This window comes from Miscanthus floridulus, chromosome 3 (genome assembly GCF_019320115.1).
Source record: "Miscanthus floridulus cultivar M001 chromosome 3, ASM1932011v1, whole genome shotgun sequence".
NCBI lineage: Eukaryota > Viridiplantae > Streptophyta > Magnoliopsida > Poales > Poaceae > Miscanthus > Miscanthus floridulus.
This window is the reverse complement of record NC_089582.1, coordinates 141,891,201-141,963,289: the sequence shown is the minus strand read 5'-3', so window position 1 is coordinate 141,963,289 and position 72,089 is coordinate 141,891,201. Positions and strand designations below refer to the sequence as shown.

The following is a 72,089-nucleotide window of genomic DNA, read 5'->3' as shown; positions in this document are numbered from 1 at the left end:
AATTAAGCTCCACAATAGCAATATGAAGTCCAATTATAAGCTTGGAGAAGACCAATCATCAATAATGAAATCCATTCTTCACCCATATGATTTGAGAACCACTTATGATCAAGTGCACTTTCTTTTCGTGGTTGGCTTGCTTCTTCATTTCATCTTTGCTTACATGAGAGCATCAATGTGAGAATACCACTTAAAATATCATGACTAGCTCTCTCTGTTGGGTGTTGCTTGCTTTTCTTGATCAACCCTTATGATTGCTTCAACTAAGCATCTTAAATTTTTCTTGGATCACTACTTCCATATTAGCCTTCCAAGTACCATACTTGGTTTACCTACACATAGGCGGCAAGCCCCTACACTAGGGAGAAATGACCTCTCTCCAAGAATCATTCTTGACACTCACTTGAAATAACTTGATTGATTGATTCAAGTGATGGACTTAACTAGATAAATAACCTTGATTCCTTCTTTAAGTCCTTTTCTTTGTACTTGTTTAAGTCATTTTATTTATACCAAATGATTTTTAATAGTCACTAGAACTTAAACTTCATCTTGAGCTTAGTTTTGATCTTCAACTTGAGTACCAAATGTGTGCCAAGTGCACTCCATAATCAAATAGCCTTATACTTTTTGCTTATCATACTTCTAGATCAATCCAAAACCAAAGTTAGGTAAATTAAACACTTATAAACATGTTTCCAATTTGAGGACCTTTCAATCAAAGTGTCTCTTGATCAATCCAATAGATGCCACTTTTCTATAGATTCTATACTCTTCAAAGAAAAATCTATATCTCCCAATATACAGATCCAAACATCACGAAATTTGGTGGCGATGTGGTTCACTAAGTCATCTAGCGGCTATAAAAATTTGGGCTTCATTTGACTTCTAGATTGCTATTAGATTTCAATTCTTCCACAACTTGTACATGCTGAAAACTGCTGCACTATAGCTGACAAGATCTACTCCAAAACTGAAGCATTTCTTATCTAATTCTCATGAAATTTGTACAACATCTTATACTGTAAGTCTAGAGCATGGATACCAAATTTTAAGCCAATCCAAATAGATTTGATCACTCAAACTCAGACTTGATCTCAGCTAGCTAAGATTTTCAATTTAGGACAGATTTCCATCACTTGAGTTATACTTTATCAAATATGAATCAAACTTGAAACTAACTTGTTTGAATACTTTCACAAGACATATATCCATTCAATCCACTTACTAAAAGTTATCTCATGAATTTATCCAACATAAATCAATCCAAACTTGATTACTAAGCATATATCCATTCAAACATCTTATAACAAGCAACATTACATATTTATCCAATTTAATCAACTCATATGCACTCAAAGGAAATGATCAACAAGAGATATACCTTGGTTAGCTCATGATCATCCAATTAGCAAGCTTCAATTCACATGTTTGCAAGCCATCAAATAATCTAATAAATCATTCACAACTTGGACATGGCACTTGTATGTTGTAGCACATTTGGACTTCACTAATTCTTGGCTTGGCATTGGGATAGGATTGCATTAAGCTTCAATACTTGACTCAACATATGATGATCAATATGAATTACATTGAATCAAGCCTCCAATGCCATGGTATCTACACACATTCATCCACTTTTTGATGATACCCAAACAAGTTTGGGTCCTCTCAAGTTAGGTGCAATATACTTAGGCAAAGTCTTAGTATGGGTAGCGGGTTGTTTTGCAACTGCAACCAATGAGGTACCATTGACATCCTTCCTAAGCATAGAATCATTACCAATTGAAATGGGCTTAGGAGTATTACCTAAGGGACATGAATGAGCCATGTGTCCCCTTTTCTGGCATGAGTAGCACTTCCTCTTTGATTGAGCCTTCTCTTCATTGCTCATGTGGTGCTTTTCATTGCCTTGCCTCTCATGAGTTGCTTGAACATTCTTCTCAAGCTTGGTAGGACACTTCGAGGCAAAGTGTCCCATATCTTCACACTTGAAGCATTTGATGTGAGCATACGCCTTCTTCTCATTTTGAGTCTTGCTCATCATCTTTGCATCTTGATTTAGCATTGGATGCCTTGCTCTTCCACCCCTTTTTGTTTTCTTCATCATCATCAAGTCACCACCATCTTCATGGTTGATCTTGATATGAACTTGGGGCTTCTTCTTTTCATCTTGTGGCCTCATATTTAGCTTCTTGGTTGGGCAAGATTTGGCAAGGTGACCCATCTCATGGCATTTGAAGCACACGACAAGAGGTAGCTTCTTTACTTTCTTGCCCTTACTCTTGTTGAAGCCAATGCCACTCTTGTCACCATAGCTTCTTTTGTTGTTAAACACGTGCTCAAAGGTGACTTTAGATTTGTAGCACCTCTCTAACTTGTTGCTCAAATTCTTCACTTCATTTTTGAGCTCATTGTTCTCCTTCAAAAGGTTAGTCTCACAAGACATAGAAGTAGAACAAGCATCTATATGTGAAGAACATGACATAGCTAATAAATCATCACAAGAGGTGGATACATGCTTCTTCCCTACATCACAAGAGTTAGTCACATATTGTAATTGATCACTTGACTCATGTGATGAGCTCTCATTATTTTTAGTTTCTTTGAAAATGCTTTAATGAGAGAAACATGTTGTTCCAACAATTCTTCATGAGATGCATGTAGTGTCTCATGAGTCAATTTTAGTTCATCATATGAAGATTTAAGAACATCAAGTAAGTTCTTATGTTCTTCACATGAGTTCTTTAGAAATGAGTTTTTATTTTCCAATTTCATTGTTTTAGCTTTCTTATTTTCTAAAGACATGGTATGCTAGCATGTCTACTCACAAGCTTATCATAGAATCAACATGGTCAACCACATTAGCACTAGATACCTTGGTGTCACCTTATGACATGAAGCAATGTGGTGATGATGGAGAGCTTGTAATAGCATCACGATCATGGCTCGAGCATGAACCAACATCATCAAGATCACCGCCGAGCGTGCTTGAGGTAGAATCATCATGTGCATCACTTGTGGCATCATCATCAATCTTGTCAAGTGATCTTGTGGTAATATCATCATTGTCATCATCACTTGACCACGAGGTGGAGCAATCTTCCACAATCACCAAATTGTGGTCATGCTCGACACACTCATGTGCATCTTCCTTGGGCTCATCCTCCTTCTTGAACTTGCCATCATCCCATGTGGAGGATTCACCAAAGGTGTGCTTGATTGATTCCCACAACTCATGGGCAGTTTCTTTGTGGTTCACCTTATAAAACAACTCAAAGCTCAAAGCATCCATTAGAAATAAATAAGCATCGGAATCAAGTTCAAAGAGAACCTTTTGAGCTTTGGTTAGATTTTTATGGTCCAAGACATGGGTGAGACCACTTGTGACAACCCATCAAAACTTAGGTCCATTTGCACGAAAATAATCAAGCATATAGTGTTTCCACCATGCAAAGTGTGTACCATAAAAAATATGTGTGTCACACTCATCTATCCCACTAGATGCCATTCTCTCGGGTCAGTGAAGACCACAAATGAGAGACCTCGCTCTGATACCACGAATAAGGTCGAGATGGCGGAATAGAGGGGGGTGAATAGTCATTTCTAAAATTAAACGAGTCAGCTAATGTGGTAGAACCGCCTAATCTAATGCCTCCCAGGAGTACTTGTCTTCAATTAGACACTAAGTACCTAAGGGAGGACACCAAATTACGCAGTTCCATCGAGCACATCCCAGGGGAGAACCCAAAAATCCACATTTTCCCATCAGGATCACAAATGAGAGAATAAAGCTTACATCATTATTGCCATTTCTTACATCACTTTCTATGTAACATCAGAGTATAATATTTATTATTTATCAAAGTGGAATATGATCATGTTATCAGAGTTGTGAACAATTTAAATTAATAGCGAAATATAAACATGTTATCAGAATTACAACGAAAATAAATATCTATTCATGAAATGATGAAGCGGTAATATATAAACTATGACAACATATTATAAAACTTCCATTTATAAAAACATTTAGTGAGAGTTATAAATAAAGACTATGATCGTAGCGTAAAGGAATCCTCTCTGAGCCCACTAGGAGGAATCCACACATAAGGGTCAGCTCTAGCATTCACCTGTCACCTGCAATAGGGGGAAAATAAAACCCTGAGTACACAATTATACTCAACAAGACTTACTCGATAGGAGAAAAGAAAATACTCCAAGGATATGCAAGGCTATCTAGCTGGTGGGTTTATTGCATCAGTAGGAGTACTACTAAATGTGCGTCCTTATATTCAATTTTATTAGCAGTCATCATTAGTTCATTAACTAACCATTCTATGTAAGCACATGTGCTACTTTCAAGCAGATAGTAAGCAATTAGATTTCCTTTTACCATCTTTCATCTTCCAGTTCTTACTACGGTGCTAGAGTTTAGACAAGTCATACCAACATGGCGACAATTCGAGAATCAATGAGCCTAGCTGGGTACCCTAAAACACACGCTCCACTTGTACCCCGGGCATAAGCAGGACCAACCCCACTACCCTCCTATCACGGGGTCCAAGTCCCTGTCCAAACTAGGACTCTAAGCCTCCGCCCCTGAGTCCCGGACTCAGTGCGGTGCAAGGACCTCCACCAAAAAACCACCCTGACAATCGATCCAAAAAGAGACGGAACCCATGACAAGAGAGTAACAAGTCTTCCCTGCGCCCATACCCAAGTATGTGCTCGGGATAATAAATCTATGACTTGCCTAGCGTCCAATGCAATGGCCGGTCCTTAACCGACATAGACAGGGAAAACAGTGTAACCAAGCTATGTCCCATTGGCCGCAGGACACAACCTCTTACACCCACCAATACCCAAACCATATCACAGCCCGGTCTCCATTTTTCCTTTCCACCATTTTATATATTCCAAGTGATAATAATATAATAATATATCTCCTATCTCTCGTGAGTGATAGGCAATCACTCGACTTCTATCGAAGTCCTGTAGCATACCAATCTACACGATCCTGTCATACTAGTAAGACTCATAGGATAAAGATATATATATGCAAGTGGGTTTCATTCAACTCCATAAAACTTAATGCACAAATATAATTTAAAGTGCGGAAAAGTAGGGATTATGCATCGGGGCTTGCCTAGGTAAAATATAACCAAAAGTTAGTATCTGCATCTTTAGATCATCCACCATCAACTGAATAGAAAGCCCATTGCATCATCTCCTAGAGAGAATACCATTACACCATCTTTAGATTCCCAATCATCCTTTAATTGATCCGTTGATCCATCATCGTACCTATATGATATGCATTGATGCAAATGATGCAATAGATAATTAACAAGGCAACAACAACTCTTAAAATAGAGTACATACTATGAACTAACAAGCTAGATCTAATGGCTAACATACTAATCTACGCATCAACATCGTCAAGAAAGGTGTCATTTCCTAACAAGTGTTTTAGTTATACAATTTCAAGGTGTTTCTTTATTCCATTCTATCAATTTAATCCTTATTCAGAATAGGGCAGCATTATCTAACTAGCAAACTAATTATTCTAGAGCTATAAAAATTATAGTGAGGAGCTAATAATATTAGTAATTTACTGTAAAATTTTCAGAGTCAACACTATCACCGATTTATCATAGAAATTTCCTACAAGTTTATGTCTTATCAATATTAAGCATGTTAAAATAATTAGAGCAACCCAAAAACATACAGAACCAATGCGAACAAAATACCCTATAAGATATATCATGATTTTAGAAACTTAACAAAATTGGTTTGGCATTTTTGTGATTTTTCTATGCTTTATTTTCAATTTTTGAAGAACATTGAATTAACAAAACAAAAATCAACACCAAAAAGAAAAGGGCCTACGCGGCTTGACTCGGCCCGCAGACATGCTCGTGGCTTGCTGGCTAGGCGCAGCCCAGCGGCATGGTAAAGGGCGTGGCGGGTGCGGCCCAACGTGGGACGGGGCACGAGCGGGCTGCTGGCCAGGCGCGACCCAGCAACGCCGGCAACGGGTGTAGTGGCCCAAGCGATAGGCAGGCCGTAGCCCAGCAACTAGAAACAGTCGACCCACGTGTGGACGAGCCTAGGCGCGGTGGCAACTTGCATAAAGGCCCCCAAACTTTCCCTAAATCAACTAAGCCCCTATTTGTAAATCTACGAGTCTAGCATTTTTACAAAGTGAACATGGTAAAATGTTCTATTAGCGCTTGAGTTCACCATCTACCTTGAAACAGAGTAGTGCAGGGTAGAGGAACCGGCCGGTGGCCAAATCCGGCCATGAGGTCGTCGACGCTCGATGCGGGCAGAGCGTGCGCGGGGAGGCATCATGGTTGCGCTCGCCGGTGATGACCACCGAAGTGCAGGCTGTGGTGGGCGGCCATGGAGGTGGAGCAACGCTTGGGAGGGGAAAATGCCATGGAGCCGCAGGTCCAACGTGGGACCATGCGGGCTCACGCGCACACGAAGCTCCAGCGGCGGCGGCGCCGGTGGCCGAGCTTGAGCTCACGTAGGACCACGCTACGAGGCGCGATAGCGGAGATGAAGCGGCGTGGGGAGGTGCGCGGCCATGACTAGGCTTGCCTGGCCATGATGCGGAGCTTGACGGAGGTGTAGGCTCTGCGCGAGGTGGCTGTGAGCAGTGGAACAGCGACGGGGCGCTATGGCTTGGGCGCACTGAGGAGCAGCAGGTCCAGCATGAGGCCAGGGCACGCATGTGCTCGTGAGGGTGAAAGGGAAGGGGTGACTAGCGGATGATGCAGCATGGTGGCCTGGTGTAGGAGGAAAGCAGAGAGAGGGCGGGGAGGACGAGCAGGAGCTAGGGCTATGACTCCAGTGTGGGACCAAGAGAGCTTCGTGTGTGCTCACGAGGGGGAAGGGGGAGAGACGACGGGTGGGCGGCGGTGCTTCAGAGCTCAAGGAGAGCTCGACTGGAAGAGGGAAAAAAGGGGGATAGAGACACGCAGAGGCAGACATAGGCATTCATGGTGCAGTAGAGATGACGCGATGAAGCTGGCAGCGACCACGAACATGTGGCCCGGTTGGCGAATAGAAAAAGACTTGGCGTGATGCATTGATTCATAGCAGCGGGTCCGAGCAGGGTCATCGACATCGTCTAGCGATAGAGCAGGGTAGGGAGATGTCCCGTCCTTGCTGTGGCCGGGACACCGATGAACGATGATGAGCATGAAATTTAAAGCAACGCGAAAACTGCTAATGATCATGATTGAGGTTCAACAATTTCCAAGACCCTAGAGTTGATCTTATCAGCTATCTAATGGGGCAACCCACACAACAAAAGGACCGCCCGAGATGAAGATACATGTGTGCCAAAATGAGTTCGTCCTCAAAGTTCCGGTTCACGACAGAGTGTCGACACAAAGCTCGCAGCGCATTCTAATGAACTTAGGCAAATTTTTCCGAGCTCCACGTGACACTCAACATGACTATAACCTACACCCATCTCGAGTGCTCACCTTGGGACAACCAATAAGTACCAAAAACATGAATCTAGTGCCTAACAATTTTTGTTAGAATTTGAATGTCAAATCGGCATTGGCTACTATCATCGTTTCCGACTTAGAGAATAATAGATTGGCTAGAACTAACAACCTTTAGTGCTTTTGCCATAATTTTTAATATGCCTAAACCTAATTAATTCCAACTGCTACGCATTTCATACACTCATCCATACATCATACTGACTCGTAGAAACAAAACATCTATGAACTAATTAACCCGTTGTTCAATATAATTCGCCAAAACAACACTTTTAAACATAAGTTAAATTTTAACATCCGAGAAAATCGTTTCGGTAAATCCTCTTAGGTCTAAATCTTGGTGCTAAGCAAGATCATAACACCAGGGGTGTTACAGCTAACCGAGATAAATGCAGAATTAAAACTAATGGTCTAGCCAAGACTACACTCCTTTATCTATGTTCACATGCACTTTATAAAGATCCTAATTCGACAACAAAGGTGTCGGGCTAGCTAGAGCTCACCTAATCAATTCTAGAGCAAGGTCACACAAACCTATGCAACTAGTACTTCAAGCAATCAAGGGAGCTTCTACACAACTAGTGATGCAAAGTGCACAAAGCTCCTAAGCTCACTAGCAGTGCTCAATAATAAGGCTACACAAGCCAAATTAGAGAGCGCAAATTACTTAGCTACACAAACTAAGCAATGCGACTAACAAGGCTACTCAAGCTAAATTAGTTGCACAAGGGAGCTACTTCTATGCTATACAAGCAAGAAGGTAACTAGCAAGCTACACAAGCTAACTAATTACAAGAGTAACTACACAAGCAGAATGTATATGAAAGTGATTACAAGCTTGTGTAAAGGGATTTCAAACCAACGAGAAGACAAGGATGACACAATGATTTTATCCTGAGGTTCACGTGCTTGCCAACACGCTAATTCCTATTGTGTCAACCACTCACTTGGTAGTTTGACGGCTAATTGGCATCACCCACCAAGCCCGCACATCAAACACCGCAAGAACCTACCCCAAAAGTGAGGGTAGCTCAATGACACGCTCAACTAGAGTTGCTCTTCGTGATCCCCGTGGGGTAAGGACAATCTCCCTCACAAATCCTCCTCTAGAGCACCACACAATCTTCTCACGTGCTTCAATGGAGTCACAGAGTGAAAGGTCCTTGTTTGGTTTTGGTAATTGAGTGACAACTTAGGTGGACTAATTGTGTTTATGTGAGATACATAGATGATTAGTCCACAGGTACATGTGTGTGAGCAACATATGCCATGAAGGTAAAAATAGCTTGGAGATGTTGCAAAGCTCACATATGTGATGATGAAGGAGCTTAAATGCACATGAGACATGACATTGAGTCATGTGATCAAGGTGGAGAAGATCAAGACAAGACTTGGGTTGATGGACCGGTTGCAAGCGTGAAGGGCAAGTCGAAGGCTTTGGAGTGATGGACCGCGTGGCGGTGAAGCTTGAGCAAGACTTGGTGCCGATAGACGATGGCAATGGTGAAGAGCAAGTAAAGTCAAGATCGATGAACCAATATGATCATGTGATGATATGAAGTGGATCATATCATTGTTGATCGTGTTGGTGCATGTGTTGCATCGACATTGGAAGAGATGGAATGGAATGTGCAAGGCAAAGGTATAACCTAGGGCATTTCATTTCACCGGTCATAGGTGTGTAGAGAAGTTTATAACTGGGTTTAGGATAGATGGCCGTACTATCAAGAGGGGCAAACTTACAAGCTCAGCGGGATTCGACGCTTTCGGGAAAATGGAGTGCCTATTTTCTATTGCGTCGGATGCAAATTCTTGTGGTTAGCACATTAGAGCAAGGGTGAAGAAGTTAGAAGTGAAAACGAGTTGGTCGTGAAGACGCTGGCGTCGGTCAACTGATCGGACGCTGGGTCTGAAAGCACCAGACGCTGGCTGGCTACGTCCGGTCAGGCTGACGTACGGTGACGCAGTAGCTGGAGTGTGACCGGACGCATCCGGTCATGCTCGGGAGCTTACTGGAAATGACCGAACGTTGGGGGTTCAGCGTCCGGTCAGTTGAAAGCTGCCACGTCCGGTCAGGTCAAGTGACCGTTGGAACCGGGACACGTGGCCGTCTGTGGGCGACCGAACGCTGAGGTCCAGCGTCCGGTCAACACGACCGGAGCGTCCGGTTGGCCCGACCGTTGCCCAGTGAAGGGGTAACGGCTAGTTTAGCCCTTGGGGCTATAAATAGAAGTGGCCTTCAGCCATGGCTGGTGCTGAGCACCTCAAGGGACTTAATGTCCATGCTTGTGAGTGCTTGGGAGCCCTCCATCACACATATATTTGATAGTGATCATCCGATTGTGTGAGTGAGCGATTCTAGTGCGATTGCATCGTGAGGTTGCATCGAGTGGCACTAGGTGATCGAGTTGCAAGCCGGTGGTGCTTGTTACTCTTGGAGGTTGCCACCTCCTAGACGGCTTGGTGGTGGTCTCCGTCGAAGCGCGCAAGAAGCTTGTGCGGCACTCTGGAGAAGTGCTTGTGAGGGGCATTGTGCTCGCCCCGCGGGAGCCGCGAAGAGCAACTCTAGTAAAGCGTGTCATTGAGCTACCCTCACTCAAGGGGTAGGTTCTTGCGGCGCCCGACGTGCGGGCTTAGCGGGTGATGCTAATTAGCCGCCGAACCACCAAATGAGCGGTCGACACAACAGGGACTAACGTGTTGGCAAACACGTGAACCTCGGGAGAAAAATCATCGTGTCAACCTTGTTCTTCCCGTTGGTTTGCATCCCCATTACACAAGCTTGCCATTACTTTTATACATATTAAGCTTGTGTAGTTGCTCTTGTAATTAGATAGCTTGTGTAGCTTGCTAATTACCTTCTTGCTTGTGTAGCATAGAAGTAGCTCCCTTGCGTGGCTAATTTGGTTTTAGTAACCTTATTAGTCACATTGCTTAGTTTGTGTAGCTAAGTATTTGCGCTCTCTAATTAGGCATTGGTTGCCTTGTTATTGAGCTTTGCTAGTAAGCTTAGTTAGCTTTGTGCTTTTGCTTACTAGCATGTGTAGGAGCTCCCTTGTTGCTTAAAGTACTAGTGGCATAGGTTTGTGTAACCTTGCTCCTAGAATTGTTTAGGAGAGCTCTAACTAGCCCGGCACCTTTGTTGCATAATTGTTATCTTTGCAAGGTGCTAGTGAACATATATAGTGGGGTATAGTCTTGGCTAGACCGATAGTTTTAATTCCGCATTTGTATCGGTTAACCAACGCGTTTAAGTTTTAGAAAAGACTATTCACCCCCCCTCTAGTCGCCATCTCGACCCTTCACAGAGCCACCAAGCCATATAGGAGGTGGCAACTTCCAGGAGTAACAAGCACCACCGGCTTGCAACATAATCACCTAGTGCCACTCAATGCAATCGCACTAGAATCGCACATTCACTTGATCGGATGATCACTATCAAGCACAAGTGAGTTAGAGGGCTCCCAAGCACTCCCCAAGCATGGACACTTAGTCCCAAGGGTGCTCCACCAGCTAAATGTTCGAGCTCCACCTCTATTTATAGCTCCTAAGACAAATAGAGCCGTTGAAGTAAAGCTGCACTTTCTACAAGGGCACCAAACACGACGGTGCCTCTCCCAACGGTCGAATTCCAATGGCTATTTCAACTAGCCGTTGCAGACCTGGCACCGGATAGGTAGGGGTGGTGCACCGCCTAGGGGTAGTGGTGCCCCCGACGGTGCTCCCGATGGTGCTCGTGCCTATTTTCCTCCCTCTCTGGATTAATAGGGCGGTGCACCGGACATAGGGTGGTGGTGGCCATGGCAGTGACCCCCTTAGCTCAACACCGAAAACACCAGCGTCGGGGAAAATACGACGGTGGCACCCGACAGCACCCGGCGGTGCATCGTCCATGCCATGGTGGTGTACACCATCACGTCCAGTGACCACCCTGACTCCAGCTACGTTCTACCAAGTCTAGGTGGGCACCGCCCTAGGGGTGGTGGTGCCATCGGACAAGGCATGGCAGTGCCAGCCCCTAACACGATGCTCTCGGACTTGGCCACCAGGCACCGCCACAAGGGTGGCGGTGCACCGGACAAGGGGTGGCGGTGCACCGGACAGGGGGTGGCGGTGCCCCCAGAGCACCACTCTGTGGGGGATATACCCCCGGGTACCACAAGATGGTACATAGGCCGCACCATCCGAGGTGACCCAGCCCATAAGATCGAGGCGTGCACAGCAAGATTACAAGTTGTACTAGATATTGTAATAGTACCAAATATGATACTTTACTTGTAGCCCTCCTCCTCCATACTATATAAGGAGAGGCAGGGGTCCCCCTCAGGAAGGACGATCCATTACAATCACCTCAATCAATATAGAATAATAAGACACATGACGTAGGTATTACGCCAACACGGTGGCCGAACCTGTATAAATCTTATGTCTTGTGCCTCTATAACCATCTGGTTCCTGATTACACGCACCGTCTACCGACAATCTACCATCATGGGCATACCCCTAGATGGACCGCCGACCATATTTCGTCGACACACTTAGAGCCCGGTTTTGCCTCCTTTTCTTCACCAACTTCTTCACCTTTGCAAATGTGCTAACACCACCAAGTGATCACCACCTTGTGCACGTGTGCTAGCTTTTTACAAACATTTTTCCAAATGATTAGCACTCAATTCACCACGCCACTCGATCCTAACACATATGCAAAGTTAGATCACTCAAGTGGCACTAGATGACCGATATGCAAACAAGTTTGCTCCTCTTAATAGTACGAATATCTATTTTAAACCCGATCATCAACTTCTCTACACGCCTATGACCGGTGAAATGAAATGCCCTAGGTTATACCTTTGCCTTGCGCATTCCATTCCATCTCCTCCAATATCGATGCAACACATGCACCAACATGATCAACAATGATATGATCCACTTCATATCATCACGTGATCGTATTGGTTCATCGATCTTGACTTCACTTGCTCTTCACCGTTGCTTCGGTCCATCGACGCCAAGTCATCACTCAACTTGCCATTCACACTTGCAACCGATCCATCGAGCCAAGTCATGTTTTGATCTTCTCCACCTTGATCACATGACTCAATGTCATGTCTCATGTGCAATGAGCTCCTTCATCATCATATGTGTGAGCTTTGCAACATCTCCAAGCCATTTCCACCTCCATGGCATATGTTGCTCATACACATATACCTGTGGACTAATCACCTGTGTATCTCACATAAATACAATTAGTCCACCTAGGTTGTCACTCAATTACCAAAACCAAACAAGGACATTTCAAGTGGCCAGGCCCTGCTCACGGCGCCCTCGCTCGCGATGAAGCACGACCAGCGGCCAACCCTGAGGCAGCGCCCATGCTTGCATGGGTGACTTGGGTGGCCGTGCTAGCCGTGCCACCAGGCTATGGCGCGGCCGAGGTGGATCCGGCGCTAGACCTCATTGGTGGCGGCGCCCTTCTCCATCGTTAGGGTTTGGTTGTCACTAGCGGCACCCTTCTCCATTGCGAGCGAGCGGCTGCGCTTCGACGCGAGCAGATAAAGGCAACAGGTAAGGTAAGGGCATTTTGGTCTGTTGCTCCAAATGGTTGTTTCATGGTGCAGGCACACGGACTGGATGGAAGGGCCAAGAAACTAAACAAAATTCGTTACGGCCAAATAGTCAAGTTTAAAAGAAAAAGGGTCAAGAAACTGAGCATAACTTTCTTTAGGACTAACGGCTAAGAAACTAATTTTCTCTTGGGTCTTTTGATTTGGAGGAATTGGAATCAACTTAATGGATTAGGCTATTTGACTTTGAATTTAAGATTCCACGACTTTTCAAAGTTCCTATATAAGTCCATCTCAATTTTCATAGGGTGAGCCATGTAATTTGATTCTAGAGATACCCGTGCTATGATTATACTCTTCAACTTATAGCATATTTTTTAACTCGCTTTTTTATAGTAGAAATGCAACATATAAACATCTCTCTTTGTATGGCTAACAATAATATATAAATATATTTCATATATAATCATATTAGCTTAATTAATATGTGTTTAAATTATAATTTATTAAAATGAATTCAATTATAAGGATCCAAACGGGCCTACAAGAGAATTAAGCCCAAATATCCTGTTTATCCGCTCGTAACCCGTCGTCTCTGTCAGAGCCCAGTGACAACAGGCTAGCACAGACACTGACGTGTGGACCCACACTAGACCACTTCGGCACTGGCAGATGCCTGACACCCTGGCCCTCCCCCGAACTCGACGTCTCTCTCCCTCTCATCTCCCTCTCTCACCTCTTGCTTTCTCGCTCTCGCCTCCGTGTCGCGTCGGCTCGGCTCGCTCTGACGTGAGATCGGGGAGGTGGTGACTCGGTGTGGTTGTGGCGTCGGCGGCGAGCCGCGGGGGCCTAGGGTTTCCTGTTTCGGATCCGCGCCCTGGCCCATGGGATCCGAAGGCTTCGCGGCCGCGGCGGCCACGTGCCCCTCCGCCGCCGAGGCCTTCCTCAAGTACTACGGTGAGCTCCCCGCCGTCGAATCCGCTTGCTCGCGAGTGTTCCGATCGATCCGTAGGTCTAGGGTTCTTACGGTAGCCGCTTGCGGGTTTGAGCGGATGCTTGCGGTTTTTAGGTGGCTTTAGTGGGTCACTTTTTTGGATTTTTGTCTTTTTCTTTCTTTCTTTTTGCGAATTATGATGAACTTTGTGGTTTCCAACTTGGGAATTCTGCTAAATGGGTGGGTTTGAGTACTGAAGAAGTGATCTTGAACGTTAATCGATGGTCAATTGTCCGACTTCTTGACGAAAACTGGGTCCTTTTCTTATCGGTTCTTGCTTTCTTGGGTGATGAAAAATTCAAAGAAGTGTTAGTTATAGCAAGGCAGATGCTAGCGAAACGACTCATGCAAACTGATATGCTGTTGTTTACAGAAATTCATACTTCGAGGCTGTACACTTGATAATTTTTTGTGCAATGCGATCATACCATCCTTCTTTGGCACCTATAGAGTAGTCAAAATTCTCAGGAACTAGAACCAAGCCTCGTGCATAGTACAAAAGTTTAATGCGCAGGAAACGATTCTCGTGTTCACATTGTTAGTTCAGATTGTGTTTATTGGGGCACTATATCGACCTATTGGTTCTTTTGGCCTTTGTTTTGCTAGGTATCGTATCAGGAGGTACAAGTGCGGAGACAAGACAAGGATTGGTTGAGCTTTCACTAGCTATAGATGGAATTGAAGGAATGAGGTTTGCATCTTTGAGAGTTCTTTTCATTATGATATATCCTGCACCGTGGTGAAACTTTATGACAAGATGCATGCTTTTCTACTTCTTGCTTGCATATGTAGAGTTGAAATATGAAACTTCGTCTGAGAATTAGAGAAATCTATTGACCCTTACTATTTTCTGTTTAGAATTTGGCCGAGGTGTAATCTGACTAAGATTTAAACGCGAATTGAACAATATGTGAATATAAATAGTTGTTGTACTTGTCTCTCTGTTGCTGTAAATATATAAATCTTTTGGAGCTGATTTTCCTGTGTTAATGTTACCAGCACATTGACATTTAACTGTTTTTACTTGGAAGTAAAAAAAATATCATGGTGGTTATTCAATGTTGCACAGGGACAGTCGTGTAAATATATTATGCGTTCAAGAGACTAAATGGAAGGGTCAGAAGGCGAAGGAGGTGGACAATACATGTTTCAAGCTTTGGTACACAGGGACAGTCGCGAATAGAAATAGAGTAGGAGTTTTGATTGATAAGAGCCTCAAGAATGGTGTGGTGGGAATGAGAAGGCAAGAAGATAGGATTATTTTAGTCAAGCTTGTCGTTGGTGATATGGTCTTGTACGTAATTAGTGCGTATGCCTCCCAAGTAGGCCTCGACGAGAGTGCTAAGAGACAGTTCTGGGAAGACTTAGATGGCCTGATTAGAGCTGTACCTAGTAGTGAGAAGCTTTTTATAGGAGGAGATCTTAATGGGCATGTAGGTACTACAAGTGCAGGTTTCGAGGCAGATCATGGAGGTGTTGGGTATGGTAGTAGGAATCAGGAGGGGGAGGAAGTTCTGGACTTCGCGGTAGCTTTTGACCTGATGATAGCCAATACTTTTTTTTAGAAAGAGAGAATCTCATCTAGTGACCTTCAGTAGCGGACAACACTCTAGCCAGATTGACTTTGTCCTCGCAAGAAGAAAGGACAAACGAGCATGCTTGGGTTGCAAGGTGATACTAGGGGAGTGTGTTGTTTCTCAACATAAGCTTTTGGTGGCAGACTTTTGTTTTCAGGTGCGTGCCCGTAGGGATAAACAAGCTAAGATTGAAAGAACAAAGTGGTGGAAACTGAAAGGGGAGACATCAGAGGTATTTAGGGAAAGGGTTATCAAAGAGGGCTCTTGGAAGAAAGAAGAGGACATAAACATGTGGGAGAAGATGGCAACCAACATTCGGAAGGTGGCCTCAGAGGTGTGTGGAGTAACCAAAGGAAGTGGAGGCGAGGCTAAAGATATTTGGTGGTGGAACGAGGAAGTCCAAAGAGCTATTAAGGAGAAGAAAGAATGCTATAGACGCTTGTACCATGACAGGAGTGTGGACAACATAGAGAAGTATAGGTGGCAAAGAAGACTGCAAAGCGAGCTGTAAGTGTGGCAAAGGGTAGAGCGTACGAGGATCTTTACCAACATTTGAGTACGAAGGAAGGAGAGAAGGACATTTATAGGTTGGCTAGGGTTCGTGAGAGAAAGACAAGGGACTTCAACTAAGTTAAGTGCATTAAGGATGAAAGGGAGTATCTCTTGGTGAAGGAGGATGAGATCCGATATCGATGGCAAGAGTATTTTGACAAATTGTTCAATGATGAGAATACGGACACAATCTTTTAGTTGGATGACTCTTTTGATGACACCAATAGGCGCTTTGCGCGGAGAATCCAAGAATCTGAGGTCAGAGAGGCGTTGAAAAGGATGAAAGGAGGTAAGACGATGGCACCGAATGGTATCCCAATCGAGGTGTGGAGATGTCTCGGGGACATAGCTATAGTATGGCTAACCAAGCTGTTCAACCATATTTTTCGATCGAACAAGATGCCTGACGAGTAGAGGAGAAGCATATTGGTACCAATCTACAAAAATAAAGGGGATATTCAAAGTTGTACTAATTACCGGGAAATTAAGTTGATGATCCATACTATGAAGCTATGGGAGAGAGTCATCGAGCATCGCTTGAGAGCAATAACACGGGTCTCTATGAACCAATTTGGTTTCATGCCCGGAAGGTCAACCATTGAAGCCATTTTCTTAATAAGACAAGTTATGGAGAGGTATAGGGAGAAGAAGAAGGACCTACACATGGTTTTTATTGTCTTGGAGAAGGCTTATGATAAAATACCAAGGAATGTTATATGGTGGCTTTGGACAAACATAAAGTCCCAACAAAGTACGTCGGGCTCATTAAGGACATGTACAACAATGTTGTGACTAGTGTTCGAACAAGTGATGGAGACACGGATGACTTCCCGATTAGGATAGGACTACATCAAGGGTCAGCTTTGAGCCCCTATCTGTTTGCCTTAGTGATAGATGAGGTCACAAGGGACACACAAGGGGACATCCCTTGGTGTATGCTTTTCGCGGACGATGTAGTGCTAGTTGATGAAAGCCGGGTAGGAGTGAATAAAAAACTGGAGTTATGGCGGGAGACTTTGGAGTCCAAAGGTTTTAGACTCAGTAGAACTAAAACTGAGTATATGAGATGTGACTTCGGCACTACTACTTGGGAGGAGGAGGATATTAGTTTGGAAGGTCAAGTAGTGCCTTTTTCATTGCAAACATCATGGCCTTTTTCATTGCTTGTCGCTCATATATCCTGACCAAGACACAAGCGCACATCCTTAATCAGCCCTGATCACATAAACCTTCATAACCTCCATATCATGTGAATGTATGCTTCTCTTTTTGTATCATGTCTGGTTCTGTTTTATTTTTCTCATCCTATGTTTTCCTTTCACATGATTAAACATCCTAATATTGATGCAGGGACATGATTTTTGCTGATATCCCAAAGCTCATTCCATTTATGGATTTGGTGAGTGATGCTTTCCAAGCTGTTTGAGATTTTTTTGTCGATCTTTACTACATTACGTTAATTGAGAGCCTTCTTCACTACCTTATGTTAATTGAGAGCCTTTTTTTTTAGGAGGATATGGGCCTATTCAGTTGCTTCTATGATTTTGTCTTCTTCATCTGTCGTGAAAAGGGGCAAAAGAGTATCAGTAAGATCCTCTATTCTCAATGATGTCTGGACGCTACTGGTATCCTAGTATATACTTCTTATACCAATAGAACAATAACTAGGAATTCCCCTTTTCATTTGTATAGCTATTCAGAGAGCTGTAGCAGCATGGAAGATTGTTCTGAACGGAAGGTTCCGTTTGCTTGATCGATGGTGTAACTTCGTTGAGGTATAGAAACTGCTCTGCTTGGCCATGATATGACATCTCCATAATTCAACTCCAATATGTGTTGTTCTGGTATTTGTTTTTTGTGATTGTTTATTAAAGTATTAGTAGTGCTCCATTCTTATCCAGTTACCCTAGAGAATAATAAAAGCAAGGTTGACATGGATATTCTATAGGTGTCATTCTACCGACATTTATTAAGACATGTTATATATATATGAAGACAAAGTTCAGCTAGGCGCTGGGCGGAATCTAGGCGCTGACCCTCAGCCTAGCGCCTAGGCGGGATTAATCGCGCCTAGGCGTTCCTAGGCGTTTTCCTAGGCGTTTTCCAATGCATACTTAAATTTATTAATACATACTTAAGTACTTAAAAGAAAAGAAAAAATAGAAGACCAATGGTCATGGAACAGGGAGAAAAGAGAAGAAAGGCCCATAAAAACGGCCCAACCCACCTTATCCACCGTTAAAAACGGCCCAGCGCACCTTCTCCACGCCTCCTCCCACACCGCCGCCGCCCGCGCCTGCGCCCGCCCGCGCGCCCGCCGCCCGCGCACGCGCCCGCCGCCGCCCGCCGCCGCTCGCAGCTCCTCCTCCCCCACCGACGACCTCCGCCAGGCGCTCCTCCACCACCACCGCCGCCCGCGCAAGCCCGCGCGAGCGCCCGCCGCCGCTCGCGGCTCCTCCTCCCCCACCGACGACCTCCGCCAGGCGCTCCTCCACCACCACCGCCGCCCGCGCAAGCCCGCGCGAGCGCCCGCCGCCGCTCGCAGCTCCTCCTCCCCCACCGACGACCTCCGCCAGGCGCTCCTCCACCACCACCGCCGCCGCCGCCGAGCCGCCGCTGCCTAGGGGTCCGCCTACCCCCATAGGCGAGGCGGACACCCTCCGACTAGAGCCTAGTCGCGCCTAGTCGCGCCTAGGCGAGCGCCTAGCGGAACTATGTATGAAGATAAGCACTTCACTCTAGTTGAATGGCTGGCTTATGCTGTAAATTATATGGTTTGATACACGATGACTATTGACTAAACAGAAATGTTAGAATATTGATGCACGTGGTAATTATTAGATGTTTGGTTTCCAGTTGTGCCATTCTCGCTAATACTTATCACTTATGTCCTTGTCAACCTAAATTTGTGTTGCAAGATGCATAGTTTAGTTAGCACTCTCGCATATTGCAGAATGCATAGTTGCTTTAGTTATCAATTGGCATCTTTTGCTGGGAAGAAATGTTGAAAACCTAAGGGTTGAAGTACTATAATACTGCTTTGCAACAGTTCAAACCTTTAGTCCTCAATAAACCATTAACATTCTTTTTTCTCGAATATTCCATTTTTTTCCTCTTCAGAAAGGGAAATTAGCTTCATAACTTACACCCCCTTTTCCTATGATGAACAGTCATAAATACACTTCACTGTTTTTTTCTTAGCTAAAAGCCTAAAACTATAATACTCTTTCTCAGAAGTACCAACGCCACAACATATCCGAGGATACTTGGCAGCAGCTGCTAGCTTTCAGCAGGTGTGTAAATGAAGATCTGGAAGGTTATGACCCACGAGGTACAAATTCTTTCTACATGACTACTTCGATTTTCAATTCTATATCTGCAGGCTGCAGCTGCCTTTATAGCGTAGCTCCATGATAATTAAGAAAATTTCTTAGTTCCTGTTCCCTGTGTCTTTTTTCAGGTGCTTGGCCTGTTCTGATTGATGATTTTGTGGAACAAATGCACAGGTTTGCTGCCACAACATGATTATATTCTCTTGCAGTTCAGTTTATATATGTTCTTCCTGTTGTCAAACATAAAGCATAATCATTAAATGGATAATGCAAGCATATAATGATTCTCATCAGTTTTCATTTTCTTTCCACTGATTGACTTTCTGCTGTCAATTTCATAGTCAGCAAATCCTTTTTTTAAATTAGTCATGAAACACAAATGAGACCTATTTTCTTTCACTACAATACCCCTTGGATTTCCCCTATTATAAATGAATAATCAAAATTTAAATTAGGGAGTGCGGAAAGGTCCGCATGTTGTCCAAGGCTAAGCTATTTTACTCATGGAAGATTTTGGGTAGATCTCAAGATCTATTTTACTCTTGTAACATTCTATTGTAGTATAGGCCTAGATGTGGTTTGCTTTGATAAATTACTACTAGTTTTTTGTAGAATTGTTTATTTTGCAAAGCTTTGTGTGATTGGTGCATATTACTGTCTATTCAAAACCATAGTGACAATCTATACCGGGTAGCAAGTTAAAAAAAGAAAACATTGCAGAAACCAGATTGGCTTTGTAGAAATCACAATAGGACGGGGCTCACAGAAGTTGCTGATCAGCGCTGATTCATCCATAACTGTTGCCTGTCAGTTCTTCTTTTGAATGTGTAATGGGAAGCATCTCGTGGGGGAAACCCTGGCTTTCGCAGAGAAAGAACGATTGGAATGTTTGTTTTATGCAATAGCTAATTAGCTATCGAAAAGACGACATGTTCAACAGATAAGTGTCGCGGAAATACGTATGTTGCGTTGGATTTGCGGTCATACAAGAAGGGATCGAGTTCGGAACGATGATATACGTGATAGATTAGGGGTAGCACCAATTGAAGAAAAGCTTGTCCAACATCGGTTGAGATGGTTTGGACATGTCCAACAGAGACCTCCAGAGGCACCGGTGCGTAGTGGAATTCTAAGCCAGGACAGTAACGTGACCAAAGTTAACTTGGGTAGAGGCAATAAAATGAGACTTGAAAGGATGGAATATACCCAAAGACTTAGCCTTAGATAGGAGTGCTTGGAAAACAGCTATTCACGTGCCTGAATCTTGATTGCTTTTGCTGGGTTTCAACTCTAGCCTACCCCAACTTGTTTGGGACTTAAAGGCTTTGTTGTTGTTGTTGTTGTTGAATAGCTAATTAGCTATACAGTTTTAGTGAATTTATTCTTCATAATAAGCTAAGTTAGTCTTCTTGTTGTCTCGGAGAGTAATGTTTCTTCCTAGTTGTATGCTGACTTATGTGTCTCTACTTGTAAAATGTAGAATTTATCACTCCACTGACTGCAGCAGTGCGATGGAATCACAGTGTAGCATTTCCAGAACATTTAAAGGTATTATTATTATTATTATTATTATTATTATTATTATTTATATATATTATCGAGCTTCACATTACACACTGTTCTGAATCTGGTGTTACAGGGCTGGATCCTCTACCTGGATCAAAGAGGAAATGTCCTCACTTCAAGTCCAATGAAGAGGATGTAGAACTTTCAGATAGTTTTACACGTTCTGTCCATCTTACACCAATAAAGCGACTCAAGGAAAGTCATGATGCGAGTTATGGAGTGGGGGAATCCCACAAAATTACCCATTTCTTCTCTAATAGTTCCTCAGATTACCACGAGGATATGCATTTACACAACTCAAGAGGTTGCCTTCAGAACCCCCCTTGTAATGTTGAGGATGCCCTGTCGAAAGGGTTTGAGGGTTGTATTTCGATGAAATGCCCCTTCTGATGTAACCAGGAATGAATAGGTTAGTCATTCTTGTGGCAGCCCAGAAACTATACATTCCCACTAGCTCCAAAATCATCTTGTGTGTATTTAGTCATTTTTTTGAGAGGTCATATATCCGTTTGTGCTGAATGATGATGATCTGTAACCCGCAACGGAGTATATGCAATTCACGTCTACTACCATTGAATGTATTTTTTAAATGTTTTTATAAGTGTCGGATGTTACTGTATTAGCATCAGACCTGTTTTTCGAGGCATCGAACTTGTGTTTGCTTGACAGCATATCCCTCCCACTCAATACCCGATAAAGGCACTTTCTGAAAATTGCCGTCACCACGTTCACATCCTTGTAACTTTGTGATGACAGAATTAAGTTACAAGATCTAAATCACTGCGAGCGTGCAGAATAATGCCATCTTTCTATGCATCTAAGATCTAAACCATTTGAAACGTTACGAGCGCATGCCCAGAAAATGATTATAAAGCAGCAATTCATACAGCTTTAACATGCTGTCATTGGCAGCAAGAACAAGTGCCAGTGAAGTTAAGCCCTAGTAACAGAAATGCTAATCCCTGAAAGTACATATATAAGTAGTAGCTTGTTGTCCCATGGAACACCAGGTTGTATGATGCACAGAGGAAGAGAAACACCGAAAATCCAATCTCAAGGAAATTGACTCTGCAAGAAAGAACAGCATCAGTAATGTATGACGTGTAGTGTCGGCCTGCCTGCTACCCTTAATAGTTTATACCAGAAAATCTTAGTTGCGAGTTTTCACCTGTCCCTTAGCCTTTTCCGGGTTTTCTGAAGCAAAGGAACGTCAGTGTCCTCGAGATCATTCCCCACCTTCTTTGTCACAATCCACTGGTTGAACCCTTCTAATTCCAGCAGTCCAGTCAGTGCAGCTCTCATGCGATGCAATGTCATCACACTCTCAAACAAAATCCAAAATGGCATTATGTGTAGATTTCTGCAAAGACAAGTTGAAGTTCATTAGCTTCAGTTCTGGTGAAAGGACAGATGAGCAATGTTGTTCTAGAACTCACAATCACAAAGAAACTTACTTTGGATGTCTTATAGCTGTGACTATGGTAAGCACCATGGGAATATAGGCAACACCCCACACTGGTAAGTAGAGCTCCGGGACTGTGACTGAGATGGGGATTATGACATTGAAGAGAATACAGGCAGCCGTCGGCGCTACAACTCTCCTCACAAAGAAGAAGCTATAGAGCATATAAAACTTCTTGACGAGTGATATATCCTAGTGGAACAACAAGTGGGGCTAATTTTCAGATTTTCCCCCCAAAAGACATGATTTGCCAGAATGGAACCTGGGCGGAGATATGCTCACCTTGGCAACCAAAACATCCTTTGCCATCTTACGGAATAAGTTTGCACCACCACTAGACCACCGGAATTGCTGCCGACAGTAGGCCTTGTAAGTGGACGGCAGTTCACTCTTGACCTGTGAATTGCATAGTCAAATGATCACATCAAATATATTTACTTTTGACAACACTGTTATATGTTAAGATCTACTCACTCTAACATCCCCAACATATACAAATTTCCAGCCCTTTAGGGTTGCTCGAACCGCCAAGTCCATGTCTTCAACTGTAGTTCGGTCCTTCCAACCTCCTGCGTCTCTTATGGCTACTGTACGCCACACTCCAGCAGTTCCTAGAATAGAAATGCCGTTAGGGAGATTGTATGGTTTTGAAATAGAAACTCGGGGGTTATTTACCCCTCTTTTCGGGAATTTGTACTCTTTAGAGGTTTAAAAAAGATGTGTACCATTAAAACTGAAGAAGGCAAAAGTTGCTGATCCTGCTTCTTGTTCAACTTTGAAGTGGTAGTCATAAAACATCTTCTGTACCCTTGTCAACAGGCTTGTGGTGTCATTCACTGCAAAATTCTGTCAATTAAGAATTGGACCGATCAGAGTGAATAAAATACTATATTGCTTGAGAAGTTTAGCATTTTTCATGTTATATTATATTTGAACAGTTTCTATGCCATCTTTCTGGCATCATCATGAACCATTGGAGAATATGGAAATGTATTTTAATGTCATCATTATGCAAGGAGATGTTTATTACAAGTTCCAAGTTCCTCGTGCTAGTCGCAAGGACTACTTGTGCATGTTAGAGTATATTAGTAGTTTAGGATATTGTAATCCTGTATTGCCATGTGTATCGAGGAGTCATCTTGCCCACCAAAGCCTTGTACTCTATTTATACCGCCCAAGGGCTCAATGTCATACAACCCACACATTATATGCAATACTTCACATGCAACAACAACCTTGCCCTTGGAGAGTCGACGAACGGAAATGGTGCTCAAGAGCTAACAGGAAATGGAGTACTTACCAAAGGACCACCGAGCTTGAACAAGTGCAACTTCCGGATTGTGCAGAAGGAATGGGACAGTTTGGAGCAGAAAATCTGGTTCAGGCTGGAAATCAGCATCAAATATGGCAATGTATTCACTTTGCCTTGCATAGTCACATTCCATTCCTTTCTTCAGAGCTCCTGCCTTGAATCCCTTGCGGCTGGTTCTTGTGGCATACTTAATATTGACACCTTTGTTCGCCCAGCGCTCACATTCAAGCTCCACCAAATTCTGCAGCAAGAAGTAATCCCAGTCATCATATATATTTTTTGTTAGACCCAATAATATTTTAAATTATCTAACCCACTACGATAATAAGATGGTTGAACTCTTGTGATGGCAGTTCAGATACTGAAATGGTAAGCAAGGTTTAGTAGTTCGCTATCTGAAGATAGGTTGGCAAGTAGCTGCTATGTCAACACAAATGGATAAATCTGATGGCAACAGGACTGTCTTCTATTTGCTTGGAAGGCCATCGGTGCTTCATCAAAGGTTCCTTGTGCAGCTGTGCTTGCCAACTACTACAGCTCCATCGCACTAACCAACCCATTCCCTAACACTATTCAATCAAACCAGATACATCAATCAATATTCATATTTACTACTGTCACCAGAGAGGAATGGCATGGACATCGTTTTCCTTTTTCATTATATAATTTACTGGCTCACATTTTTGTTTAAAACTTCACTTCCTGAAAATGGCGCTTCATGAAAAATTGCAAGAATTTAGATGAACACAAATCATAAATTTTGATTCCTTGTCGTGTAAACAGATTGGATTTTATAGGAACAGTGCTTGATATGCATGTATCTAGCAGGCATTCCAAATTATGAAGTGAAACTTTTTGAAAGGTGAGGAAGATCCATTCTAAAGAAGAATATGCCCACCAATCATTGAACCGTAGCCTCAGATCTATGGTTCTGAATAAACAAAGACAAGTGAACCGAAAGGCAGAGAGGGGGGCTCATGATGCTGTGAAATGTCAGGAGCCAATAGTTATTCTCATGTGGCTGTACCATAAGGCGTGTGCAGATCTCAGTACCTGAAGGTTCAAGGGCCAAACTCCCCATGGTGCTCCTGACAGACTTTAATGATACTGTTAGTCCAATACCCCACAGTGGTTGATATTGTTAGTTTTGGTATGGTTACTCAGTTCTAGTAACGCTATTTTCGCTGGAATATTATCTTTACATAAACAAAGCTGCAAGCACCTAATAGGCAACAGCAGCAAAACCCAGACAGCTGGGTCCAACCTGCAGTTGGCCATGTGAGTGTATGGTCCAGAAGACTATTAACCTTTGTCCTCATTCTCAGACTCGTTTCTTCCTTCGAGTTGTTTTCTTCTACACGTTCTGCATTTACCTCATCAAAATATTTGATCATTTATCCCTACTTGGATGATGACTTGTGATTGCGAAATATTTTATCAGGTGAGGCAACCATTTCAAGTTCCCTTTATGCCAAATACTGAAGTAGCTTTCATGTAACTAATCTCATAAAAGCAGGAGCATCTGTTATGCTAGCTACTCACTTCACAATGGAAACATTCTCTCTGCACCCACTCAACCGGCCCAAATGATTAGCATGCTCCTATGAGGCTATTGCAGTTAGTCTCGTGTGAAAACTTTATCATCCTGCTGGTATTGATTCCACAACAGGTCGAGTTTGAGCACTCGTCTGCTATAACAAACCAGTTTGATGTTTCACTTGTTCTGATACGATCTAACAGTACCAAAATTAATAGTTTGTCCACCAAACAAAGGGTTCTGTAGGAATAATGCCCAACCATGAAACAAGGAACTAGGAGAGACAGGTTACCTTGATAAAGGGATCAGTGGAATCGTCCAGCACTTGAACTATTATCCTGTCCTTTGGCCACTGCAGCTCACATGCTGCCGCTATCGACAGCTTGTACACCTAAGAGCCCATACCACACACGGAAAAACGCACCACATCAAAATAATATTTAATCTCACAAAGCAACAAGAGGAAGAACAATTCATCAAATAATCAGTGGATGAATAGTTAAAAATTTCGATACGAAATACGATTTTAGCATCTTTTTTGTGGTGGTCTGTTCTCACCTCCAGCTCATTGTACATGGGTATCTGGACCAGGACCATAGGGAAGTGGGCGCTTCCCTTCTCCTCGTCGGCGCCGTCGAGAGCCTTCCACTTGAACCTCCACTCAGGCCGCCACCCAATGGCCTTGACGCCGAGGCTGACGACGCTGTTGTACACGGCCTCCACCACCAGCATCACAGACATCACCATGCACGTCCACACCGCCACCTGCAGCACCGGCGCGATCACCCCGGCCCGCACCGCCACCCACGCCCCGTACACGTCCGCCGCCGCGGTGGACGTGCCGTCGAGGATGCCGATGAGCCAGGACACCGCCTCCTGGAAGTCGAGCGGCGCGCCCGCTGCGGAACGAAGCAGGACAAAACCAACGGGCGGCGGGCGCAGCCGCGCAGGGCATGTCAAATCACGTGAGCTGTAGCGCGGCCGTCCGAGCGAGAGGGGTGAGGGGAAGAGAAATAGAATGGGTGGGAGCAGCGAATGTGTGTACCGGTGAGCGGGCGGCTGAAGTCGACCGCGCCGACGGACACGGCGACCGCGACGGCGGCGGCGGCGGCGAGGACGAAGAGGAGGGCCCCGCCGATTTCCCCAGCCTCCATTGGGTGGTGACCGGTGGTCTGGTGGTTGCGGTCGCTGACGGAAGGGGAGGTGGGGCGGAGCCGCGGGGGAGCCGAGGACGACTGCGCGATGCGCTCGACGCCACTGGGGCTTTTCGTAAGTCTGACGCGGTGACGCCACTCTTGCGCTCCTTTTCTTTTGTTTAAGTTGTGTAACTTGTCCGTACGTTATTCCGGGATAATTAAACTTTGTACTAAAAAAAATATACCGATAGCACGATAAAACAATAATACTGTAAAATTAAATACAGACATTAAAGTGACATTTAATCCAAGAAGTAAAGTTCATAAAATTAACACAGTTACATAGAGCGTGGCGTCGCATGCTCACAAACTCTATTGTATAAACCTTTCCGTGATGCGGCTATGATAATGTTTTATATTGATAGGAAAAATCTCTGATATCTGTTTCTTTCGTGCGCTAATATATCCACGAACTCCATGTCATCCTATACACAGGTTCGAGTAAATATGTAAATATTAGTGCCTGTTATATGGGTAATACTACGTGTCTTGAAAAATCTCTCACAAAACCTTAAAACAAATTATGTTATACTCATCGTATAAATATATGTTGCTTTAGATCCATTTCACGCAAACATATACTGTAAAATAAGAAGTGAAAATTTATATAAAAAATAAAACAAAAAATCAAATTTATTAAGATTGATGTCTTATATATTGTATAACCAAAAGTAGTTTTTAGCGTGTTTAAATTTCACAGTACCATTAGCCCTGCTTTTGGGTGCGTTTGGTTGAGGAGCTATGACTTCTATAAAAACTACCGTCAGTCTCTTTCAGTTACGAGTGGACCCTAAACATACTGCCCCTCATCCACCTTGGACCTTCTCGTTGGACACCATATGATCAGCAGTTTCGACGCCTCTTTGGCCAGGTTGAATAGTTCACAGAGCCCAGACTGCATTGATGGTGACTCCCTTTCCTTCATCTTCAACTATAGATGGTATGCCGATAAAACACTAACAAAAACACATAGGTGATGTGCGAGACGTGTGGCACGTCCGTGGGCTGCCCAATCTCGATCCGCTCCTCGTCGATGTCCTCCTTCTCATGATCATCGTCATCAACACCCACGGCGCCGGTGCTGCACATCACCAGCGACTCCGCAGCACCCGATTCAATTTGTAAAAAATAAAACGAACAAGATAGAACCCACCTCATTTCCATCCAACCTCAAATGAAATGAGTTTATTTTCCTAGCCCATCCCATCTAGTAAACAATTAATTAACCTATATCTCGCATGCTAACTATCCTCTGTTTCACTGTCCCCACACATGAATCACATGTTGGCTTCCTTTTTTTCAGAGTGACATGCTGATCAAAGAATGGTTGAACAAAGTTCAGGGATTGAAGCACATGGTTCAACAACAAAATTACAGGATCAAAGTACATGATCTAGCAACAAAATTACAGGGATCAAAGCATATGATTTGCTAAAATAACTGATCAGGAAGGCGTGGCCATCTACTTGAGAAATGTACATGTAACCATGCCATACGCTTTAACCCAGATTGCAAACTGGAGCCAACGTTTTTATAAGTTTGATGCACACAAAGAAGGGCGATTACACATCATCAACGAAATCGCATCTGCATTTAATGGATCAAAAGGATTAGGATATAACAGAAGTTTTGGAAAGAAGACCTCAAACATATTGACAAGATCTACAAAGTATCACATAGGTTTAAACCTAAGCCTACTTTAACATGGTACAAAACAGGAATCTCTAATGGTACATATAAGGCTTGGAGAGAATCCATTGACTGTACATACAAATAATGAAATGCAAAGATCAATCTTATCAAGCATTTGTCTCCATGTCTGGTTGATGACATCCAAACAGACTAAACCAGACCTTGCATTCATCCAGAAGTGGTTAGAAGGTGGATCATTTTTCTTGAGCTAAAGTAGTGGAAGCTAAAGAACACGATGACCAAGAAAAAATATGAACTTTCTGAAAACTCTCACAACAGTCAATTACCATTATTCTTCTGTTGGCAAGAGTCATGGCATGAGATCTAAACTCTAATAAATCAATATAGATAGTTATGAAATAAATAAGCACACCTAATGAATTTAGAGGAACTTCACATCACTCAAGTAATTCTAAGATAAAGTTCAAGCTTCCTTGATGCTCTTATAATTTCCCATCAATTTCATCAAGTAGACATTCATACTTCTATCCAAATAATAAGCACATGATCTGTATGCCAAAAAAGTCATGTACTCCTACAAATAGCAATGAACTATCCAAAAAGCAATGCAAAATCACTTGCATATAAGTATGAATTACTAACCCTAATGCCACTGGTGCATGAGACTAACATTCTCGAAGTAGGATTGAATCAGTCTCTGACAGAATACTCCAAAATGCACTGTCTTTTTTTAACCTTTAAGCTATTGTACGACTCCTTCAAAATATAGCACTTGTCTGGCATGATCTGTGCAAGAAGCATCAGGATCATGTTGCGGGCCACCGGTGAGGTCCAATGGCAACTAACATCTTTGTCATCTTCTGGGAACAAGCTAATCTTGCACCTGCTACATCTTTGTCATCACTGAAGTTACTCCTACCTCACAACTATACTTCCATATATATATTTTGTTTATTTCGATATACAAATGGATTAGCAACAAATTCATCACACTTGCTAGCTAGATAGAAGAGGAACTATGGTCAAAACTATTACAAATTCATCCAGGAAAATCGATGCAACTATTTATGTTTTCATAGCAATTTTGGATCACAAATCCATGTGCTTGCTGAGGATTACAGATTAATTAATAATTAACTTCTATGAGGGGGGGATGAACTTTTGCATTTACCGGCAAGGCAAGCAATACGTCATTGATATCATAGATCTCTTGGGCCAGGCATGTGGTCTCAGATGTGACTTTCCGCTGGTGGCCTCATTATCACCACTGTTGCATCAGACTTTGACTTCCATTTATCAATCTATGCAATTCACAAAGCCACAGACATGAGAAACAAAAAAATTCGTACCTGACTTATCACAAATTTTTTATTCCACTAAAGGATTAATGGATGAAACCAAATATAATACAACCAATGTTTTTTAACATCTAAAACTCAACTAATATAATACAACCAAATATTTATAACATCTAAAACTCTTGTTGAGAAAATTGATCTATAGTTTTTTGACAGATTAAAAAGATATCAGCCACTAGGTACCCCTCTAGCCAACAGATTTTGTTGTCCCTTGGCACAACCAACTTCAAGTTTCATGTTGACCATCGAAACAATATTTCATTTTTACATAAATTCTGATGAAATAATAAATTAAAAGCACCAACTAAAAGTGACAATTTTACATGAGAAAATATACTTTAAAGATGATGAAATGAAAACCTGGAAACACCATTCCGCATTTCTAAAACCCACCTTGGTTGTGTCAGCAAGCAGAGAGCAGCAACAGCAGTGTGGCAGCAGGTAGAGAGCAGCAGCACCCTCGAGTCTCCTCCTGTTTCCATTTTTTATCATATCCATGCAACTGAAAATTATGGATAAAAAAATTTTATTTTTGAGATATAGCAACAACAAATATTTTTTATTCATGAGAACCACATAATTGTTTAGCTGATAAAACTCTTGAGGATTCAATCTGCCAACAATGGTACCATAAATGTGCATTACTGCCATGTCCACACATCAACGAAATAAATCACCACATATAAGCATTTCTTTTACAAAGCTATTTTTTTGCCCAACGAACCGTACTTCATATGTGGATCTTACCTATTGGAATGGAAAAGTAGCGCATATGGGCAGGATTACAAACCTTGGCAACCATGGTCTGCATCTCCCAGAGCGTAGTGGCAGATTCCTTAATCTCCTAGAGCCATTACTTCATTTTGTCGAACTCCTAGAGATGTGCACGAGAACAGATCAGCAATGATGCTAGGGTTTGGGCAATGAGGGAATGGCTGTGGGGGCTAGAAAAAACGGGTGTAGAGCAGGACCTTGCTGCTTCATCGCCGATGGCGTCCACGTCTACGTCCTCGCCATCGATTGGATCCCCATTGCTCCTCGTCCTCCATGGCCACGCCACCGTCGCGACCTCGCCGCGTCGTCCCCCACGGACGGAGATGCGGCCGGTGTTAGCACCGTGCGGCCAGTGGGGGCGGTCAAAGCGTGGCTGGGGCCATGGCAGGGCTGGCGGACGCAGGAGCCCGTGCGCACCCACGACAGCGGCCGGTAAGGCTGTGGGTGCCGGCGCCGATGGCGCATCGACGGTAGCTTTTTTTGCAAGAGAAGAAAATGGGGCGTGGGGATTGGGAATCAAACCCTGGCTGCCATGGGAGTTGACGTCCGTGGCTCACAGGGGCGGAGTCACGTTTGAAGCTTGGACGGAGTTGGGTTGAAGCCTGGAATTCCCCATGGCCACACGATGATGGTGAAGCCTTCTGAGATTAGATCTTGATCGTTGGTTTGTTGTATGAGGGTTTTTCTAGGTGTACAATCTGGTGTGGATGAAGGAACGTCATCTCTGTAGGGGGACAATTTTCTAGGTAGACTAAGCGTAATTTTGATTGGTTGCAAATATATATAGAGTAAACATAATATAGGTTTCGTCCTTAGAGAACGCATGTTTAATTTATAGGTTGAAAAATAATTAAGAACAGCACATGATCTGAAATGGCAGAAAAGTAACCGTACAAGATGTAAGATTCATACAGCCATTATCTATGTTTGATTTTTTTTTAAATACTATCAGGAATTGCGGGTTCCTCTTACGCCACAGATTATCTCAATAAATCTGCAGCTTATCTTTCATGTATAGTTGTTTGTTAGGTGAAGTGATCGGACAAAGAAAGTATGAGGGAAATAGATTAAAAGACCTACAGTTGTAGGATTGGGATTAAGAATTCTGCTAATCAGGTTTTTGGCTCCAGTTGAAAACCAAGAGGGGCAGCTAATCCGAGCTGCTGAAATCTGTGATTGCAAAGGGAGCGTTAAGAGATGATAAACAACCGCAAAATAATATTTATTTTCTCTCTAGGCTTCTGGAGAAATCATTTGAACTACTATGAATATAAAAAATGTCAGTGTTTGTAGCTATGGCAACAGTTGGCAATTAATAAAACAATGTTTCAGAGACATACAAGCTGAAAGTTGGTTGTAAATTTTAGAATCAGTACCATAAGCGCTCAATTGAAGGCACAATAAATAGAGAGTGAAGTAGTAACACTAGGTTTGTGGAGCAAGAGATTAAGAATGCTACGAACACTTCATGTTTTACTTTTCATAGTAAGGAAGCAAGCAGCAGCACATGACGTGTAATTTGTAACTCGTTTGAGCAAGCCAATTAACATATTGCAATTCCTTGTAAATGTGATTTCATGTAGAGCCTAATCTCTGGATCCATTAACACCTCAGCTATCATCCTACATCAGGCATCTCAATATCACAAATCAATGAAGCAAACACACAGTCAGTGCTAATTGGTACATGATTAGTATTTACTAACAGAAATTCAGTGTTGCCTATAACTTAGAATAGGGTCTAAATTGCAGATGCTCAGAATAGCATGCAATTAATGGATTTGGATAGTAACTCAGTGAAACTATTAGCCAAAATCATTGCAGGGAGAGAGAGAGAGGAAGAGACAGGCACCTAGGGTTTCATGGAGTATAGAAGAAGACACGGCGCCTGGCGAGACGATGCCGCATTAGGGGGAGCCGCGCTGGGGAGCACCGGTAGGGACCGCCCGATGGCGTCGTGCCGAGGGACCGCTGCCGTGGGGGCTCGTCGAGGCCGGGGATGGCGAACCGATGCACCGGCGCAGCACCCGAGGAGGGTCATCGTCGCCCCGCCCTTGCGGCGCGAGGAGGAAGGGGCGAGGAGGAGAATGAGGGTGGCCGCCGTGTCGTGCGCTCTCACCTGGGTTAGGATGCCTCCTCACTGGATCCACCGAGGGCGAGCACCTCCACCCTATCCGGTCTGCCTCGTCACCGGATCAGCCGAGGGCGACGGTCGATGGTTTGCTCACCGGCCGGGCTGCCTCATCTGGATCCATCCTCTGTGTGGGAGGAGAGGCGGTAGGGGGGACGACGTCTAGAACCATCGATGCCCTGGCTGACTGGGTCGCCAGGGGCTTGGTGAGGGAGGCTGCGGCGAGGCTACTGGGCGACGGCGACGGTAGACGAGCGAGGCCGGCGGGCGATCGCGGCGCGATGGGATCGCAGGGGCGCAATGGGATCGGTGGGGAGGAGATATCACGACAGTGATGCAGGGATGGGGATGGGGATGGGGAGCTCCAGCGGGTCGCACGCACGGTGGGTGGGGGCGGTGATTGCGGCGTTTTAGCGACTTGCGCGTGGACGGGAGGCAGGTATCGCAGGGGAGGCGAAGCGAAGATGACCCCAAAAAAAGTCGCACGAAAAAATAATCTTACTTTTGTTCTTTTTAGTTGTAGGAGATTTTGCATTTAATTATTAATTGGTAGCGTGTACGCGTGTTGAGATTAAGATCTAATCATTGTTTTGTATTGTAATAGCAACTTTCTTGATGGCTTCATTGTGTTTTAGCATAAGACACATCAAACAGATTTTAAGAGGGAGAGATTCGGTGTAATAGGATGGACAACAAGAATTATATGGGAAGAATATTTGGTTTATGAGAACAACATGAGTAGGAAGTGAGCTCTGCTCAACGGATTATGTGGGATATGTGATCATGCATCCATTTGCTTATGTTCCTGTTTAACTCAAATTTAGGTGTATGTTTTCCTTCTTAATTACTCCTATGTTGATCACATTTTCAGAGAAGGTACTGTCTTGAATTCGGATGTTACACGAGAACTTGGCGTTTGTAGTAGCTTATGAATTCCTATTGAAAAATAGATAAAAAAAAACTTATGTAAGAGTATCTCCAACAAATTACTTACCCCATCTCTAATAATACAAATAAAATGCAATATAAGGGATTATAGTTGCTCCAACAAATTATTCATCCTATCCACACAAAATCTATCTCCCTTTCCTTCAAATGTAGGAGATCCCTTTGTCTCCCCTATCTACTTTTAAAATATTGACAATTTGTTGGAGGAGAAGAAGAAAAAAATACACTAGTAATCATAAGAGATCATATATTTAAACTTTTATGACATGAGAAATAGATAATCTTACATGAGAAATAGATAATCTCGGAGATGCTTTAATCTTTTAGGATTATATATGGCATGTGCATTAAATGAAGGACATCCTATGGGTTATAGTTTAGATTATAATTGTGCTAGAATAAGGTCTTGACCTCTCGCTTTCTCCATCTGGTTGTGGTTGTGGAGACTAATGGGGTGTTTGGTTCACCTAGCACCTCCTAAATTTAGTAGTTTTTAATCTATTTTAGTAACTTTTTTGTCAAACATCTTTACTAAAAGAGACTAAACAACCTTTAGTCAGCTAGTTACCCAAACCTTACTAGCAGCTCCTAAAACCACGTCTGGACAGGGCTTGCCCTTCATCAATGTGCCATGTCCGAGCGCACCGATACCTCCTCACTCGCAGCTCACTCTCTCCCTCTCGCGCTCACTCTCCTCTGTTTTCCTTGCCTCCGCCACCACTTCGCTCCACGCCGTTGCCGCTCCTCCCAACCCCTCCATTGGCGTAGCAGCTCCTCGACTCACCACTTTCGCCATGGATGGCCACTGGTCCGAGTATCCGGACTATTACTCGCAGTCCTCTTATCCGGTGGATCTAAATGGCACCGGTCCGTCATCCCCCCCATCGCCGTCGACTTCGACGTCTTCTCCCAAGTGCCATCGTATGGTGCCGGCTCCTCTGCTCGACGCGGCATGGAGGGGCTGTATCTAAACACCGACGCCACTGACTTCCCCTACATGGGCTCTTACCAGGGGCTCCTCCAAGGTGACTTCGCTCCCGACGGTAGAGGGCTTCTGTTTACACCAAAATTCGGTAAGCTTATCTTGAAAAGGAAGAGATCGACCGATGATATCAAAAGCAAGAAAGTCTCCTAATTATGGGATATTTATGAGCTGGCCGTGAAGTATTATTTAATATATTTTGGAGATGCATGGTGTCCAGGAACTCCAGACGTGAAAAGCTAGAAGATTAAAGGAAAGAAAATATGCATGTTTAGCTATTTGCACGTACGGCCAATTGACATATTTGGCCAAATTTAATCCTATTCGGTTGATACATGGCCATATGCTGCTAGGGCTAGGATCCGTATGAGAAGGAAAAGGTAGATTATTTTATTATTCATACACGGAGTAATCAGGACCAGCCAGACTCCACATATATCATGTTACCTGCCTTGGCTGCTGATGGTGTACATACAAGAAGCCAAGTCGATGGACATGTTTGCTCCTCACGTGAAAGTATTGGAGAGCAGTACGTGCATGCACACAATATTAAAAAGGGCAAGTCTATGTGTTGGTTGATCGTGTACACGTGCACAAGAATAAAAAGGGAAGGAGCAACAAAAGGAATTCTTCATGCACAAGATCGTGAAAGGCTACGACATTAACAGCATTGGCCCGGGCATAATGGAGATAGGCTCTATATGAATGGAAACCGTGGAGTCCTAATTATGTAAAATTAGATCGTTTTCTTTTTGTCTAAGAATTGTCTAGTCGTGTATGGTTAGGACTTTGTGCCAGCCCAGGGTATAAATATAAACCCCCGTCCATTGTATCAGAACGAACAATCAATCCAAATACAAGTCAATTACTTTTTTTGGCTCCAGCCACCCCTTAGGAGTAGGAGTAGAGTAGATCTCGGCGAGTTCTTCAGCGAGTACGGCTGCATCGATCCGGTCGACCTCCACTGCTTGTCTATAAGTACCGTCATGGTTTATACCTCTGTTCGTATGGCTGCATCGATCTGGTCGACCCCCACTGCAGCTCTGGTATAAGCTAGTTATCGACTCTTGTTTAATTCAAGTATGGTCTGTGTGATTCTGCCTCACACCCCACTGCTTGAATTAGATCAAGGTCAAGTTATCGGCTCTACCTTAGAATGGCAGTCTTTGGTAGATTCATTAAGTTACCGATATTGCTTATTGCTTTCATTATTTATCTAATTACAACAATATCACTCTGCCCGATTGAGATTGATTTAGATCGGCCTTATATCTTATTTGACCCATCATTTGCTAACCTAAAACTGATCCAATCTACACCTTAAATGATGAGTTATGTCTTATCGGTTGTTTTACGTCAATCTTGATCGTGCATAATGTGCGGTTAAGGCATGTTGTGTCTTGAGTAGATCTATTGGCTAGAGAGAACCGTTCTACGGCCCGTTATCACGGCCTGTGTGATTCTGCCTCACCCCACTGTTAGCACCGTGGAGTGGGGATCGATATTTAGTAGATCTATTCCTGGTAAGGCATGACTTTAACTGTGTGTTATGCCTGAATCGACTGTTTTAGCCGATATCGAGCGCTTTCATGAACAATTCGCATCACGAGACCGTTGAAGTAAAGATAGGTTGAAAGATATGTTAGCCCCATGATCTTATTATTGTATTACAACCTGTATGATTCTACCTCATGCCCCACTGATATTAGTAATGAGTTAGGGTCGTCGAGTCTATTGTTATTTCTACGACCTGCATGATTCTGCCTCATGCCCCACTGGTCATGATGATAGATGAGATCTAACATGTTCATTAGATTTATCTTTATTAAATAGTTAAGTGGTGTTGAATTGTTTCTTTATATAAAAAAGGGTTCGATTAATTATAATTATTGGCTCAGCATAAACCAATCATTGTTGACATCTTATTGTCATTGATTAATATCTATTCAATTAATGATATTTATCCTGAATGATAACCGATTCTTCTTACATAATTCCATGAGCTCTAATTGATTTATTCTCATGAATATACTGGAATTGACTATTTAGTCGATCTCCTTTTATATCGGCTCTCATAGCCGCACATTCAGGACTGTCTGACAACACCGGCAAGTTTCGCCCTTAATTACTAATGAACTTTCTCTCCTTGTCAATTGTAGGGTCAAATTGACTGGCATGTCTCGGAAGGATCGTGCAGGATAGACCACCCCTGTGCTGAAGCTAGGCAGATCTACTCCATCGAGCGGACTCTTCTGGATTGCTGCGTTTGTCCTCGGCATGGGACAAAAATTATGTGTCGATAGCTTCTTCCTCTTCGCATTGGTGCCAGATCTGGTGCTAGAGGGTTCGTTCCTCCTTGGCCGACCACAGGAGCGACCGAATCTGGGAAACGCTTGGCTTCTGTGTGCTGCTGTGCGCTGCTCCAGGGTGGGAACCGACGATGGCCGTGCCCACTGGCCGGCAACTAGGATGCGTGGAACAGTTGCTTCGGTGTAACACCCTCGGTGTTACACTATACTATTTTTGCTAAAACACTGCATGAGCATCATACTTGTGTGTAAATGTGTGTAATATAGGGTATACATCAATATTCGGAACTTGAAACGTTCATTTGAAACAAGAAATGGATGTTATATTTCATGTGGCGTATTATCACTTAGGGTTCTAAATGAATTTTTATCGGACGAAAATGCTATGGAACGCATCGGCGGAACATAGTAAAGTTGGTAGCCCAAACTTCATAGGCGATGATGAAATACGTGCGGTCAAGAACGGTATTCGCTTAGGACTTAGCCGAAATTTCCCATGTAGGACAATGCGTTGACGAAACTACATTCGACAATTTTTGTAGAACGATCGGATTAGGTTGTGGCATGGTTTTAGGGTTTCCTCTAGTAGCCTGATATACCAGCTAGAGCGTAAAATAGGTGGTGTAGTTACTGGATCATCGGGTTCGTTTTTGTAGTAACTTTAAAAAGCATGCAAGTCGCATGTTTCAATGGTGCCAGCGCCTGGGCGTGGTCACTGTCCGACTCTCGGCGTTGCCGCGCCGGCCGCCCGTCGTGCCTACGCGCGCACACCTGCGCATTTGGCTCTGCGCTGCCGACCACGACCTCCTACGGTCGTGCTCTGGCACACGGCACGCGCATGCACTGGGCCCGGCAAGCCTGGCTGCTCTACCCCCTCCAATGCATCCACCTGAGGCTGCTGCTCGCCGTCGTGTCACACTACACCCCGGTCGCACTACGTGTCATCCGGCGCTACCGCACAACTACTGCTCCCATTGACGTTCGGCTATGCGCGCATGGGCTTGCCCTGCTTGCCCTTGTCTTCATGTTTGCGCGTGAGGCCACGCCAAAGGTTTCCATCACGTCGCCTGGAAGGTCATTGGCTGGCTGAGCCGCGCTAAAGCCAAACCAATGAGCTAGCCCCATCCTTGTTACCAAGCACGTTTGGTGGTCGAGTGGGAGGACAGCTTCGTGCCTAACCTGCCACTGTTGCGGTGGTACAATGGAGGGGTGTCAATTTAAGTTTTTGCCATCACCGGCCGCCATAAGTCCATAGGTGTCGCCCCTGTAATTGGCCTCGCATACTCCACATCTTTCCAATTAACCGTACACACTATGAGCTTGGGTTGTTAGCTTCCGATTGGAGTCGTCCCAACATTCGTTCGGCCTACAGTGAGGTAATGCGGGGCGTTCCCCACGCGGCGGTCCACCATGGCCATCGAAGCGGGCGCATGGCTAGGGCGTTGCATGGTGCTCCACTGTTTTAATTAGGATGTGCTTTGCATAGTGATTGACTTGGTGGCCTCGCTCATGTAGCGGTTTTATTGGTGGAGCTGCAGGTCGCTAGGAACATCGTCGCCGCGCTTGCTGGGAACCAGAGCGACCCCGCGTACATGGCCAATCGCCTTGTCGTGCCCCATGACCTCATCCAAGCCGTCCTACGCATTGCTGGTAAGGCCCTCCTACTCCTAGGATAGCTGGGTGAGTCAATTGGGGCCGAGGCTCGCCGGAGTGTGTGGCCAACGCCGATGGACGCCGTGTCACCACTATGACCATGGCCGGTTGGATTGGGAGAAGGATGGCTGTATCTAGAACCTCTAGGGTGTTATCGGTACTCTAGGAATGGAGGCTAGGAGTAGTGGTAGCGCTAGGCTGGATGTTTAGCTGACGTCGGTGTCACCACGGCCAAACCCCACCATGGTGCATGGTCGTGCCTCTATACACCACCAATCATGATGATGGGTACCTTGTTCAACTACGTTTGTGTTGAGGAGTGTCTCGGTGGCGAGTATTGCTGCCGAGAGGGTCTGTGCTCACCGGCATTGGCCGGAGACGCCACGGCCTTAGTTAAATCCGGCAAGGGGTGTCATAACATAGATTCAAGATGAGACAGGGGGGATAAATGCGAGCGTCAGTGAGAGAGTAGAATAGTAGAAGGGATGGCAGATTCATTTAGTGGAAAGTTGGGGTCTCTATTGCATATTCACCGGCGCGCGCGTGGGTTTCCCCGCGTTGGGTCGCTGTCTCGGGAACGGGCCATTGCGTGGGCCGTGCTAGTGCACGCGCGTGGGTCACTGTGGTGGGCCGAGCCGCGTCGCGAGTTGGGCCGCTTAGTTGAATACGTTTTCAAATTTCCAGTGAAGTATAAACGTTTATTCAATTAAGTTTTGAGCTAAACTTTGATAAATTATAGTAAATTCTATATATGCCCAAAAATAGTGAAACCAAACTTGTTAGGTTCACAAAAATGCCATCTACCTATTAGTGTAGTTAGATTATAGTTGTCTGTGATAATGGTAGGTTCATAAATTCAAACTAAAAAGCTTAGTATTATGTAGATTAATAATTGTAGGAATTTTTGTGATAAATTGGTGATAGTTATAGCTATGCAAATTTTACAGTAGGCTCACTAGATTATTATGTACTTGCTGTAAATTTTGTAGCCCTAGAGTAAGTTGATAAATAGAGTAGCTATTATCCTTGTTTTATCATATATAGATTAAATCGGTATTAGGAGTAAGACTACCTTTAGTTGCTGTGATAATGTATGTCCTACTTCGTACTTGTTAGTGGTAACAGTAGGTAACCTAGTACTTTAGTCGGTAGCACTAGCTAGTAGTTAGACAGATGTACTTTTATTTTAAGAGTTGTTGTTGCCATATTACTAAGTATTGCATCATCATTTCTTGCATGTAGATCACAAGTTGGTTGAGTTCGTGCCCGTGGACGAACAGGAGTACGAGGAAGTCATTAAGGAGTACAAGGAGGAGATCCTCGTGCAAGAGGGAGCCCCGGAGCCTTTTGGTGCTGACCTTGCTGACCCGTCGCCTGCCCAAGGCAAGCCTCGGTACATAACCCCTATTTAATTATCACTAAATATATATATATATGATGTGCATTTATGTACATGTATTTTATGGAAACTACATGCATAAATATATCTACCTATGAGTCCTACTAGTGTAGGTCACGTAGCTGCTATGCTTAGGATATCGGTAGCGTGAGTAACCTGTCGTTACCCATAAATAGGTGATAAATATGATCACTCATGATAAAATATTATAAAGGTAAATGGTGATTGGGCAGGGATGTGGTTTGGGTATTGGTGGGTGTAAGGGGTTGTGTCCTGCGACCAACAGGGCATAGCTCGGTTACACTTTTTCCCTGTATGTGTCGATTAAGGACCGGTCGTTGCATAAGGCATTGTGGGCAAGTCACAAACTTATTATCCTGAGCACATACTTGGGTATAGGCGCAGGGAAGACTCGTTGCTCTCTTATCGTGGATCCGGCTCTTTCCGGACCGACTGATTGGAGGTGGAGATGGTGGAGGTCCTTACACCGCACTGAGTTCGAGACTTAGGAGTGGGGGCTTGGAGTCCAAGTTTGGATGGGGACCTAGACACCTAGGACAGGAGGGTGATGGGTTAGTCCTGCTTGTGCCTAGGGTACAAGCAGGGTGTGTGTTTTCAGGGTACCCAGCTAGGGACATTGATTCACGAATCACCGAGCAATCCGATACGGCTTGTTTCGTGTCTAGCACCGTAGTAAGAACTGAAAGATGGAAGATGATGAAATGGAACTGTTTGCTCAACTCTTGCTTGAAAGTAGAACATGTGCATATATAGATTGGATAGATAATAACTTAATACGACTGATAATAATAACATAAATAAGGACTCATTAATAGTATTGCTTTCTGCCAAAAGAAAACCAGCAAACCATAAAGCATATCACATTTCTTGGAGTCGGGAAATTATTCCCACTAGTCAGATAAGTCTTGCGAGTACATTGTGTACTCAGGATTTATTTACCCCTGTTGCAGATAATATATGAGAAGTACCTTTGTGTGGAGGATTCTTCTGGTAGGCTCAGATAGATCCTCGTCTCTTATCGCTAGATGTTCATTTTTAAATTCCGCTGTTTGTTATTCCGCACTCTGACATTTGGTAATGTAATAATATAATTTTTAAGAACTTCTGATGTATGAAATGGACAAGTATTATAACTCATTCTCATTATTGGATCCTTGGGAAAAATGTGGAACTTTTGGGTTCTCTCTTGGGGTGTACACGACGGATACCGCCTGTTGTAGCGTGTTTATGGGGTGCTTAGAGTCTGGTGAAAGACGAACACCTCAGTAGGCTTGTTATTTTGGGCGGTTCTGCCACAGTTGGTACCAGAGCCAATAATGGTTACGAGTTTCATCACTCTTTTTCAAAACTTAAAAATTTGACCAAAAAAAGTTTTGCGAAAAGTAGGATGCGATTAAGTTAGTTAAATAAGTATAAGCCCTAGCAATATGATCTATCTAGGATAGCGGCACTCGTTTTATCTAATTAGTTTTCTGCAGGTATACTGACTTACGTTGCATAAGAAATCGCTTAGTATACGGAAAGGAAGGGTGCGATGTGCCAAAAAAATTTATGAATGTCGCTATATTCCAGCTTGAGTGAACGTATAGGCCAAAGCATGCATCATGATAATAGCATCTTGCTTAAACTTAAATCCCTCTACACGTATTATTGGATTAGTAAATTGATAGGATTAACTAAAGGAATGCCTTAACAAATGTGCTGTTATTTCTCTATCCCTTGCTTCTGATCGGGAAGGTTGTTCTAAATGGATGGTTCCTATCTCTTATAGATGAATCTAAGGTCTGGATGCGGGAGCACCAGTGTTGGGGCGACTCACGGTCTTGGCGAGGGCCAAGGCAAGAGTGGCTGGGCTAATGAGCATGGCAGCAGGGGGAGTCAGGAGGCTCCACTTCTGGCTCCTCAACCTTTTCCGCCACCGCCACAGCCAATGACTCACGCTAAGATGATGGCGGAACTGATGGTTGCTCACCGTGAGTCAGCCCATGCCATGGAGCTAATGGCACAAACTGTCGCTGGCTTCGCCCGTGGAGGCCACGGGGGCAATGGTGGGAACGGGGGTGGTGCCCATTGTCTGGAGGGACCCTCCTCTTACCAGGATTTCCTCAAGACCCAACCGCCCACTTTCACGCCAATAGATGAGCCCCTAGATGTAGAGCACTAACTTTGCATTTAGGAGCAGAAGTTTCTGTTGCTCAATGTGGCCGATGAGTAGAAAGTGTGCTTTGCAGCGCAACAACTATTAGGGTCCGCAAGTGCATGGTGGGATACCTTCCATGCCATGTAGTAGCCAGATCATCCAGCAACCTGGTAGGAGTTCACCACAGCATTCAGAGAGTTCTATATTCCTGCTAGTGTCATCAACCGGTAGTTGACTGAGTTCCTAGAGCTACGACAAGGGAGTATGATAGTGATGGACTACATTAATAAGTTCAATCACTTGTCCTAGTATGCCGGCATTCATGTGGACACTGATAAGAAGAAGAAGGGCCATTTCTTTTGCGACCTCTCTTATATCCTTTAGAAGAACCTATACACTATGAACTATCAGACCTTCGGGGCAATGATGAATGCTGCCATCGCCATGGAGGGCTTGTAGTGGGATTCCTAAGCAGAGTGGAAGAGGAAGTGGGTGGCTGTGGGGTCTTCTAGCCACCCTCATACTCAGAAGGTACAAGTTGTCCGACGGGGGCCCTATCAACCATCAGGTGGGCATTCGTTTCGGTAGTCCCAATAGACTTCTTCCACACAGTACAATGCACCCACTCAGTAGGTGTAGCCCCAGCAGCCTTAGGGACAGCAGGTCCCACCTCACTAAGGGTTTGGAAACAAGCCTAGCGCTTGCTTCAAATGTGGCAAAGATGGCCACTATGCTCGAGAGTGTCCCCAGAACTAGCCAGCTTAGTCTGCTCAACCATCGGTGAACTCTAGTCTAGTCAAGCGGACTGTGATCAAGAGAAAGGTGCCAACCAGCTGATCCGGATAGGTGAATTTCATGGATGCTAAGCAGATATTGTAGCAGGAACCGATGATGGCTGGTATGTTTACCATCGATTCCCATCTAGCCTATATGTTGTTTGATTCTGGTGCATCACATTCCTTTATGAGCATGAGATTTGTAGATCAGCACAACTTACCACTTATGGATATACCGTATGCCTATAGAATCCGTACTACGAGTTTGCAAATATTCATCAATACCCAAATGGACACAGTAAGCTTGGTATTAGCTACCCACACTTACCGCCTACAGTTCATGGTAATGCCTGGGCAAGGCATTGATGCTATTCTTAGAATGAACTAGTTATGAGTGTATGGGGTAGTCTTGGATTTGAAGCGGAGAAGTGTCGAGTTATGGCTTACTTCTTCTAAGGATAGGATGTCTCTTCTTGTACCCCAAGATCTAGTCTTACCTGTTGCTGCCCATGCGAAGCCTCTCCTGATCTTACTCCCATCCCTATGGTATGTGAGTTCCCGGATGTTTTTCCTGAAGATCTTCCTGGGTTGCCACCGGACAGAGAGGTGGAATTCTCCATTGAGCTAGAGCCTGGTACTGCTCCTATCTCTCGATGCCCGTACTACATGGCTCTAAGGGAATTGGCTGAGATGAAGAAGCAGCTGAAAGAGTTGATGGAAAAAGGTTTCATCCATCCTAGTTCTTCACCATGGGGTTGTCCAGCCATTTTTGTGAGAAGAAGGATGGCACTCTGCGGATATGTGTGGATTACCGCCCTCTTAATGCGGTAACAGTTAAGAATAAGTATCCGTTGCCTCGCATAGATACTTTGTTTGATCAACTAGCTGGTGCCAAGGTATTCTCAAAGATTGACCTTCGATCAGGCTATCATTAGATCAAGATCAGACCACATGGTATACCAAAGACAGCTTTTTCTACTAGGTATGGGTTGTATGAGTACCTAGTGATGTCTTTTGGTCTCACCAATGCTCCTGCCTTCTTCATGTACCTAATGAATTCAGTCTTTATGTTGGAGCTGGACAAGTTTGTGGTAGTATTCATTGATGATATCCTGATACATTCCAAGAATGATAAAGAGCATGCCCAACACCTTCGGATAGTACTGGCTCGACTAAGGGAGCACAAGTTGTATGCTAAATTCAGCAAGTGTGAATTTTGGTTAGAACGAGTGCAGTTTTTAGGGCATGTGTTGACACCTGACGGCGTTTCAGTAGATCCCAGCATAGTGCAAGATGTGTTAGATTGGAAGTCTCCCAAGTCTGTGCACCAGATTCATCAGTTCCTTGGTCTAGCTGGGTACTATCGGCGTTTCATCCCAGATTTCTCCAAGATAGCCCAGCCAATGACCAAGCTGCTCCAAAAAGAAGCTAAGTTTGATTAGAGCCCAACCTATGAAGAAGCCTTCCAAGCTCTAAAGACATTTCTGACCACTGCTCCTGTGTTGGCCCAACCGAACATTGACAAACCATTTGATGTATAGTGTGATGCCTCGAAGACAGAGCTGGGATGTGTGCTTATGCAAGATGGGCGTGTGACAACTTATGCTTCGCGCCAACTGAAAAAGCACGAGGTGAATTACCCCACTCATGACTTAGAGCTGTCTATTGTGGTCCATGCTCTGAAGATTTCGAGGCACTATCTATTGGGCAATAGAGTGCATATCTTTATAGATCACAAGAGCCTCAAGTATATTTTCACTCAGTCCGAGCTGAATATGAGGCAAATGAGATGGTTAGAATTGACAAAGGATTATAACTTGGGAGTCCATTATCACCTAGGAAAGGCCAATGTAGTGGCTGATGCTTTGAGCCAAAAGTCACATCAGATTGAAGAAACACCTTTGTCTCTCAACCATGCAGAGGTGTTGGCTCACATTGCCTTGACCTCAGAGTTGCATGAGGAGATTATTCTAGAGCAAAGGCAAGACCCCAAAAAAATTCCACACATAAAAAAACTGATTGCTGAAGGGTGTGGCCCTCACTTTAGTGTTGATGAGCATGGTGTAGTGAGGTACAAGGATAGGCTGGTGGTTCCATTCAGTGAGGAGCTGAGGAGGAAGATTTTGAGTGAAGCCCATCATTCAAAGTTGTCTATTCATCCGGGCAGCAACAAGATGTATCATGATCTATGCCACTTGTACTGGTGGTCCAACATGAAGCAGGACATCACCCGACAGGTCATGGAGTGCGACACTTGTGGTAGAGTTAAGGCAGATCATATGCATACTCCAGGATATTTGCAGTCCTTGCCCATTCCTGTGTGGAAATGGGAAGATATTTCCATGGATTTCATTATGGGTTTACCCTGCACAACCAAAGGCTATAACTCTATCTGGGTCATTGTGGACTGTCTCACTAAGTCTGCTCATTTTATCCCTTTGAAGATTTCATATATAGCCAAGAAGTATGCTAAGATATACTTTGATCGAATTATGACCCTACATGGTGTTCCCCTTAATATCATCTCTGATAGGGGATCAGTTTTTGTCTCTTGCTTCTAGGAGCAACTCTAGGAGTGTCTTGGGACTAGTCTCCTCCACAGTTCAGCCTATCAACCCTAGACTGATGGCCAAACAGAAAGGGTGAACCAGGTGCTCGAGGACATGTTGAGAGCTTGTGCCATTTCTTTCCCTAAGAAGTGGGATGAATGCCTGAAGTTAGCTAAATTTTCTTATAATAATAGCTACCAAGAAAGCATCCGCATGTCACCATTTGAAGCTCTATATGGAAGAAAGTGTAGGACACCACTCAACTGAGTTGAAGTGGGAGACCGTGGGTACTTTGGGTCTGAATTCATCAAAGAGGCTCGATATGTGGGAGACCGTGGGTACTTTGGGCCTGAATTCATCAAAGAGAGCAAGTAAGCATTATTCAGAGTCACTTGAAGGCAGCTCAAAGCCGATAAAAAGCTTATGCCGATAAGCGAAGAAGGCACTTAGAGTTTGTAGTTGGAGATTATGTGTATCTCAAGATGTCTCCTATGAGAGGGGTGCATTGGTTTGGTGTCCATGGCAAGCTAGCCCCTCGATATGTGGGTCCTTATCAGGTGTTGGAGCAGTGTGGCCCAGTTGCTTATCGTCTCTAGCTTCCTGATATTTTATCTACGGTACACAATGTGTTTAATGTATCACAATTGAAGAGATGTTTACAGGTTCTGGATGAAGCTGTGGGAATTGAAGGGCTTAACCTCCAGCCAGATTTGACTGATGTTGAGCACCCTGTCAAAATCCTAGATGAGTAAGAGAGAGTGACTAGGAATAGTGTGGTAAAGTTCTACAAGGTGCAGTGCAAAACCATTCAGAGGATGAAGCCATATGGGAACAAGAGGGCTACATATTGAAGCATTACCCCCACCTTCTTGCTGTTCTAATAATTAGTTGTTGCGTCGAAATGTATTTTCTATCTCCTTCTCACACTAGGCACATGAAATCTTAGGTCGAGATTTTATTTTAGGGGGGTAGATTTGTAACACCCTCAGTGTTACACTGTACTGTTTTTGCTAAAACACTGTATGAGCATCATACTTGTGTGTAAATGTGTGTAATATAGGGTATACATCGATATTCGGAACTTGAAACGTTCATTTGAAACAAGAAATGAATGTTATATTTCATGTTGCGTATTATCACTTAGGGTTCTAAATGAATTTATATTGGACATAAATGCTATGGAATGCATCAGCGGAACGTAGTAAAGTTGGTAGCCCAAACTTCATAGGCGATGATGAAATACGTGCGGTCAAGAACGGGATTCGCTAGCTAGTGTATCAGGTAACTTGAAAATCGCATTCGATGCGAAATCATTAGGACTTAGCCAAAATTTCCCACGTCGGACAATGCGTTGATGAAGCTATGTTCTGCAATTTTTGTAGAACGATTGGATTAGGTAGTGGCATGGTTTTAGGGTTTCCTCTAGTAGCCTGATATACTAGCTAGAGCATAAAATAGGTGGTGTAGTTACTGGATCATCGAGTTGGTTTTGTAGTAACTTTGAAAAGCATGCAAGTCGCATGTTTGAATGGTGCCAGCGCCTGGGCACGATCACCGTCTGGCTCTCGGTGTTGTCACGCCGGCCGCCCATCGTGCCTGCTCGCGCACACCCGCTTGTTTGGCTCTGCGCTGCCAGCCACGGCCTCCTGCTGACACGCTTTGGCACACGACGCGCGCACTAGGCTCAGCAAGCCTGGATGCTCTGCCCCCTACATCGCGTCCGCCTGAGGCTACTACTCACCGTTGTGTTGCACTACACCCCGGTCGCACTGCGCGCCGTCCGGTGCTGCCGCATAGCTACTGCTCCCGTTGATGTTAGGCTACGCGCACGTGGGCTTCCCTCATTTTCACATTTGAGCGCGAGGCCACGCCAAAGGTTTCCGTCACGTCGCCTAGAAGGTCATTGGCCGGCCGAGCCACACCAAAGCCAAACCAATGAGCTGGCCCCATCCTTGTTACCAAGCATGTTTGGTGGTCGAGTGGGAGGACAGCTTCGTGCCTAACCTGCCACTGTTGCGGTGGTACAATGGAGGGGAGTCAATTTAAGATTTTGCCATTGTCGGCTACCATAAGTCCGTAGGCATCGCCCCTGCAATTGGTCTCACATACTCCACATCTTTCCAATTAACCATACACACTACGAGCTCGAGTAGTTAGCTTCCGATTGGAGTCATCTCGACATCCGTTCGGCCTATAGTGACATAATGCAGGGCATTCCCCTCATGGTGGTCTGCCATGGCCATCGAAGCGGGCAGACGGCCAGGGCGTCGTGTGGTGCTCCACTATTTCAATTAGGTTATGCTTTGCATAGTGATTGACTTGGTGGCCTCACTCATGTAGCGGTTTTGCCGACGGAGCTATAGGTCACCGAAAACATCGGCGTCGCGCTTGCCAGGAACCAGAGCGACCCCATGTACGTGGCCAGTCGCCTTGTCGTGCCCTGTGACCTCATCCAAGCCGTCCTACGTGTTGCTTGTAAGGCCCTCCTATGCCTAGGATAGTTGGGTGAGTCAATTGGGGCCGACGCTCGCCGGAGTGCGTGGCCACCGCCGACGAACGCCGTGTCGCCACTATGTCCATGGTCGGTTGGATTGGGAGAAGGATGGCTGTATCTAGAACTTCTAGGGTGTTATCGGTACTCTAGGAATGGAGGCTAAGAGTAGTGGTAGCGCTAGGCTGGACGTTTAGCCAACATCGGCGTCATCGCGGCCAAACCCCGCCGTGGTGCACGACCGTGCCTCTATATGCCACCAATCATGATGATGGGTACCTCGTTCAACTGCGTTTGCATTGAGGAGTGTCTTGGTGGTGAGTATTGCTGCCAAGAGGGTCTGTGCTCGCCGGCGTTGGCCAAAAATGCCGCGACCTCTATTAAATCCAGCCAGGGGTGTCATAACGTAAATTCAAGATGAGACAGGGGGAATAGATGCGAGCGTCAGTGAGAGAGTAGAATAGTAGAAAGGACAGCTGATTCATTTAGCAGAAAGCTAGGGTCTCTTTTGCATATTCGCCGATGTGCGCGTGGGTCTCCCCGCGTTGGGCCGTTGTCGTGGGAATGGGCCGTCGCGTCGTTCGCGCTGGTGCACACGCGCAGGTCGCTGTGGTGGGCTGAGCCACGTCGCGAGTTGGGTCACGTAGTGGAATACGTTTTCAAATTTCTAGTGAAGTATAAACGTTTATTCAATTAAGTTTTGAGCTGAACTTTGATAAATTATAGTAAATTATATAGATGTCCAAAAATAGTGAAACCAAGCTTGTTAGGTTCACAAAATGTCATCTACCTGTTAGTGTAGTTAGATTACAATTATCTATGACAATGGTAGGTGATGAGGACATCACTCCTTCAGATGTACCCGCTGATCCGCCAACCATCATGCAAGGTCCAATGACCCGGGCTCGAATGCGTCAACTCAATTTAGAGGTGAGCTTGTTCTTAAGCGATCCTTTTCATACTTTTGAGAATAGACTACTACCTAATGATGTTATCTTGCTTAGGAACATTGGAGAGGGTCATGAGGGACTTAGAGGACGTGGTGGAGGCGATGATGACCAGCAAGGACGTCCAACAGAAACCGGAGGCCCTATTCAACATGATTTCGAGTTTGTCTCAGCCTACAGGACCAGTCTGCCTTAAACTGGTCACCCAAGACGCATCCGGACTCTGTTTTCGACGATCCACATATGGTTGGAAAGCTAATTTGATAAGGAAGCTAATCCAAGTGGTCTCACGTCAAAAGCCCTTGAGAATCAACGGGAATCATCGAAACAATTCAGCATCTAGAATCTACCAGGGTGCTGCGACAACGTCTTTTGGTCCGTTCGACCGTGTATCATGTTTGGGCCCATTACAGGCGCGTCCAAGGTAGGCGACGACCCTAAGACCTTTATAATCATACGCCGCCGCTGCTATTAGGTTTTGGGTTTTTCTTAGATTAATCTGTCAAGAACAGTTTCGCCGTTCATCGGTTTGTGAGACCCCAACTTCATGAGATTAATCATTCATCTGTAATTTGGTTGCTTTCTTTCTTATTCTTGCTTGTGTTCTTCATTGTGCAGGTAGGGATTAGCCTTCTTGGTGATGTCAACCAGATTCGTGTCTTGGTTGATAACCAGAGGAGTTGTGGTGCTAAGATTATAGGGTTCGATCTTTCGATCTGAAGCCGAACCAGTGTGTCATTCTCTGCCACAACGATAGTTACCTCTACCTGATAGAAGATCGGGATCCCCGTTCCCATTAGTAGGTTCATAAATTCAAACTAAAAAGCTTAGTATTATGTAGATTAATAATTATAGGAATTTTTGTGGTAAATTGGTGATAGCTATAGCTGTGAAAAATTTACAGTAGGCTCACTAGATTATTATGTACTTGCTATAAATTTTGTAGCCCTAGAGTAAGTTGATAAATAGAGTAGTTATTATCCTTGTTTTATCATATATAGATTAAATCGGTATTAGGAGTAAGACTACCTTTAGTTGATGTGATAATGTATGTCCTGCTTCGTACTTGTTAGTGGTAACAGTAGGTAACCTAGTACCTTAGCCGGTAGCACTAGCTAGTAGTTAGACAGATGTACTTTTATTTTAAAAGTTATTGTTGCCATAGTACTAAGTATTGCATCATCATTTCATGCATGTAGATCATGAGTTGGTAGAGTTTGTGCCCGTGGATGAACAGGAGTACAAGGAAGTCATTGAGGAGTACGAGGAGATCCTCGTGCAGGAGGGAGCCCCGGAGCCTTTTGGTGCTGACTTTGCTGACCCGTCGCCTACCCAAGGCAAGCCCCGGTGCATAACCCCTATTTAATGATCACTGAATATATATATGATGTGCATTTACGTACAGGTATTTTATGGAAACTACATGCATAAATATATCTACCTATGAGTCATACTACTGCAGTCGCGTAGCTGCTATGCTCAGGATATCGGTAGCGTGAGTAACCTGCCGTTACCCACAAATAGGTGATAAATATGATCACTCATGATAAAATGTTATAAAGGTAAATGGTGACTAGGCAGGGATGTGGTTTGGGTATTGGTAGGTGTAAGGGGTTATGTCCTGTGGCCAACAAGGCATAGCTCGATTACACTTTTTCCCTATATGTGTCGATTAAGGACCGGTCGTTGCATAAGGCATCGTGGGCAAGTCACAGACTTATTATCCCGAGCACATACTTGGGTATGGGCGTAGGGAAGACTCATTGCTCTCTTATCATGAATCCGGCTCCTTCTAGACCGACTAATTGGAGGCGGAGATGGTGGAGGTCCTTGCACCACACTGAGCCAGGGACTCAGGAGTGGGGGCTTGGAGTCCAAGTTTGGACAGGGACCTAGGCACCCAGGATAGGAGGGTGATGGGTTAGTCCTGTTTGTGCCTAGGGTACAAGTGGGGCGTGTGTTTTCAAGGGTACCCAGCTGGGGGCATTGATTCATGAATCATCGGGCAATCTGGTACGGCTTGTTTCGTGTCTAGCACCGTAGTAAGAACTGAAAGATGGAAGATGATAAAATGAAACTGTTTGCTCAACTCTTGCTTGAAAGTAGAACAGGTGCTTATATAGACTGGATAGATAATAACTTAATACGACTGATAGTAATAACATAAATAAGGACTCACTAATAGTATTGCTTTCTGCCAAAAGAAAACCAGTAAACCATAAACCTTATCATATTCCTTGGAGTCGAGAAATTATTCCTACTAGTCGGATAAGTCTTGCGAGTACATTGTGTACTCAGGGTTTATTTACCCCTGTTGCAGGTAATACATGAGAAGTACCTTTGTGTGGAGGATTCTTCTCATGGGCTCAGATGGATCCTCATCTCTTATCGCTAGATGTTCATTTTTAAATTCCGTTGTTTGTTATTCCACACTCTGACATTTGGTAATGTAATAATGTAATTTTTAAGAACTTCTGATATATAAAATGGATAAGTTTGTAACTCATTCTCATTATTGGATCATTGGGAAAAATGTGGATCTTTTGGGTTCTCCCTTGGGGTGTACCCGACGGATACCGCCCGTTGTAGCGTGCTTTCGGGGTGCTTAGAGTCTGGTGAAAGACGAACACCTCAGTAAGCTTGTTATTTCGGGCGGTTTTGCCACATTCGGGCAGCTCATATTCGTACTTTGCTCTATTTAGTACTTAAGTTATGCATGTCTTATTTATGGTTTTGCATGTCTATTTTTTGGCTAGATTCTCATACTTTTCATTGATCTGATGTGTTAGGTTTTATTTGTTTGATGTACAAGTGTTTATTTGTCTAATTTGTTTGATCTATAGGTGTGTGTTAGGTTGTATTTGTTTGATCTACAAGTTTGTATGAACTACTACTGTTTAGTTGTTTGTTATTGAAGTGTGTACATGTTTCATGTAGTACTGTGTATTTGTTTGATCTATATCTATCTATTTCAAATTTTGTCTCTTGTTCTCAGATCTGCTTCTCTACTAGTTTGACAAGGCAAATTGGTTCGATGCAAATATATTTGTGTTCTCTTGTCTTGCTGTTGATGAAATGAGAAAGGGCAATACAAGTAAGGGGACAATGACAAGGAGAGGTTATGATAATTTGAGAGAGTTCTATGAGCAACAGACTGTCCTAAAGCATGATCTTAGATGTATGAAGAATATATTCAGCCAGCTCAACACCATGTACAGTTCTATAAGTCGGCACAACTACAAACAAGTGTTGGCCGCCAAGAAAACGGAGGGATAGATGCACCTCTATCTTGGCGGGATAGGCATACCAGGGTACTTTGTGCCTAATAATTTGTTTGCTTGTTCTACTTTCATGTTGGTTTGTGCTAACAGTGGATTCTTGTGATTTTCAGAAGAAGCCACAGTGTAGGAAATTCATGTATGGGTTGCCTAGATTCTTTCCTCAGATGGTTGAGCTCTTTCATAACACTATTGTTGATGGCTCAACTGCCACCATCCCTGGATTGTCATGCCATGACCAAGACATAGGGATAGATGAGGATGATGAAGATGGTGTTGCTGCTCTAGACGACTATGGCTTATAGACCAGTTCACCAAGTATCACAAAGAGCCACAAGGACATAGCTCAAGTAGCAAGAACAAAAAAGTTCTAGTGAATGTTATCATGCAGGGGCTGGTCACTCAATTGGAGATTGTTGCTGAGAAAGAAGTTAATGCATTGGAGCGAATAGCACAGAGCAAGAGAGGGGAAGCTGCAAAAGCAAAGCAAGCCAGAGTTGATGATGTTGCTAGGTGCCTCAATTTGGCTGTGGAGGCTGGGACAGACAAAGCTTCAAATCAGTACTATGTGGATGCCATGATGTTTAGAAGTAGCTACAACAGGTTGGTCTTTAGTGGCCTTGATAAAAATGAGCAAAGGATGGCATGGCTAAGGAGGGCTGCCCACAATGCTTGAGGAGGATAGGATAGAATGGCAAAAGACTTGGCAGCTGGAGTCTCTAGTTTGGCAGCCTAAAATTTATTTTTCTTAGGACCTTAAATTTATGAAGAACTATGTAATCGTAATGAACCATGGTTTATGTTTGGACCTTGTAATGCTTGTTGAACAATGTAATGGGTGTTGCTGCCATTGTTGTTGATGTTGTTGTGATGCTGCCCAAGTATTTTTGTTCATGTCAACATTCAATGCTCTTTTAACATCTATTTCTTATGATGACCAGGGAGCATATGAAGTAGGATTTGCTGCTGGAGTGGATCATGCTAGACTTTCTGATGCTAGTGTAGGCGCTGCTGCTGGAGTGGCTGATGCTGGTGTAGTATCTGATGATGATTGGTGGAGTACCACTGATGATGGTGCTCCTACTAAAGACTCAGATGACAAGTGGAGTACTGATGATGATTGGTCAGATGTGATGATGAAGGGGGACTGCACTGATGATGAGGAAGCAAGTTTCATGATGTATGCTGCTAGGTGTTAGTAGAAGAGGAGAGGGATTGCTACTACTGTGTTGTTGCTAGGTATGTACCACTGTGACAAGTTCATGAACAAGGCTGATTATAGAGTCCCACTTGAAAATAGATATCAGTGGACTATGAGACCCCTAGGACATAGGATACAATAGTATAACATGTTTAGGATGCACAACGATGTTTTTTTATAGCCTTCACACTTTGCTAGTTGAGAGATATGGTCTGTAGTCCACTACAAAAATAACTTCTATAGAGGCTCTAGCAATGTTTTTGTGGATGTGTGGTGCCCCTCAGTCCATGAGACAAGCTGATAATATATTTGAGAGGTCACTAGGGACATGTAGCAACAAGTTTGATAAGGTATTGTCTAGTGTGATGAAGCTAGCAATTGATATCATTAGACCAAAGGATCCACAATTTTCAACTATTCATAGAAGGTTACAATCTTCTCGGTTTGCTCCGTACTTTGATAAATGCATTGGAGCTATAGATAGGACATATGTATCTGTCACTGTGCCAACTAAGAAGGTAGTCCAGTACACAGGAAGGAAAGGAATCACCACGCAGAATGTGTTAGCCGTATGCGACTTTGATATGAGATTTACTTTTGTTCTAGCTGGATGGACAGGATTAGTTCATGATATGAGGGTGTTCAATGATGCACTTGAGAAATTTAGTGACAAGTTTTGATACTTTTTTTCCTGGAAGCTTGGCTCGTTTAACTCGCGAGCGGCTCGCGAGCTGGCTCGAGTTGGCTCGTTATAGCTAACGAGCTAAAATCTTGGCTCGGCTTGGCTCGTTATCATAACGAGCCGAGCCGAGCCGAGTCGAGCCAGCCACGAGCCGAGCGAGCTAACGAGCTTCGAGTTTTTCGTCCAGCCTTACTCGCATGTCGCATGGTGCCGTTGCCGTGTGGGCAGATTCTTCGTCACCGCATCCGGCTTCCGGCCTGTAAAAACTCGCTTTTGGTCCCTCCCCTATTTCGTCACAGACGACGACGATAAAAACCAAAACGGGCCATGTCCGTAATTCAGATCGGGAATCAAAGGTGGTCAAGTAGGCCGGATGGGCCCTGCCTGCAGGCATGATGATAAGAAGGAAAAGGGCACATTTTTGCTCCCCTTTTTGTTCATGGACTGCTCATAATCTCGAATCACGTCAATGATTGGAGTAGCATGATGATCCATTTGGTAAGGTCGTAAGGATATGCCATTTTTTTATACCGGAGACGCCATGGAGTTTCTGGTGAGGGATATGCATCTCTTCGAGAAGCGTTAGCTGGCCTGCTTGGTTGGTTTTGGAATAACAATATGTATGTATCCAGCTCTCGTGATTTGTTTGATTTCAAAATTCGACACGTGTATTTGCCTACTTTTGTCTGTACTCTGATCCCTGAGTCTCAATTGCTGAGGCTATCCGCACCGCAGCTGTAAACCGAACTGCACGCGCGCGATAGCGTGCCGCGCGCCCGCAGCGCGCGTCTGCAAAGCATACGGTAACATACCAGCTGCACAGGCCGCCGCTATTTCCAGCAGCTGCGCACGGACACGCTAAAACACTGTAGCAAGCTGAGAGAGAGAGAGTGTTAGGGAGAGAGAAAGAGAAGGGAGGGGAATAAAATATAGAATAGTTGGTATAGAGTATGGGATAGATAATATGGGTGCGGGAGAAATGAGTATAGAGTAGAGAATCTCGATAACTAGCATAAAATATTCTTTTTTAGAGATAGAAATAGAGGTGGACGAGTACGGATAGCCTGAGCAGGATGCTGTTACCTGCCTGCCCTGCCGTGTCAATGGTGAAGTGGCGAGTAGGTACTCTCGAGATGATACTTCAAAGGACGACTCCTGCACTTGATTTCATGTCTTTTTGTGAGCGTGTGGCGCGTGGTGTATTGGAACGTTTTTCTTATTATTGTTTGCCGTCTACTAAACTAACGGGACTGACACGACATCACGGTGACATCCATCCACTTAAGAAAAGCTGTTTGCGGTATACTAAACCACCGGTACTGACACGACATCACGGTGACATCCATCCACTCGAGGCCTTGCGTCGTCGGATTCACCTCAATTCATATGAGTTAAGGATGGATCGGGGTGGAATTTTTAGTTAAGTTTTACTCTCATCCACTCCAACAATGTGTATTGATGTAATGATGTCAATCTGATTACAGCCTACAGAGCGAGATATGGTTTCATGACTCGTGAGAGATGGAGAAAAGGAATGACTCTCTTTGTGAAATTACGTCTCTGAACGTTCTGAGATGATCTTGGCACGACTCCAGCTGTGGAAATGTTTGTCGCTCTTTCAAATCATTGAATGCACGGCTCTTTCAAAGAACTGTGCATGGTTCTGATCCGGAATGGCCTACTGTTTCACTGAAAAATTCAGGGAGAAAGAAAACAATTCCACTGAACAAACCATTTTCAAGATTGGCGTGCAGTTCAGAGCACTAGTGTTGCTTTTCCAAGCGTACTTTCTTTTTGTTGGGAGATTCAGGAGAAAAGTGAGCTCCCCACGCGTTTTATTATCTGAAATTTCTGCTAGGAAGGAATTAGGAATCGAAAAAATCCACAGCCACACGCACCATGCCACAATCCTCTCCAGCTCTCGGCTCTCTGGTGAGGTAGGCTTCCCGCTCTAGCTCCTGACTTCACCACACCACTCGGCTGTGTGTGTGTGGTGGTGGCGGCCTTCTCCCTCCTGCGCGCCACGGGCCACGGCCACGGGCAGCCGCCGCGAGCCACCACTGGCTCCATCCTCCACCGCTCGTGATCTCCCGGGCCGTCAGGTGCTCGCCACTTCATCTCCGTCTCCAGTTTCCTTCTCTACTACTAGTATTTTCTTGTGAGAGAATTATCTATTTGGCACTGAAATAAATCAGTGTTTTATATTTGACACTTGAAAATTTAAACTTTTCTATTTGGTATCAAGTTAAAAATTCCTTTATTAAATGACACTACCGTCCATTTTCATTGGTCGTCTGTTAGTTGACTGGTTTAACCGTGTCAATTTTTTCTTCCTATGTCCAATGTACCCCTTTGTTAGATACAGAAGACTGAAATTTGGCCGAGCCCCAGAATCCCAGATCCCGCGACCTTTCTTCCCCGGCTCTGTTGTGCCACTGTGCGAGACTATCCTCGCTCCACGGCCGGAGCAAGAGCAGGCCACCCTGCGGGAGGCCGCGCCCGGCCTCTGCTCAATGAGCCGCGGCCTAGGGGGGGGGGGGGCCTAAGCCGCCGTAGCCGGCTAGCGAGGCTCCTCGACTAGCCACGGCCTGGGGTGGTGGCGTCGGAGATGGTTGTGGTCGTGCGAGCAGCTGTTAACACGGTGGCGGAGCTTGAGCGCGGCAATGGCGAGCGCATGGCGTGGCGAGCAAAGGTATAACCGCGAGCGAGAGAGAGAGCAACAAGGTATAACTGCGCCACGCACGCTGCGCTGCCCCGACGTCCGCTGCACCGTCAACGTGGCCGTCGCCTCAGCGCCATAGCCACCCGCTGCTCGCCTTGTTCCGTAGCTCTGCAAAGCTACTACCCCACGCCGCGCTGCACGGGCGTCAGCTGCACCACGCACGTCGCCCGTCCTCCACGTGCCAGCTCTGTCGCAGCCATGCCATGGTGTTTGAGCCTGCTCCTCCAGCTACTTATACAAGGGGCGCCCCTCTCGCCTCTTGACTCTCCTCCACCACGCCAACCACGCCGAGCCGCTCAGCTCCGCAGCCACCCATCCCTCGCTCATCTTCTTCCTCCTCTGTCCTTGCACAGAGAGGAGAGCGCCCATCGATCTCCCTCCCCGCGCTGCAATCGGCCGAGGTAGCTAGCCTACGTGAATCCCCTACCTCTCCTCTCCCTCCCCATGCCCTTGAATTCGAGAATGGTGGCCGAAATCGCCCGCTAGCCGAGCTCCAGCAGCAGTCCATGGCGGACGTGTGCCTGAGGAGCACGACGACGCCCTTGCTCTGTCCCTTTCTGTGTCCCGTACCCCTCTCCCTCTATTGTGTTCCTATGGGCCCAAGACCAAAAGGCCAAAGCCCGTTTAGAGCCAGCAAGCATGGAACACCTCTTCAGCAACCACGTGCACGAACCCAGCAGCAGGCCAATCACGTGCATGCAAATATGAATATTTCATTTTGCATCAAACAAACAATCATCTTCTAAAATCCATATCTCCCACGTTTATATTGGCCTAAATAGTAATGGTTTATTTCCAATTCATAAAAATTGTATTGTCACCAATTCAAATAACCTTTTATGATTTCTTTATTTGACAACCTATTTATTTATTCTTTTCCTATTTGGCACCATGGGTTTCTGCTGCAAACAAGGGTATTCATGTCATTTTGCCAGTCACTTGGCACCGTTACTGTCCAAAATGGACGGTAGTGTCATTTACGAAAGCAAATTTCAACTAGGTGCCAGATAAGAAAATTCAAATTTTTGAGTGCCAAATACGAAACACTGATTTGTTTCGGTGCCAAATAGATAATTCTCCCTTTTCTTTTCCTGCGCGCGTATATGCTTTTGGGTGTGGGGGCGCGGGCGGCGGTGACGTGGAGGGAGGCTGCAATAGCCAGCAGTCGTCGAGCATCGAGGGCTCGATCGATCATCGCCTGTTGGGTGGGAAATGATGAAGCGGTGATCGGAGAGGGAGAGGGAGAGGGAGAGTCGGTGGCTTTCTGACGGTGAGTTCCCGCGAAAACGATGACTTGGATGGATCGCCGCCTGCCAACAATTAGCATTGGCGTCCGTGCCACTCCACCTGCCGGGCCGGGCGGGGCGATCCTGTTCGGTGGCGTTGGGTGTGCGGAGAGCAGCTGGTGGCATACGGGCCGAATCTGGATTGGGCTAAAAATAATCACGGTCCAATTTTGGTGGGTTGAATACTATGCTGGTTCATGACTAGTTTTACACTGGGCCTCCATTCTCTAAGGTCCTCGACCTCGATCAACAAAACATATGACCTCTCAAAAAAACATGTGATGGCTGAATGTCTGCGATTATTAATTAATTTCCCCTGTGTCGAAAAAGATTAATTAACTCCCCCTGGATCCTCAAGAAAAAATAATTAAGTCCGCTATAAAAATTATGGAAATAATCTGGTGAGGCCGCCCAACAGACCCGTTGCCATCTACCTCCGTTCCTTCCCTCATAAAAAAATACAGAGCGGCATTTCCCCATCTCACATCGCACATCACCTGTCGCAACGTTCCCCACCGCCGCGGGTGCCTCCAGTGCGCCACCCACCCGCTCCCCTGCTCTGCTCTGTTTCGCTTGATGGTCAACCTGCACTCCTCCTACTCCTGCTCCTGCTCCTGCTCCTGCCGCTTGCTCCGCCGCCTACCACGCCTGACAGCGCGGGCACCGTCATGCCCACGCTGCGGCCGCCAGCTAGCCACTAAGATCGTTGCGTGCATGCTTGTACGCAACGCCGCCAATAGGCACTGCCAGCGCAAGGAGAAGCGTCGGGCCCTAGCGCGGAAGCCCTCCATCCTCGCCTCCTGCTACGGCTGCGGCGCCCCGATGCAAACGGCAGAGAAGGCCGCACCACTATACGATGCATGTTTCAAGTGTACATTTCAAATGTTTAAGATGTTTTTAGATGTATGTTGCAAGTCTTTCAGATGGTTGCTACAAAACTAGATTGGGATGTTGCAATAGTTGTACACATATGTTGCAAGAGTCTATCCCTAATATTTCATCTGTTTTCTAGACGTAAAGTGTTTCATATATCTTTTTTGTATGTTCAAGTGTTGCATCTAGATGTTTCAGAAGTAGGTCATGTGTTGCACATGAGATGCGCGAGGGATGCAGGAGGTGCGAGCGGTCCCCGTGTGGGCGCGTAGCATGAGCGGCACGGGCTCTCACATGGGCACGGGTGATGCAGGTGTGATCGAGCGACATTCGGGCGATGTGGGCCCACGCGTGGACGCGCAAGTTGTAACACTGTTTACACCAAAATCTGGAAAGAAGAAAGCGGGAACTCAAAGCATCTAAGATTGTATCATCAAGGAATCGATCAGATGTGAATCGATATTGCCTGGTTTTGATGCAGTGTCAGAATCGGCTATTTTATAGATGATGTCAGCAGACGACGTCAATGGAATACGTACGGATGGCGTCGGGGAAAATATGTCGGACTCTACAAAAAGGGAAAGATCAAAGTCCAAGTTATTTTTAAGTTAGGAATGTTTTCTTTTGTTCCAAGAATTGTAATGAGTCGTATTTGAGTTGAATTCATGTTTAGGTTCTGGGTATAAATGTTAGACCCTGGTTATTGTAAAGACACGAACCAGCAACCAATACAATTACCTTTTTCGGCTTAACACCAACCCTTAGGAATAGGAGTACTGTAGATCTCGATGAGTTTTTCAATAAGCAGGGCTGCATTGACTGATCAACCTCCGGCTTGTCTGTGAGTACCGTCACGACTTATATTATGCTTGTAAAGCTGCATCAGCCGATTGATCTTTTATGAGTATAGTATACGTTAGTTATCAATCTGTATCATTATTCGTAAGGCTACATCAGCTGATTGATCTCTTATGGATCATAATATAGATCAAAGTTATCGATCTTATGTTAAATAACATGTTGTTTGATGCAATATCATCAGTTATCGAATCTTCTAAGATTAGTAAGATTTTCCTGGTTGTTCTTGGTTGATTCACCAGTTGTCGGTCTTATTATAATTAATGTTCCATTAATCATAACAAATCATCTGATTGAGATAGAGATAGATCGGCATCATATCATCATAACTGGTCGTCTTCCAGTCTAGACACACTTTGAATCTCATAATTGATGGCTTAATTCTGCTAGATCGGTTGTTTTACCTCTATTCCAATCAAGCATAGTATGCATTCAAAGACATGTTTTTGATCTTGGATGAACTCACTAGTTAATGAGATCTAATCTAATGACACCATCATAGCTGCATCGATCCGGTCGAACCTTACTGGTAAGACTTTAGATTAGAGATTATTGATTAGTGGTTTTGTTCGTGATCGAGATATGTACTCTGTTTGTTTGCTATGTATGCATTGGCTATTTTAGCCGATTCGCATGTGCCTTCACACATATAGCATATTTTTTCAATGAACCTGTCAATATATAGATGGTTTTATTAATTCTTTGGCTTTAGTTTGTTATCATTTTCATAGCTGTATCGATTCAATCGAACCTCATTGTTGATGGTAACAGATTAGATTCAGAGCGTTTGTAGATTCATTTATACTAGGCAGTCGATTTGTTCACATGTTATATCTTTCCTCGTTAAACTTATTGGTTCAATGCTTTACACTGGTTATATCCTTCTAGCCAATGATGTTACTTATATCTGGGTGCATTATACTTGTTATCATAAATCAATCATGACCCACGAACATCACAGTCCTTAACAGTCGATTTCTCCTCATATCGTCTATTTAGTCGATTCTCCTGTTTGGCTGCTCTCGAAGCAGCACACTTGGAACTGTCGGGGCAAAACCGCATGTTCCACCCTAAATTACTGTTTACACCAAAATTTGGAAGAAGAGTTGCAAGGACTTAAAAGCTCCCAAGATCATGTCATCAAGGAATCAGTCGCGTACAGGTCGGTATCAGCTGATTTGAATGTAAAACTGGAATCGGCTTTCTTCAGATAAGCGCCAGTAGATAACGACAAAGGCTACGATCGGCGTCGGGACAAGACATGTTGGACTCTACAAAAAGGAACAGATTAGGGTCCAAGTTATCTTAAATTAGGAATGTTTTCTCTAGGGTCAAAGATTGTGATGAGTCATGCTTAGATAGGACTCATGTGCAGGTCCCGGGTATAAATATCAAAGCCCGACTATTGTAAAGGACACACAATCAATCAAATGAAAGTTACTTACTTTTTTTGGCTCCGGCAACCCCTTAGGAGTAGGAGTACAGTAGATCTCGGCGAGTTCTTCAGTAAGTACGGCTACATCGATCCGGTCGACCTCCACTGCTTGTCTATAAGTACCGTAATGGCTTATACCTCTGCTCGTACGGCTGCATCGATCCGGTCGACCTCCACTGCGACTCTGGTATAAGTTAGTTATCGATTCTTGTCTAGTTCAAGTAAGGCTACATCGATCCGGTCGACCTCCACTGTTTGAACTAGATTAAGGTCAAGTTATCGGCTCTATCTAAGGGTGGTGTTCCTTTGGATAGATTCATTAAGTTACCGATATTGCTTATTGTTTCCATTATTTATTTAATTACAGCAATATCAATTCACTCGATTGGGATTGATCTAGATCAGCCTTATATCCTTTTTAACCCATCGTTTGTTAATCCGAATTTGATCTAATCTACACTTTAAACAATGAGTTATGTTTTATCTGCTGTTTTATATCAATCTTGATTGTGCATAGCGTGTGGTTAAGCTATGTCTAATCTTGAGTAGATCTATTGGCTAGCGAAAACCGTTTCATGTGAAGGGGATCATGATGCCTAAGAGGGGGGGGGGTGAATTAGGTGACTTAAAATTCTAACTCTTTGACTATGGCCTCTTTTTCTAACCCTAGCAAAACCTATGCAATAAATAAACTATCTAAATATGCAACTATGGTTTTGCTAGTGTGTTGCTATCTCTACCGTAAAAGGAGTAATACAAACAATGTAAATATGGAAGCTAAAGAGCAAGGTAGAGATATGCAACCTCCCGTCGATGACTCTGGTATTTTCACCGAGGTATCGAGAAGCATGCAAGCTTCCCCCTAGTCCTTGTTGGAGCCCCTCGCAAGGGCCAAGCTCCCGGTCGGGTAACTCTGTGGATAGCCTCGGGCCTTCCCCATACGCAAGTGGGTCTCCAACATGCCTTTTGGCAAGCCTCTCCCAGATGCTCCCCGCCATCTTCACTATCAAGCTTCCGGCAGAAACGTCGTGGGCCTTGTTCCCTCCGGTACACGGTGGCGGCCACACCACAAATGTGGTTGGTGTGATCTCACAAGACTACAAGTTCCTTGGAAGTACAACAATGGTGTGCGCAAGCACCGAGTGGTAAGAAGTATGCAAACCTCACTAAACACTAGGTCTAAACCTAGAGCAAGCGCATAAGCAGTGGTCTAATCAACCTAAGCACTTCGTAAAGCACCTACGCTAATCACCTAATAAAACATTAAGCACTATGCAAGTGAAGATTACTAAAATGGTGTATCAACACCCTTGATATGTTTTCTTAGCTCCACCCCTCTCATTTAGGTGGTTGGGGTTGTATTTATAAGTCCCACTGAGAAAGTAGCCGTTGGGGATGAAATCTCGCTTTTCAGCTACTGACCGAACACTGATCACGTCCTGACCAGACACGTCCGGTCGTCTCGACCGTTGGAGCCGCGATCAACTGATCGGACACTGCCAGCATTTAGTCACATGCCATTGAACATGTCCGGTCGCATTTTTGCCGCTCTGGAACCTCTCTGTACTCGATCGAATGCTACTATCCTACGTCTAGTTGGTTTGCCGCCATCGTTCAATCAATGTTGAATGTGTTGCCGAGCTGATGAACAGTGCCATCGGTGCGTCCAGTCATTTTGCTTGTTCAGCATCCGGTCGCTGTTGCTGACGCCTGTTGTAGTCGAGTCACTGATCGGAGCATCCGGTCACTTTCCTCCAGTGTCCGGTCCAGCATCCGGTCACCTCTATGAGCTCGTTTCTTCGCGATCCTGCATGCGGCTTGGTTCCTATCTTCGTGCTTGGACTTTGCTTGATTTCTTGGGTCTTCTCTTATGCTCCTAAGGTCTTGCTTAAGGTGTTGATCATCAGATCATCACGTCACCTTCGTCCAAGTCACGTCTTGCACCCTATTGAACTACAAAACAATCACTTGCAAATTCATTAGTCCAACTTGGTTGTGTTGGTCATCAAACACCAAAATCCAAAGTAAATGGGCGTAGGGTCCATTTTCCTTACAATCTCCCCCTTTTTGGTGATTGATGACAACACGACCAAAGCAAGCAAATAAAAGAATTTTGAAATTTAAAAACTACCTACTTACAAGGATGACTTGCTATGATGCAATGCAAGGGGCAAGATTATATGATGCTAAAAGATACTACTTTTAAAACTAACGAATACCACATTAAAAACTTATCTTGCCCTTGCAAACGTTCCCATGTGGCATTATGGATTTATGCCTTGTTTCCTACAAATTCTCCACATTACATAGGCTAATCCATAATCTACTATCCTCCCTTTCTCGGACCATTACCACTTGTAGACCATTACCACTTGTAAATGATCTAGCTTTGGTCCCACAAATTAATGCTTGCTTTTGGTCCTCTAAATTCTCTCCCTTTGGAATCAAACACCGAAAAGGAAGACATTAGTAGCATAAGGGAGGGTCAAACTTTGTGATCCTTTGTGTATAGAGTGAAATAGATCACAAAATTTAACTCTCCCATTATATAGATTAAGCTCTCCCTAAATATATGCATACAAATGGTAGAAGGGAAAGCATATGCATAATTGGCAAATTATTGCACAAGGGAATTTAATCTATATAATGCATGGAGAAAGCATGTAAATATCAAAATGAAATCAACATGATGATATCGGTTTAGAAATACCATATGTGGAAACCAATTTGAATTCTACCACTTGCAATAGGTGGTGGATATTTGAAGCATGATGCTTAACTCTGGGGACTCCATTTTCCTTGCAATGAGACTACTACACACATGATAAGCTTGAAAAGGTGTTAGTCTCAAGGCATCTAATTTGTAGAGTAACCTCCCCCTAAATTTGTGCACACAAGTATGGAATACTTGTAGAAAACATGCACATTGATTTTAGAATAAAAAATACCACTTGAAAGATGACATCACATGAATGTGAGAGTCATTTCCGAAGGCGATGTTCGGGAGAAATTATCTACAATTTGGACTTTGGCACATATTAGATGAACAATCATAAGACAAGCTATGTGTCGTGCTTCTAAACAATTTTAAACCATGTAGGATTGCTCCAAGGAATAAGAATGAAACTGAGCAAGCCTACCACAAGATATACCTAGTGTATGCATGACAAAAGAAATCAGCATGCAAATGCAAACATAGGCATGAAAAGTAACTAGATGCTTAAAGATACCAATTTGTAAGAAATACCACTTGTAGAAAATGCAAATTGATACTACTTGAAGGAAATTGAATCTAGTTACCTAACATGGGAAGGGGAATTTGGATCCATAGTATTCATTAACCCACTTGGCAATGATTTTGTCCATCAAGATGCACCCCATGAAATGCACCCATACTTTGCCAAGTCTCCAAATTCCTCGAAGTCCATTGGACTTCTCACTTCCCTTTCGGAATCCAAACCTTCTTGGTGCTCTTCATGTTGAAGATGATTTCCTTTGGCACCCAAAAGCGTTTAACCCCATTGTTGTCTTACTTGTTCACCTTGATGGCCATCACCTTATCATTTTTCTTCTTCTTTAACAGGTATGGTGTGTAGGCCTTCTTGTCCACCTTGTTGGTGTAGCTGTTGGAGAGCTTGCTTGTTTGCTTCTTCTCTTTCTTCTTTGCTCCTCCCCCATTCTTCACCTTGCACTCATAGGACTTGTGACCTTCCTTGTGGCACACGTAGCAAACCATGGTCTGTCCTTCATCAAGCTTCTTCACTCCCTTGATGGTGTTATATTGATGAAGTTGGGCTTGCTTCGCCTTGCCTTTTACCTAAGTCAAGTCCTTGGTGAGGCGAGCTACTTCTTGCTTGAGTTGCTCATTCTCCTTTGCAACCTCTTGTGTGCATGTATCTACAACAACATTCTCAACACAAACTTGGTTGCACAAAGATGAGTCTAAACATAAATCATTATAAGAAGTAGAGGCATCCTTTTTAGACATGTTAAAAATGGAACTTTTCTTTTTAGATGCCTTGGTGAGGGTTGCACTAACGGCTTCAAGATTAGCAACTTTATTAGTTAGCTCATCACAATGTTTGCACTGGGTTTCCATTTTAGCAAGCAAACTTTTATAAGCATCTTGTGAGCTAGCTAACTTTTCTTTTAATTTTTCATTTTTCTTTACAAGTTGCTCATCATTGATTGTGCATGCATTTGTTGTTGCACTAGCCTCAAGTTGCTCAATTTTAGTAGATAGTTCAACATTGAGATTAGCAAAGTCCTCATATCATTCAACCAAAGTTTTGTATGCTTCTTGTGAACTATCTAGCTTTTCTTTTATTTTTTTGAGCTTCTTTTGTTGACTAGTGTAAACTTTAGCATAATTAAGATTTTGTTGCACAATTTCATCATAAGAAGGCATTTCATTATCACTATCACTCTCACTAGAGGATGAGCTTTCGTTATCTCGTGCCATAAGGCACACACGAGAAGAGCCTGATGATGAGTGCTTGCGCCCTCGCCTCTTATGATGGTGTTCTTCTTCACTTGAAGAATCATCTCATGACCTTATTGATGTGAGGGCTTGGTTCTTACATACCTTCTTCTTTGTCTTGGGTGTGGGCTTGTTTGGACAAGCTTCCACAAAGTTCCCTAACTCACAGTATCCATAGCATCCTCTCTTTCTTTGCTCATTTCTTTGATTTGTGAAAATGAGATCTTGAATTTGGATGGGCACACCCTTGACATTGAGTCTTTGGATCATCTTTTCCACCTTGTTGATTAGTTTGATTGATTCTTCATCAAGGTCGGAGGTGGAGGAGGAAGATTCATCATCTTCACTTGAATCTTCATCATCATCATCATCATCCTCATCTTCTTCTTTATCTTCACTTGAGGAGCTTGATCTTGAGCTTGTCTCAACTTGCTTGCCCTTCATCTTCTTTTTCTCGCTACATGCGAGAGCTTTGCCTTTGCTTGATGAATAGGCTTCTTCTTGACCGATCTTGCATGACATTTCAAATGCCACTATCTTGCCAATGACTATGGTCGAGGTCATAGTGCTCAAGTTCTCCATATTGTGAAGGATGGTGATGATGCTTGCATATTTCTTTTGTGGTAGCACGAAGATGATCTTCCTCACGATGTTCGCATCATTTAGCTTTATTAATCCTATTGAATAGAGCTCATTGATAATTAGATTCAAACAAGAATACATATTATGAACAAGCTCATCATCATTCATTGTAAAGGAATCATAATTTTGTTTAGCTAGACAATATTTTTGCTCACGGACATTAGATGTGCCATCATGGAGCTCTTGGAGTTTTAACCAAATTTCATGTGCCGTATTTAAAGTGAACACTTGGTCAAACACATCCATGCTAAAAGATTCAAACAAGCAATTCTTAGCTCTAGCATTGAAATGAATTTCCTTTTCTTCACTCTTTGTGGGTTTATCGGGATTCTTAATGGGTTTCATCCCATTACGAGTGACTCTCCAAACTCCCAAATCAACCACCTCAAGGTAGCAAGCCATTCTAGCTCTATAGTAGGGGAAGTTAGTGCTGTCAAAGTGCAAAGTCCTAGAGGTATCCATCCCAACCACTCTAGATAGCGTCGTCTCAACGGCGGTTAAGCCAAATGTCCAAATTTAGCCAACCGTCTCTGATACCAATTGAAGGGGACCGTGATGCCTAAGAGGCGGGGGGTGAATTAGGTGACTTAAAATTCTAACTCTTTGACTATGGCCTCCTTTTCTAACCCTAGCAAAACCTATGCAATAAATAAAATATCTAAATGTGCAACTATTGTTTTGCTAGTGTGCTGCTATCTCTACCGTAAAAGAAGTAATACAAACAATGTAAATGTGGAAGCTAAAGAGCAAGGTAGATATATGCAAACTCCCATCGATGACTCCGGTATTTTTATTGAGGTATCGAGAAGCACGCAAGCTTCCCCCTAGTCCTTGTTGGAGCCTCTCGCAAGGAATCCCTCGCAAGGGCCAAGCTCCCGGTCAAGTAACTACGTGGATAGCCTCGGGTCTTCCCCACGAGCAAGTGGGTCTCTGACGTGCCTTCCGGCAAGCCTCTCCTAGATGCTCCCCGTTGTCTTCACTATCAAGCTTCTAGCTAAAATGCCACAGTGTCCGGCCATCCTGACCGTTGGAGCCACGATCAACTGATCGAATGCTGCCAGCGTCCGGTCACATGCCACCGGACGCGTTTGGTCACATTTTCACCGCTCTAGAACCTCTCTGTACTCGATCGGACGTTGTTGTCCTACGTCAGGTCGGTTTCCCGCCAGCGCCCGGTCAATGTTGAATGTGTTACCGGACTGATGAACAGTGCCATCGGTGCGTCTGGTTGTTTTGCTTGTTCAGCGTCTGGTCGTTGCTGTTGATGCCTGTTGTAGTCGAGTCACTGATCGGAGCGTCCGGTCACTTTCCTCCAATGTTCGGTCCAGCGTTCGATCACCTCTGTGAGCTCATTTCTTTGTGATCTTGCGTGCGGCTTGGTTCCTATCTTCGTGCTTGGACTTTGCTTGATATCTTGGGTCTTCTCTTGTGCTCCTAAGGTCTTGCTTAAGGTGTTGATCATCGGATCATCACGTCGCCTTCGTCCAAGTTATGTCTTGCACCCTAGTGAACTACAAAACAATCACTTGCAAATTCATTAGTCCAACTTGGTTGTGTTGGTCATCAAACACCAAAATCCAAAGTAAATGGGCCTAGGGTCCATTTTCCTTACATCATGGCCCGTTATCATGGCCTGTGTGATTCTGCCTCACACCCCACTATTAGCACCGTGGAGTGGGGATCGTTATTTGGTAGATCCGTTCCTAAGAAGGCATGATCTTAACTGTATGCTATGCCTGAATCGGCTATTTTAGCCGATATCGAGCGCTTTCACGAACAGTTCACATCATGAGATGATTGAAGTAGAGATAGGTTGAAAGATGTGTTAGCCCTGTGATCTTATTATTATATTACAGCCTACATGATTCTGCATCATGCCCCACTGATATTAGTAATAAGTTAGGGTCGTTGAGTCTATTGTTGTTTCTATGGCCTACATAATTTTGCCTCATGCCCCACTGGTCATAGTAATAGATGAGATCTAATATGTTCATTAGATTTATCTTTATTAAATGGTTAAATGATGATGAGCTATTTCATTTATACAAAAAGGAGTTTGGTTACTTGTAGTCATTGGCTTAGCATGAACTAATTATTATTGACATCTTATTGCCATTGACTAATATTTGTCTAAATAATGATATTTATCCTGAATGATAACCGATTCCTCTTACACAACCCCATGAGCTTTAACTGATTTATTCTTATGAATATGCTGGAATCGACTATTTAGTCGATCTCCTTTCATATCGGCTCTCAGAGCCGCACATTCGGGACTGTCTAGCAACACCGACACGTTCTGCCCTAAATTACTGATAAACTTTCTCTCCTTATCAATTGTAGGGTCAAATTGACTGGCATGTCTCAGGAGGAGTGCATAGGATCGACCACCCCTGTGCTGAAGCTAGGCGGATCCCTAGCTCCATCGAGCGGACCCTTCCGGCTTGCTCATGTGTCCTCGGCACAAGACGAAATTCTATGTCGACACACGTTTCTGGCATGCCTAGTGGGACCCCACAATCGTCATGGCGGTTCACAACAACAACGACATCCTTAAAATACATTATGAAGATCTACCTGATGGAGATAAAGATGTCATCGGCAAAGCTACAGAAGAATTTCAGAGCAAATGTTTGTTGTCCTACACCAAGACACGTGACAACACAATTGTTTAGAAATTTCTACTACCAAGAGTTCTATTACATGGGCAGATAGATACAACTGAAGCTGAAGATAGACGTTTCTTTACAGAAGTTGTAGACAAATCTATTCGTGATGCCATATCAAGCCATAATGAAGCTTTCTTAGACACATTCCACAACGCCATGAAAGAAGCGATTCATGGGTTTCCAGTTGGTCAAGGTGGGCTGGCTTATTACAACATTTCAGATCCGTCGACCCAAGGGACTAATCAAGTCTGCACCAACCATCAAGAAGCAGCACCATCTGGTAATGGTGATGTCCAGGCAGTTCAGGGTTCATCTGAACAAGCTCAAAGTACTACTATGAATCAAATACAGTATAATCCTGGACTGTTAGTACAACATATGCAATAGCCAGCGGGGCAAGGTCAGAACCAGGTGATCAATTTTGGCACATCAGGCCACATACCACCGTCGGCTCAAAAAATAGCACCCTCAAATCAAAGGATCCGTAGAGATATAGATCCTTATGTCTATAATCAGAGACTTCAAGCAGCAAGCCAGCAAATGACCTAGTAGATGGAGATTCCATAGGGTTATCACTATGGCATAAATTATAACACCCTTCGCATGATTCCAAATCCAGGATATCAAGGCACATGGTATTTCAATCCACAAATGGGTCAGCAGGTGTAGAGAAATCCAAATTCAAATGCTGATGAGTTGCTGTTGAAGGTGACTGAGATGATGAAGAATCAGTTCAGTCTAAAGCCAAAAGGGCTGACCTTTTTGTACAAACGCCCATATCCAGAATTGTATGATTTGGTCGCTCTTCCTACAAATTATAGGCTTCCGAAATTTGCTAAGTACACTAGCCAAGACAGTATAAGCATAATAGAACATGTTAGTTGGTATCTTACACAATTAGGCGAAGCATCAGTTGAGGATGCCCATCAAGTTTGTTTCTTCTCCTTGTCCCTGTCAGGGCCAGCCTTCACTTGGTTTTCATCACTACCAGTCAATTCCATTACCAATTGGGCTGACCTAGAGAAGAAGTTTTATACATATTTTTACACTGGGACTAGAGAAAAGAAGATTACTAATCTGACAACTATAAGGTAGAAGACTAATGAATTAAGCACTAAGTTTCTTCAGAGGTTTTGAGAGACTAGGAACTTGTGCTTCTCATTAAACTTGGCTGATGATCAGCTAGCTGCTTTAGCCGTTCGAGGAATGCTACCAATGTGGATAGAAAAGCTATTGGGACAAGAATTTGATAACTTGGGTCAATTGGCTCAACGAGTGGCAGCGCTAAATACCCAATTCCAGAGCATGCGCAGAGATACTCAATTTCAGAAGAGTACCACAGTAGCCGAAGCTTATAATCCATACTCAGTCAATGATGGCTATGAAGAGGAAGAGGAAGAGGTTGTTGCGGCTGAATGGAATTGGGGCAAGAAAATAGTAATGGTGCCAAATCCTTGGGGAAGAGGAGTCGAGGAGAGCTATGACTTTGATGTCACTAAATTAGACAAGCTCTTTGATTTCTTGCTTGAGAAGGGGCAGATCAAGTTGTCGGATGGTCATGTTATGTTGCCCCCTGATCAGTTGAAGAATTAGATGTTCTGTAAGTTCCATAACGCTACTTCTCATTCCACTAATGAATGCAGAATTTTTCGGCAGCATATACAGATGGCTATTCAGCAAGGAAGGCTCAAATTTGATACGCCTCAGAAAATGAAAGTTGATGATAATCGTTTTCTAGGAGATCAAAACATGGTTGATGCTGGGCTACTCAAAGTAAAGACTAAGGTCCTAACATCAACCAAATCAAGAGAAGCTAGAACAGTCGATCCCAAGATGTAAATATCGGCTAACGAGTACAGAGAGATTAGAAGACGTCGCGCTAAGCAAAAGAATCGATATGAGCAGGGAGAAACATCAAAAGATGGGGTGACAAGGCCATGAGTTACATCTCAGATCCTGTTGAATAAGTGGCAGCGGTAGAAGGAAAAGGATTATTAGCGTTGGTTAAAGGATCAAGAATACCAGCGTCAACTGGAAAAAAAGAGGTACGAAAGGAAACAGACCGAATCATATTGGAATTATCCTTTCTTCAGATATTGCTAGAATGAAGGTTTGAAGTTGCCCACCAGACATGACTGTCCAGAATGCAGCAATCAATATTGGGAGTTTAGGCGATCTCAAACCAACCGCCGGTCTATCCATGCTCAAGATGCGTATCATCATAATAACATGGATCGGCGCTTAAAAAATGGAAGTGTTCATAATCAGCTAGGAAAAAGAGTTGTTGACCAAGACTGGGCTGATTATGAAGAAGAAGGCAACGAAAGAAAATATATTTGGCAAGAAGGCCAATGGTGTCTAGGAGGTTTGACAAGAAGTCAGAAGAGAAGGGTGCAACGCCTAAGCAATAAAGAGTTGGAACAGGCTCAGACATCCGACAAGCCTCCAGTATGGCATACTAAGCAAACAGCTGATAGAAAGCAACCATCGACTAATATCCAAATGGCTTTTCTGTTGCCATCAGAATTCAGAGTCAATGGTGAAAGCCAATAGCCGATCCAAGCAGTCGGCTTTAAAAATTTGTCTTAAGGGATAATCCAATAGATGGTACAGATGGCAAACTAGGACATGGCTTCACGTCGGTCGATGAATTAGAAGAAGTAGATATTGGTTCTGGAGATAGACCTAGGCCAACGTATGTAAGTGCCAAATTGGACCCTGAGTATAAACGAGAATTAGTCGACTTGTTAAAGGAATTTAAAGACTGTTTTGCTTGGGAGTACTATAAGATGCCTGGTCTAGACCAATCAATTGTCGAACATCGATTGCCAATCAAACCTAGATATCAGCCATTTAAACAGGCTCCAAGGAGGTTCAACCCAAACGTGCTTGATGATATAAAAAATGAGACTGAAAGGTTACTGGAAACAAAATTTATCTGACCATACCGATATGCAGAGTGGATATCGAATGTTGTCCCTGTATATAAGAAGAATGGAAAATTGAGAGTTTGCATCGATTTCAGGGATCTAAACAAAGCCACACCCATGGATGGTTATCCAATGCCGATAGCTGATATGTTAGTGGATGCAGCAGCCGGGCATAAGGTTATTAGCTTTATGAACGGCAATGCAGGATACAACCAAATTTTCATGGCTGAGGAAGACATAGCAAAGACCCCTTTCAGGTGCCCCGGCGTAATCGGTCTGTTCGAG

At 44.0% G+C, this 72,089-nt stretch overlaps 2 protein-coding genes and 1 long non-coding RNA gene across 3 annotated transcripts; 1 reads left to right on the top strand and 2 right to left on the bottom strand.

Moving 5' to 3' along the window:
* The first annotated feature begins 13,785 nt into the window (after window positions 1–13,785).
* On the top strand, window positions 13,786–21,757 carry LOC136542653 (defective in cullin neddylation protein AAR3-like). The gene is made up of 9 exons (XM_066535180.1): window positions 13,786–14,047; window positions 14,691–14,775; window positions 17,564–17,612; window positions 17,724–17,799; window positions 17,906–17,988; window positions 19,448–19,544; window positions 19,674–19,719; window positions 21,026–21,093; window positions 21,185–21,757. The coding sequence occupies exons 1-9, from the start codon at window positions 13,975–13,977 to the stop codon at window positions 21,499–21,501; spliced, it is 894 nt and encodes a 297-aa protein (XP_066391277.1). The 5' UTR covers window positions 13,786–13,974; the 3' UTR covers window positions 21,502–21,757.
* Window positions 21,758–21,977: 220 nt separating this feature from the next.
* Window positions 21,978–26,698, bottom strand: LOC136542652 (probable glucomannan 4-beta-mannosyltransferase 7). The gene is made up of 10 exons (XM_066535179.1): window positions 26,468–26,698; window positions 25,981–26,321; window positions 25,715–25,813; window positions 23,874–24,126; window positions 23,299–23,409; window positions 23,048–23,184; window positions 22,856–22,969; window positions 22,566–22,765; window positions 22,280–22,471; window positions 21,978–22,179 (listed from the first exon to the last, which is right to left on the bottom strand). Exons 1-10 carry the CDS (start codon window positions 26,574–26,576, stop codon window positions 22,014–22,016), a joined length of 1,722 nt encoding a protein of 573 aa, XP_066391276.1. The 5' UTR covers window positions 26,577–26,698; the 3' UTR covers window positions 21,978–22,013.
* Window positions 26,699–27,338: 640 nt separating this feature from the next.
* LOC136547294 (uncharacterized) lies at window positions 27,339–30,976 on the bottom strand. The gene is made up of 5 exons (XR_010781533.1): window positions 30,601–30,976; window positions 30,420–30,503; window positions 30,023–30,131; window positions 29,443–29,572; window positions 27,339–28,205 (listed from the first exon to the last, which is right to left on the bottom strand). It is a non-coding gene; the product is annotated as an uncharacterized lncRNA (long non-coding RNA).
* Between the last annotated feature and the right edge of the window lie 41,113 nt (window positions 30,977–72,089).

Coding starts and splice junctions, on each gene's coding strand:
- LOC136542653 (XM_066535180.1), top strand. CDS start 13,975: ATGGGATCCGAAGGCTTCGCGGCCGCGGCGGCCACGTGCCCCTCCGCC. Junction 17,613..17,723: donor TCATTCCATTTATGGATTTG/GTGAGTGATGCT, acceptor CTTTTTTTTTAG/GAGGATATGGGCCTATTCAG. Junction 21,094..21,184: donor CATTTCCAGAACATTTAAAG/GTATTATTATTA, acceptor CTGGTGTTACAG/GGCTGGATCCTCTACCTGGA.
- LOC136542652 (XM_066535179.1), bottom strand. CDS start 26,576: ATGGAGGCTGGGGAAATCGGCGGGGCCCTCCTCTTCGTCCTCGCCGCC. Junction 25,814..25,980: donor CCATGTACAATGAGCTGGAG/GTGAGAACAGAC, acceptor ATGGGCTCTTAG/GTGTACAAGCTGTCGATAGC. Junction 22,180..22,279: donor CGGAAAAGGCTAAGGGACAG/GTGAAAACTCGC, acceptor TCTTTCTTGCAG/AGTCAATTTCCTTGAGATTG.